Genomic DNA, 72,089 nt, shown 5'->3' with positions numbered 1-72,089 from the left:
CCCACCTCCATCAAAAGGGAAAAATTGATGGCACAATCGTTCTCAGGTAATGCTGTGAGAATCTGGAACTCGCTTCCTCCTTCGCTCCGCTCCGTGCCATCACCTCCATCCAGATCTTCAAAGCGGACCTCAAATCTCTTTAATTCCAAAGACACTTTCAGAACTAATTCCCTCCTTCTCAGTAAATTCGTCACTTATATTTATATTTTTGTTTGTACATCCTGTGCTTGCTGCGGTTAATATTGTGTTTTTTTTACCTGCGTTGTTTTGATTCTATGGCCTGCTATTTTTCGCCAGGAAGTGCTTTAGTCATTGTAAAATTTGTCATATATATTCATATTTTTGCTTGTACAGTCTGCGCTTGCTGTGCTTGAGATTGTGTGCCTTTTTCCTGCGTCGCTTTGATTCTATGGCATGCTATTTTTGTTTGTTCCATTCCTGTAACCGTTCTCTCATGTAACGTAACTGGTTCTATTGTAAAGCGCTCTGACACTTTCGGGTAAAGTCCGCGCTTTATAAAAATGCATTAACCCTTTCCGTGCACGTGACGGAACCACTCCATCACGAGCTACGGACGCGCTGTGCTGGTGACGGAATGGTTCCTTCACGACCCGGCCGCCGCGCCTGCGCAGCATCAATTCCGCGCCTGCGTGGCGCGTTCTATGGAGCGGGCGGGCCGTGACGGAACTACTCCGTCACAAGCATAGCACGCCCGTGGCTTGTGACGGAGTGGTTGCGTCACGAGCATGGCGGCGCCGCGCGGCTCCCCCCTAGCGCCTCCGTGGAATTACAGCCACGGCCAAGGGGTTAAAAAAATAAAATAAAATAAATAAAAACAAACACCAGTAATCAGACACCAGGGACATTACCTGGTATTCCACAAACACACACACGGTGAATGGGATTATATGGAATTGTTTGACTATGGCGATGACGTTCATTGTCTCTATTTTGTTCTTCATAAATAACAACAAAAACAACAACAAAAAACATAAGATCCACTAAAAATATTATTAAACACAGACACATGGTTGGGCGCTTTGAGGACACCTCACCTCTCCTTGTGCACCGCTCAGTGGGGTTTGCAGGGCCTGGGGTAGAGGGAGCACACCCAGGGCCCGGCCTACCTGAGTCCGACACCGAGGGCCCGGCTGCCTGTGAAGAGTGGGGCCCGGTGTGTTATTCCCCCGAGCAAACAAAACATTGTGTCTCACAGTTGCGCAGGCGCAGCACCGCGCGTCACAGCTGCGCACGTGCGGAGCAAAGACACTACTTCCTATCGCAGAACAATCGAAAAGTGTTTGGCCCTTACACTGACTGCAGACTGTGACCTGCCCTGGACAGAGGACGCTCAGCCACACTGCGCTTGCGCAGAGGAGAGACACTCTCCCCCATAGAGGAGCCGAACCGAGGAGCTTTGCACTTCAATACATCTCAGCGCGTGCTGTATCTTCAATGTGTCCCTGCTCGGACCCCGTCCCACCTGCACTGGCACTGACGTGGAGCCCTTTACTGCGCTCCGGGCCTGGGCTGCGCTCCGTGCTGTGAACTACATAAAGGAATATTTCTTGCAAAGACTTCTGGTGTTCGATTGTGAACAGCATGTCTGTCCTCAGCGCATGCGCAGTTGTTAAGCCGAAGCCTATTTTACCCACACTGTCGGAAGCAGTGTCTATGCCCGGCGCATGCGCAGTTGGTCATCCAAGACATAAGCCCTTCCTGAACTCGGGCTCCGTGGCAGGAGGCAGTGTCCGTCTTCAGCGCATGCGCAGTTGTTCATCCGAGGCTCTCTTTTAACCCGACCCCAGCATGAACCACAGCACCCACAAGAAACCCCAGGTGAGGTCAAGAGATACAAAGATTGTCTGCTGCTGGAGGGTCTCGAGCCTGCTCTCCGGGAATCATTTGTTCTTGTTGTTGTCTGCATCGATCGATGATTATTTTGTGTCAAATATGCTCGTTGGCCCTCAGTGGTGGAGTTGGGTCACTCTTTTGAAGGCCTCAGCAAACGGTGACATTTTGTCTGTGTGATGAGAAGATCGACTTGAATCCCGTTTGTGGCTTTCACCAGAGTGAAGGGGGGCAGCCCCGTCAACTGAAAGTGAAAGAACACACTCCCAGGCAGCACCGACTGCGCTTCATTGTACCTGGGCCTGCACAGCATCATCTTATGAGGCTAAAACTCCCCCAAATATGTCTCAACCTCACTAGGGCCTCAGTAACCAGGCAGCAATCAGCAAATACCCATCAGGTAAACAAGCATTGGCATCGCCAGTACGTCTCGCCTTTGGGACCTTAAAGTGTTTATTTATCCAGCACAATATCCTTGGTGCAACAACATCAACTGTTGCATGGCTAAACACTTATAAGGTCCCAAAGGCAAGACCTATTGGCTATGCCAATGCTTGTTTTCATTGGTTCCCATTTGTGCCTTTTTAGAGATGCATGCTTCTATTTTGTCTTCTTGTCTAACTACTCCCGCCTTTTGTTGATCTAGATCACGGGTACTCACATTTTCCCGGGGGCCGCAAAGTTTGGTCTATGGTGTGACCGAGGGCTGCACTGATGCCAGCGGGGGTGTTAAGTCTGGGTAGGGGAAACCCGAGTAGGACCCTAAGGTCATCAGAGGATCTTCTTATGCTACAGGGCAGAATAAAAAGAGCAAGATGGGGAGGAAGGCCCTTCAAGCACTTGGTTCCTAAAATGTGGAACACACTAGCCAGGGACATGCGCATGATAACCAACGAATTAGCAGTCAGGAAAAGACTCAAAACATTGCTCGTTCCCTAAAAACTCCAGATCTGAGGCAACTTGACTTAGTCCACCGTAGTTATGTTTCTCTTAGCGCTGGGAAGCCTAAGGGCAGCTATGCACTTTACAAATACATAAATATCTTATCTGAGCCTCTTGTCACAATGCATTTATGAATAAACAGACTCACGGAAGAAATGTTGCAAAAATGTAACTGACTCACTCAGTAACCAAGAATCACTCAGCGAGCTTGTCTTCCTCTGTCACTTCTGGAAAGTTAGGGAAGGATTAGCAGAACAAGCTGCTTTTACCCACAGCAGTGAATGAAAGTCTGTGCATAAAAAGCAAGTTACATTGCTATATTGTTTAGACAAAGAAGGTTCAAAACAATATTACACTTAGCCATGATTAGAATGTGAAGCATGATAATACAAACAATATGTAGTTTGAGGTTACAATTGAATTCTTGACATCCTTCATTTAATTAATTTTGGCCTGAGAGGTCCTGACAGTCTGGGGAAGGAGGGCGTCCATGTTTTTTGCAGGGGGGGGGGGGGGGGGGGGAGTGGGGGGAGGGCTCAAGTTTTATTACACCACTGACCTGCACAGAAACTTAATACACAAAACGTTGTGACTCAGCTCTTGTCACTGTGCCTCTCAGAGAGCCCTCAAACTTGGAAATAAATTATCTGCTAACTGCAGGAACATGAGTTATCCACAGAGCACTGTCAGGGAAAGCCATAAGCAGCAGCTAACTTAAAGAAACCCTTCTAATCCCATTCAAGAGTGAGAGGACTGAATGTAGCCAATCAAATCCCAATCCAAAAGACTTTATTCAGATAGCAACGTATCCATAAAAGTAACACATGTACAGGATAAAAACCATTAGAAAAATAAATCGATAGCGCTCCATTGCCTGGTGCTCCACTCGCTGTTTGACGTCCCTCCCCGTCGTAGCAGGAAACCTCGACCTCCACAGGCCGAATCAGTGGCACACCGAGCTGACTATGATCTCAGGGTATCGATTTGAGAAAGAGCCACCGTCACCGATCCTGTCACATTTTGTGACGTTGTTGCCCGTTTCTCGTGAGGAGGAGTGGAAGGTTTTACAGCTCTGGCAGAAAGATCTTTACAGGAAAGTGATGAAGGAAATCCATCAAGTCTTGATTGCTTTTGGTCGTTTGATTGTGACCTCTGTCTTTTCCTTAAAACCAAAAAAAAAGCAAGGCCTGTGTCCTCAAGACATTCAAGACTTATACGAAGAAGACAGAGGTAACCCTTTTTCAGTTTGTCATACAAGTAAAAATATACCAGTCCTGGTTTGCCCTTGCTAGCCCACGATCCTCCTGCATCAGACACAGCCCGTGGGGGCTGCACCGATCATCCATTGAGTAGGGGACTCCATTACCCAGAGTCCCCTAGTGATGCCTGAAGCGAGCGTCATCTCTAATCGCCAGGAGGCGCGTCAAAACCGGAACAGGGATCCCGCGGCGTGGGATGCGCCAGGGCCAGGGGCGGGCCCATCCGCGCCTGGATAAGACTGGACTGGGCCACCCCCTTGAAATCACATCCAGTGGTCCCGAGTGCCTCCTCTGTCTGGTAAGAGAACGAACTTGAGAGAGATTTCAGGCTTATGGCTAATGGAACAACGTGCAATAACTTTTTTCGCTGAAGAATCATCTTACGGGGCTTGTTGCTACCGTATAGGCAAGTTTCAATATGTTCATGCACCCATCGAGGGAAGACTGTTTTGAATTCTTAATGATCTTGTGCATGTATTGTTTTGTACCCGTTAATGGTAAACTGTGCTAGATAGATACTTGGTACTTGACCCATACTTGGCGTTTAGGAATCCATATTTGTATGTGAAAGACACTACTAGCACCTAAGAGCTTGTCGTGCACATTTAAGCACTCCCTTACCCCCTGCGCAGATTCACTACTAGCGTTAAACGTATACCAACAATGGGCAAAAGGAAAGCAGCGGAAGCTATCACAGGTAGGAAAAAAATCCCAAGGACACAGAAGCTGCCAAAATCATCAGCTGAGAATTGCACGCTTGCAGCCATTGATAACCTAATTGAAGAAGTAGAGAATATGTTGTTTAATGGTAAGGAGCCTAGCCATAAAGGAAGTAATAAAATCTTTTCATACTATGGCAAAAAGGATAAAACCATAAGTGGAAATACCAACAGCCATATAGTTACAGTCCATCAGAGCAATGGAAAGGCCCACCCCCTTGTAACATCAGTTCCTAACCCCCAAGAAAAAGGGATTAACATAAATAAAACTAATACCAATAGTGATGAAATATTAGACAACCTAGATAATGGTGTTGGTTCTCATGATGCAAATATAACCATTGAGTGCTCTTACAAATACTCAGTGTTAGTAGAAAATCCAGAAACAACGATAGGGCCTTATTCGGGGGGATCAATTACATAGCAGAAGGCTGCCCAAACCATCCCCCCCATATGCCCAGGTGCAAACTCACGCCATTGACACACGCAGCTTGTTGTTAGCACTGTCCAATAAATTAAGTACTGTTGAGGAGGAGGTCAGAGCGATTAAAAATATGATAGAAGCTCTTACCAGCAATCTCTGTATATGTGATAAGGGTCTAGCTTATACGCCTGATGTGACTAAACCTGTAGAGATAAGGATGAAAAATATTACTACTGGATCTGATAGGCCCAAAGAGCAAACAGAAAGAGCAGAAAATTCCCAAACTGATAACCTCCATGGGCGGCAAAACACAGGTTATACCCGTAGCCTAAGACCAAACCTAGGACATCCGGTGACCACCCTACGGGAATGACATATAGCACACAGAGGGCAGCAAATCCCCCCGCACAAGAAAAGCCCCCTGGGTAGTCTACCACCCGCAAGCTTACGAAAGGGGGACAAGGAATGGGGGGAACAGAGGGAGAAAAGAAGCACCTCAACAAGCACCAGACACGGAACCGCCGCGCCAGCCCCATGGGGGTTTCCCTTCTCATAACGTTTTTCTTACAAACGTCCCTAGATTGAAACCAGGAACCAGGGAGGATGGGGACTCCCTGGTTAACAAGGTTATACATTGGATAAGGACTAAGCGCCTCTGCCTTTCTGTTATCAAATCTGACTTAAAGAGCGCCGAACGGCTACAGCAAGAAGGAGGGGGCTTAGATGATATTAGGGTAACATTGTATTCAAAAGTTATAGCTGATAACTTAATAACCTTGAACCTAAGGACTCACTCATTATTCAATTCTAACATTTCCATTCGGCAAAATAAAGCTGATAGAATGAGCTGTGGTTCCCCCCTAAACTCTACTGTGACCAAAATTAACCCTGGAGCCCCTGGAATCACCCTGATTCCCCAAAGCGGTCTCGAAGCAGTAGATTGACTAAATTCATCTACTGACCAGACACCAACAAGTCTAGGGACACAGCGTCTTTGTTGGGAAACTCACGAGACAACAAGTTTGAACAGGGAAATTGCTTATGATGATTATGATGTTAAGGGCGGACCCATCTTTGGTTCGAACCAAGGATCAAACTTAGTTCCGGATAGTGGGCTAACTAGAGAAGAGATTAGTGCCCCCAATATAAATGGTGTTAAATTATTGTCCTGGAACATCGCTGGTTTAACAAAACAACACCTGGAATCTGACTGGCAAGACTATATAGATAAATATGACCTATGCCTCTTCCAAGAGACCTGGGCATTGGAACCCCTATATAAGGTGGGATATCGAACATTCAGTATCGAGGCAATTCAACCAAAAAAAGGCAGACCCTCAGACGGGCTCTTAATATGGGCTAAAAACCAAGTAAACGCCAAAATAGTTGTCCAGTTCAGATGATATCCAGGGTGTATGTTTAAAGTTCTCCAACACATCTATGATCTCTTTCCTTAACATATGCATAAGACCAAGAGATCATTCTAAAGAATCACCATTAATTATACAACTAGGAGGGATTAATGATTCTATTTCAAATAATAACCTCATTGTAATTGATGGCAATTTTAATTGTTGTTCTGAACCACTAAAGGGCATGGAAACCATACTGGAAGAAGAAGAAGACCTTGCATTGGGCATCCCATTACTCAGCTCTGAAAGACCAGCGCGGTGCACCGCTTCAGCCCTGCAGATCTTTAACTTAACAGTAGAAAAAGGGCTACGGGCTTGGAATGGGAGATGTCCCTCTGATTTTGAGCGCACAAACACTTTTCTGAGGAGCCAATCGTCTTCAGCTATAGATTATATCATGTTAAGCGCTGCGCACTCAGCATACGTGACTGATTTTAGAGTAGCGGCTAGGAGGGAAAGTGACCACCTCCCCCTAGATGAGGCTTGCAGGTATCACTGCCTATGTTGTGCAACAATAGAAGGGCAGTTAGATGGCCAATCATTTTAGGGAAACTTGAACCCCTTACTTCCATTTATAATATTTTTAGTGACCTTCTATCTTCTTTTCTTTTTAACGAGAATATAAATCCAATCCCAATTACCCAAACCCACGTAGCATTATTGGAAAAAATTGAACCTCATCTTACTAGAGCAGTGATGGGTAAAACCTCTTCAAAGGATAAGCTGATACCGGTCAATCCCTGGTTTAATGAATTATGCAGAGAAGCAAAGAAGAACCTAATCAAGGCCTTGGAGTTGAAAGAACCAATTAAAATTAGGCAAGGAAGGAAAATATACAATAAGATTCTTAAACAAGAACGTAGAAATTGAGAGGACTCTGGTTGGGAAGACTTGCTAGCTGCTGCAAGGGCAGGAGATCAATCACTTTTTTGGCCGATTGTTGCAAACGGCAATAGGTCGAGCAAGCCAGCCCAGGACTGCCATCTAGATCCTAAAACATGGTTCAAACACTTTGCACATTTATATGCATGCCCGGGTTCCCCTTCAAGCGAGAACTTATGCATAATTAAAGAGCTGACAATGTCCAAGGAGTTTGAACCACTATATTTTAGTATCTTAGATACTAAGTAGGCTATAGCCGCCATTAAGCCGACCAAAGCGCCAGCCCCAGATATTATCCCGGGAGACCTCTTTAGACATGACCCAGAGGTATGGGCACCGTATATCAACTTACTGTGCAATGCAATTAGCAGAGGGCAGCCTATCCCTATATAATGGAAGGACGCGGCGATCGTCCCTATATACGAAAAGGGCAGTAGGGACGATCCCGCTAATTATAGACCTATCTGCTTGATAGACATTACCCAAAAGGTCTATTCAAAGCAGATACTGGACAGGCTGCACAACTGGCTAGTTGACAACAACATATTATCCCCATGCCAGGCAGGATTCAGAAAAAGAATCAGCACCATAGATCAGGTGTTTAGGCTGCTAACCATTGCCTGGAAGTATACTAAAATAAGATCCGGCAATTTGTATATGGCCTTTATTGACCTAAACGCAGCTTTCGATTCAATTCCAAGAGATCTGCTTTGGATAAATTTGCTAAATCAAGGGGTCCCAAAAAACATACTGGTGGGTCTCATAAAATTACATAAAGATAATTTTGCAAAAGTGTGCTGGGGTATGGGTGGGGAGTTGACAGAGGAGATACCGGTGAGGAGAGGGTCCGCCAGATCTGTGTCCTGGCGCCTACCCTGTTTCTCCTCTATGTTAATGATATGGTGGATTTTATATTGGACACAAACCACGATTCCCCAAAGTTAGGTGGCTCTCATGTATGTGCTCTGACATTTGCGGATGATACCATCCTCCTCTCACAGACCCCAGTGGGACTGCAAAATCTTCTGAATAAGTTGGTGGTGTACTGTAAACGAAAAGGATTGGAAATAAACCCATCAAAAACAAAATACATGTCCATCAGGCCGCACAAAAGTTTTAAGAAAAAGATGATGCAACAGTTTGTTTATTCAATTCCCTTTCTAGTCTTTCCGCGCTATAAAGTGCGTACCATGCTGTCTTTAAAACTTTTTTGTCCATTGTTACAGCTGTGTTCGAATTGGCAAACAGTCTACCAAGGTTAACGCTTTCCAGACTCTTGACTACCCCAGGAAGCCATGGAATATCCATCCCTTTCTCACAGCGAAGACTATAATCTATTATGTCCCTTGTGAGAGAAGCCTAAGGATTCTTCATTATGGATAGCCAAAATAGTGTGGGGCGGGCCCTTATGATGTCTTCAATGTATCCAAATTTCAGTTCGCCTTGACATATGTACAGAGGGGTGGAGATTGGAGCGCCAAGAGTTTTCTACAAAATCTATTTTCCTCTGATTGGACGCAAAAGCATTTGGCAACATTCCATACCTCTGCCCCATAGGTAGCTATTGGTACACACTGGATCTTAAAAATCTTTAAAAAGGCTGGAATTGTCCTCAATCTTTTAGGGCGGAGGAGACTGAGGATTGAGTTATAATCCCTCGAGAACTTACTTTTACAATATGCCAAGTGTTCACACCAGGTGCCGTTCGCAGCGAAGACCATTCCCAGATAAGGTAAAGTAGCAGTGCAAGTTAATTTTTGGTCACCCACAGAGATAACATTTAAAGTACATATCCTTGGCCCACAAGGCATTATAAAAGATTTTTTAAAATTTGTGCATAAATCTAAGCCGGATATAAAATCTGTGAAACCTCAAACTAAAGTGCATAGTGCATTTGGTGTGCGACCAATTAAAACCGCATCATCTGTGTATAAAAGCAATGGGAGAGGTTTGCCTTGAATTCTGGGAATATCATTAGTTAGTGTGATGAGTGATTTATGTAAATTGTTTCTATATATATGATAACTAGAAAAGGAGCCAGAACACACCCTTGTGTGACCACTCTGTCTACACTGATGTAAGGGGAAACTTCTCCCCCACCACCAATCCTGACCCACGCTTTCAGGTCCGTATGGAGATAGGCCAAAAAAATGAACAAGGGTCTCATCCAGTCCATATTCTAAAAGGATGGACCATAGACGGGGACCTATTGACAACATCGAAAGCTGAGGAAAAGTCCATAAAAGCGAAGTAAAGTGGCGAGTGCTGTGCAAAAGTATACTTCCCTATGATCAAATTAAGATTAGGACTTTGCTCGTTTGTGCCAACTTTACCCCTGAAACCTAGTTGGCATTGTTCTAAAATCTGATTGTCCTCTGTCCAGTTTAAAATGTTTGTGTATAAAACTCTGCCTAAAATTTTAAGGGTGTTATCTATGAGGGAGATCAGTCTACAGCAACACGGTTGTGTGCAATCGCCCTTTTTTAAAAATGGGAACGATCGTGCTATTAGATGATATATGTCTTAGGCAGTGGGGCATTGGTTAGAATATTAAAAATATTTAACAGCAGTGGGGCCAAAAAATCTGGTTTATATTTAATAAAATCGATGGAAAACCCATCAGGGCCTGGAGTTTTATTGCCCATACTCTGACGTATAGCTTCCTCAACCTCGTTTATTGATATGAGACTCAAGGTGGCACCCTGTTAATAAAAGGGTCGGATTAAAAAGCAGGCTCTTGGTAAATAGTGGAAAAGTGACTTTCCCAGGTAGCGCTCATTATGTTGCAGCTGATGGGAGTTAACGGTTGTCCCATTGATCTTAACTCTTTAATGGTAGTCCAAAATATATTCCCATTATTTAAACTGGCAACATTAATGATCGCATCCCAGTGCTCACATAAACTGTTCCTTCCTATTAGCAATAGCCAGCTTATATGTCAACCTTAAGGACTTGACCAAATCATTAAACCTAGGGGTTTGACATAGGGCCTTGCGGAGCTTCCTGTTGACAATTGAGCACTCCTGATTGAACCGTCTAGGTTCGTGCAGTACTGTACAAATGGGTTTAGACAGCAAGGATTTAATGGCTCCACTGAGTTCGGTAAAGGTGCTGATAGCCACTGGGTGTGGAACAGGGCCTCTAAGCAGATGTTAATAATCATGTTTTCTTTAACCATAGAACTGACTAGGTCTGCGTTATTAATGCCTCGCCATACCAGTCTGCGGTTATCTATGGACGGTGATAGATCTACAGCACCACATTCTGTCTGAGGCATTGGAACTAGAGACATCTGTAACGTTACTTGTATTGGGTTATGGTCCCCAAAGATTGTGGCCATAATTTCGGCTTTAAGCAAGCTTGCTTCTAAAGCGGGGGAGATAAAAAACATTATCAATTGTAAATGAACAGCCCCTCCCTCTGAATGTCGGTTCAGGGGGGGCATTATCTTTTGTAGTTGCATCAATTTCCATAACATTAATTAAGTTATGGGTGTTCAAATGGTCCATTAGCTCTCTACCCCTATTGCATGTTTGTCTGCTGCTGTGTGAATATTCGCTTGACCACGAGTAAGATAGCTTAGCATTAAAATCGCCCCAGACAGATTCCTACTGACTTGAAAGAGTCTTTGGATTTTCCAATAGGTGCAATAAAATTAAACAAATTTATAAAATGCATATTTGGAACAGAATGAAAATCATTGTTATAAAAATTAATTATCCAAAAGGAAATTCCCCTATTAAATAATATGCCTAGAAAATTATTGTTATCTGTATGTACAGTTTTTATGCATCCCCCTGTCTTAATATTGACCCAGATTAATAAACCCCCAAATGGTCGACCCTGCTTGGGGGTTGTTGCTAGGATATTATAGCATTCAAACCCCTCAATATGCAATTCTTGTGTGGCCCATGTTAACTGAAATAAAAGGATATATTGGTCTTTAATAAGTTGTACCCAATGTGGCTGAAGTTTAGAGTACAACCTTGCAACTTTCCAGCTTAAGATTCGGAGGTCTGAACTTGCTGAGGCCTTCATTTGCATAGGGGGCATAAGTGGGGTGTGGGAATAGTACACTCAGTTACTGGCAGGGCATGAGGTAACCTAATGGCAAGATCAGTATTTTCCCCAAAAGTCGATAGTCAGTCTTGGGTCTCTAATCCAGACATGGCCTGGAACCTATTAGAGGTAGTAATCAAGAGGAATTGTTCCTCAAAGGAGCATGACTTGGTTTGCAGAAATAAACAAGGGGTAGTGCGCATGTGTTAGTGCTATTAGGTGTAATGAATTAGCAAGCCCTTAGTAGGTGTCTGCGAAAGTTAATTAGAATACTGTCCCCTTCGATATTTTTTGTAGATGCACTGACTCACCCAACCCTGCGTGCCATAATAATATCCTTTATTTGGGATAGATGGAAGCTTCTATGCCTTGATAGCCAGTCCGCACATTTATTGCGTAGCTGGTCCCATGACTCATGCTGATCCCTCTTTAAAGTAGGTACTCCTGCCAGTACCAACACATAAGGGCAAGCAGCGGGCGGCAGACTCAGGACATCCTGATTAGCCATTCATACTTGGGCCGGCAGGAACATTATTCAGGGGTGTGGAATTTAATGAAATATGTACTTGTCCATGGGACAAGTAGCTTCATAAATCTACTTGTCTTGTAACAATATCCACTTGTCCCTTTGATGCCTTGTAGTGCGCCGTCAAATAATGGCAGCAATATCATTACAGAAGAGCTCTGATAATAGCCTCTCTGATTATGTCAGGCTAATACTGTAGATGGATTTGAATTTTGGGGGTTTTCACCAGCTCTTCTCTAATCTTTCCCATACTGAGAATGGTCGGAAATTTACCCCCGACAACGGCAGAAGTAAAGTTCTTCCAGGGCTGGGAAAAATGTGGTTGGAGAAAAAGTGAACTTGTAAACACTCAACAGGTTTCCTCTGGGGCACATTCATATTTGCTCATGCTAAGAAGCAATTCACAAATATTTTCTAGAACTACGATTTCCTGGCCTACTTATGGAAATTCATGTGACTTGAAAAAAATGTAAATCTGCATTAATACAAAGACATATATCATGGTTGAACCTTTGTGACTTTCTTTAACATTTGAGCCCCTAATTAAATCGGAGTTGACCAAGACCTTTTGTTTTTATTAAAATGCTATCTCTTCCTATCTATCAGCTGGCTTCATTGCGTGTGACCGCATTCTGCTCTTTTTTCAGTGCCAGGAATTTCTATGGCAATGTAGCCTTTATGAGACCAAATACTGGGGTCTAGTAAGAACACGCTGGCAAACACTACCTTATAATCCCCAGGTAGAGAAAGGAGCATAGTGTAGGCCAAGTGAGTAACCAGAAGATTAAACTACCCCCACTTTGATCCAAAGTTCTTATTACACCAAGCAAGCAAAAAAGTCATTGCAATCCTTTCCAGAATAGCTCTCTTGTCTCTTCCATCTAAGCATCTATCCATTCATCCTTTTACCCACTGATATCTAGCATTTCACCTTTACATTGGCACCCATTCATCCTTTCATCCATTAGCCTTTTACCAATCTGTTCGTCCATCTGTTTATCCGTCAGTCCATCCGCTCACCCATATCCAAACCTACCCATCTATCTAAAACCTATCCATTTCAACCATTCATCCATCTGCTCATCCATACACCCACCCTTTCACATCATCTATCCACCCTCCCTTTCACTCATCCATCCATCCATCCTTCCTTTCACTCATCCATCCACCCACCCTTCTACCCATCCATCAATCCATCCTTCCTCTCATCCATCCATTTATCCTTTACACTCATACTTCCTTTCGCTCTCTAATCCTTACGCCATGTAACCCATCCACTCATTCACCCTTTCCTTCATTATAACATCCTTTGTCCATTCACCATCCCCGTCACTCAACCATCCCTGTTGCCCATTCATTCATCCATCTAGCCACACTTACACTCCCTCATCCTTTCACCCACACATCCACCCATCCTTTCACTCACACCCTTTCACATTAATTACGAGTCTTTGTCTGCCGAGCTGCAGACAGAAGAGGCCCATCAAGAGCTCCACCTCTACTGTTGCTACTAAAGCGGGGCGTTCACGAAGACCCTGTTCAAAGCTATCCTTCCATCTCCAAACCTATCAATCAAACTGATCCATCCCACCTTCCTTTCACTCATCCATCCTTTTGCTCATCCATCCATCCTTTCACCCCACACATCCTCCTTTTCACTCATATTCATTCACCCTTTCACTCATCCCTCCATTCACACCATCTATTCACTCCCTCCATCCTCCTTTCCACTCATCACTCCACCTACCCTTTCACTTCCTCCATTTATGCTTTCGCTCATCCATCCACCCTTTCACCCCATTCATCTTCCGTTTTGCTCATATATCCATCCACCCTTTCCCTAATCCCTCCATCCACCTCTACACTCAACTCTCCACCTACCCATCCATCCATCAATCTATCCATCAACCCTTACACCCACCCATCCCCCTACCCACTCAGCCATCCATTCATCTACTCTATCTCTCACCCATTAATCCACCCTTTCAATAAGCCATCCATCCTTTCACTCATCAATCCACTTTCAACCCATCCATCCACTCACCCATCCCTTCATTTACCCTTGCACTTAACCTACTATTCTTTCACACATCCATCCTTTTACTCATTCATCCACGCATCTATCCATTCACCCTTTGACTCCACTCATTCATCCATCTATCCATCTAGCCTTTCATTCATTCATGCATCTATCCATTCACCCTTTAACTCATTAATTTATGCATTTATCATCCACTTTTGAACGTATTCGTCCACTCTTTCACTTATTCATGCATGCAACTATCCATTCACACTTTCACTCATTCATCCATGCTTCTGTTCATCCACCCTTTCACTCACTCACTCACCCACCCAGCCACCCTTTCAGGGCCATTATGGGCCTTTGTCTGCGGACCTGCATACTGAAGAGGCCCATCAAGAACTCCACAGCTGCTGTAGTTGCTACAGCGGTGTGTTCACAATGCCTCTGGCGGAGGCACAAAGTGAGATGAGAGGCCTAATGCAAGGACAGAATTGGGGGGTGGCCTTCAGCCTGCAAGAAAGCCTCATGGGGAAACTAATGAGTTTGAATGTAAGCCCTCGATGATGAAAGATATGAGAGGCCAAGGTGAGCAGGGCAGGGATGTCTGAGAGGGCGGCAGAGGGTGGGGGTGGGGTTAGCAGGTTCAGGCACCGGGTGTAACATACGGTCTATAGGAAAGGCAAAGTGCAAAGGAGGGGTTGCATCAGAAGGGAAAGCAAAGTGAGTTTGAGATGAGCAGGGATATTGGGGCCCTATGAGGCCCAGGAGTGGAGCAGAGAATACAAGGCAGGGATCAGACAGTTCAAGTCAGAGCAAGGGGCCAAGAGGCAGCTAAGGCAGCCTCTTACATGCCATCGCTGCCAGTGTACTGGAGCTGCAGAAGCTCGATGTTTGTCTCAGTGGAGCAGAGCATACAAGGCAGGGATCAGACAGTTCAAGTCAGAGCAAGGGGCCAAGAGGCAGCTAAGGCAGCCTCTTACATGCCATTGCTGTTAGTGTACTGGAGTTTTTAGAAGCTCGCTGTTTGTCTCATGCTTGAAGAAAATAAAAGGACCAGGGAAGGGCCTAGAAGCCACACGAGTGCAGGCCCCAGCTTTTGCATTAACCCCTTTACTGCCAATAAACTGCTCAGAGCAACTTATTAACTGGCTGTGACCTACAGGGTTGAACAGCTGTGTATCGGATTACCATAAAACTGTCTACTTGTCCTTTGAACAAAATACAAATTAAAACCTCTTGCCCTCCTAGGAAATCTAGATGTCTCGGGCGTCGGGAGATAGGAATTCCCCACCCCTGATTAATGCACGGGGTACTAGACAACCTGATCTGATTCGAGCCCCTGGGCCTGTTTAACCTATTAGCACCATCCCTGGCGGGGTTGGTATTTGAAATGGTTATTGGTATAGGGGGGTGGGGAGAGGGGAGGACCCATTTCTATCTATAGGAAATTGAGGCAGCCCCTGGATTTATCGTCTATCGGGTGAAGTGTGATTGCGGGAGCAGTAACTCTGGCGGTTTGCAACACAATTTCGGCATCTAAAATACTCATACCAACACCTACACTATCGATGGCCCTGCTCCCATCAACCTCTTTGATTTCGGCCACCTTTTCCCCCAATGTCCCCTTAAAATATTTGGCTACTAAAATAGCCACCCACCTTCTTATCCAGGGTAGATGAAAAGAACTGCTGGGGAAAGAGCCATGACCTCATTCTATGCCAATCTTTGGAGAAGAGCTGTGTCTCCTGGAGGAGGCACACGTCTGCCTCCATGTTATCCAGGTAGGAAAGGATGGACCTCCTTTTATTGGGATTGTTGAGACCTCTCTCATTGAGAGAGAGAATTTTCAGTATGGGCTGGGAAATAGCGTGTCATAGTGAGTGCACCAGCATTGGCCAGTATTTGGGTCCCTGTGATCCCTCTTCCCCCTGAGCTCCCAACGTCTGCCCAGCCTCCATTGCCCTTTGATCCTCTCTTCAACGCCTTTAACCTGCATACCTGTTCTCCACCCTCTCCTCCCTAACCCCAACTTAGAAACCCATTAACCTCAAATTGTCCAGGGCCCGCCATTCGTGCGTGCGCGTCCTTGGAAGTCGGAATAGTTGGGAACGTGTGTGGCCAGTTCCCTGTGTCTCTACACTCCCCGCGTCTCTATGCTCCCAGCAGACTTCTTCGCCGCCCACCCAGCCATGCCAATGTCACTTATCTGTCCCTCAGTCGTTCACGGTGTCATCATGGGGGAATGTCTCCTTCGACAATGGCCTCCGCTTTCCTCTGACTTGGCAGTCAGCTCCAGAGAGACGAATCCATGCCCGGGCCCCTCATCCAATGGCACCTTGTGATTCTTACAGCGTTACAGTTCATATCTCTTTCCCCTTATTGGATTTTGTAATTTTATTGTCATTTTGTTCAATACATTTTACTTTAATTTTCTATTTCGGTTTGGGTTTTTATTGTTTTGCATTTTGACTTTTACCTTTTTGGTTTCTGCATAAATATTTTACATATTACCTTAAGTTAAGCCTCCCTTTTCGGTGCTTAGGTACCAGGGGGTTCATCCTAGGTTAATTAAATGGCTTTTAAAGTTCACTCTGACAACGGTTGTGATTGTTCCTCATCTACCGCAAATAATAATTCAGTTTCTTACAGAAACGATCTGAAATTATCTGCAAAACTGCAGTTGATAACCTACCAGGGTTGAAACACCCTGTGGACAAACTGGAATATGGGACTAGTATTGTGTGGCAATAGAACCTCTAAAGAAAATTCAGCTTGCAGATGAACCAAGAAGCACGCTTGAATGTCACACCTTTTTCAAACAAGATAGCCAGAAAAGTGTGAGGAATATATTGCAGCTCTTTGCATTTTGACAGCCCTAAGCAAATTTGAGAACAGAGTGGATGTATGTAGCAGAGATGAGTCTGTTCACCCAATGTGAGTGGTCAGTGAGGGGGGGTGCTGGGTTCTTGTCTCTACCGGTTTTTGATGTCTGCTTGTGATGTTCTGCCAATTTCTTTTTTGTTTGGCTCCTGAGGTCATAAAATCGTTTTTTCAGGTCCTCTGTGTCTCTGGTGGTCACCCCAACTGCATTTACTTTGTCCAAAATGTCCAGCCAGATTTTTCTTTTGGCAGATTCTGCCACAGTGAGGGACTGCCTGCCAAACAGTTTGTGTTGCACCTTCACCACCTCCTCCACAAGGACCTTCAACTCCATGCTGCTGAATTTGAGTTTTCTCCTCCTCTCAGGCTGCTTTTTATCTTTGCTGCTTGACATTTTGCAGTTTTAAAAGTGCACCAAACCCTTTCTGCTGCTCAGTGACTCAGCTCAGCTCCAACTGCCTTTCCAGAAGCTTCTAATTAGTTGCAGCTGCCTGTGTAGCCACTTCCTGGTAGGGAGGGTGGTAGCACCTGATTGGCTGCCTACTCAAGTTTAACTTTTGTTTGCTTTCCGAATCGGTATTTACCGATTCGGTCGTTAAATACAGAATCGGTGAATACAGAATCAGTAAATACAAAATCAGTAAATACCGATTCGGTATTTTCCGATTGTCCGATACCGAATTTTACCGAATCGGTATTTTTTACTGATTTTTTTTTTCTACATACCATTTACCGATTCTAAAATACCGATTCTAAAATACCGATTCGGTAAAATTTGGTATTTTAGAATCGGTAAAATCGGATTACCTACATCTGGCTCTTCTTGGACCACTGCGGCTAATTCCTGCACTATGTGCTTGCAGGCCATGGTCTCCGGTTTCCTCTGACTTGGCAGTCAGCTCCAGAGACTAATCCATGCCTGGGCCCTCATCCATTGGCACCTTGTGATTCTTACAGCGTTACAGTTCATATCTCATTCCCCTTATTGGATTTTGTCATTTTAGTGTCATTTTGTTCAATACATTTTACTTTAATTTTTCTATTTCGGTTTGGGTTTTTCATTGTTTTGCATTTTGACTTTTACTTGTTTGGTTTCTGCATACATATTTTACATATTACCTTAAGTTAAGCCTGCCTGTTCGGTGCTTAGGTACCAGGGGGTTGATCCTAGGTTAATTGAATGGCTTTGAAAGTTCACTCTCACAACGGTTGTGATTGTTCCTCATCTACCGCAAATAATAATTCAGTTTCTAACAGAAACTATCTGAAATGATCTGCAAAACAGGCAGTTGATAACCTACCAGGGTTGAAACACCCTGGGTACAAACTGGAATATGGGAATAGTATTGTGTGGCAATAGAACCTCTAAAAAAATCAGCTTGCAGATGAACCAAGATCACGCTTAGATGTCACACCCTTTTAAAACAAGGTAGTCAGGAAAGTGTGAGGAATATATTGCAGCTCTTTGCATTTTGACAGCCCCAAGCTAATTTGAGAACAGAGTGGATGTATGTAGCAGAGATGGGTCTGTTCACCCAATGTGAGTGGTGATATCCGCTTTGCTGATCTGCCTGAAGTTATGATGCTGCTGACATTAGCGTGTCTGCTAAAAGCGATGGCGTGACTGGTGGAACTATAAAACCAAATAAGAAAAAGTTATCATCCGACACCGCAGTCTTCGTGACTGAGAGCAGTAACACTGAAGACTCTGAGACTCACACCAGTAATTTCTCCTTTCAGAGCGTTATTGCTGCAGATGGAGTGAAGCCCAGAAGTAAGCACATTACTAAGGTACCAACAAAGTTTAATATTGTTCATTTGTATTAACTGTTTCTCTTTTGCAGCATTTGGAAATGCATTTTCTAGTTTTGTTGCTTTTTGTTTAGTTTTTTATCGTAGGCTGTTATCTTCGTTTTAAAGGGAAAGATGTTGTAGTGCGTGACCTTAATGCTGCAGTTTGCATTTCATTACCATCATTTGCTTACCCTGGGAATCTCTAGGGTGGAGGAGGTTTGCTGTTCAAGAGTTCTTTCTTCAGCTTCTGGGCAGTTGTCGCTCTGTGGCGACCTGTGGTCCTGTTTCTCTGCTCTTCTTGTAGCAGCTCCTATCAGAGCTTCATCCTCCCGCCAATGATAATATGATGCCAGGCATCACCCAGCACACAACACAGCCTATGAAGGGCTACGTCCATCTGCTCGGCGCAGTTAGAGCGCGGATAAAGTTCTCCTGACCCATTAGGCTGTGAATGTAACCTAAGGGCTTAAGATGAAATGAAGAGCTTACCTCCTTCCTGAGTGGCTCCAGACTACTGTGTGCAGACCCGATAGCTGACAGCACCCTGGAGTATGTATGTACAAATCAGATTATGTTGGAAGTAACCTGCAATATAGTGGCAGGCAGCACCCTGCCAACAAGTAGGATTTCTCATAGTGTTTTATTTCCTGGCACATTAACGGAGATTGTCTTTTAACTGGCAGAAGAACAACACTGACCATACATTTTTCTGGGTTTGTCTTTTAAATGACATACACATTAGGAATGGCACTTTGTTCTGCTGGAATAATAATAGTTATCTTGCAATCTATGTTGTTGCACGGATTGTTGGCTGCAATGCATTCCATGTTTCATTCAAACGTGCTTTCTACAGGGCACATACATGATTTTTTGCTGTAGAGAAATAATGCTCCTGTGTACTGTGGCAGACTCAGAAATATTGAAAAACTTAATGATTTCTCTTTCAGCACTTCATAGTAAAACCTTTCAATTTTTGACTCAGTCATTTGGCAGAAAGATAACTTTGTACCATTAACATAGTTGTGATGGGGAACATTCATGTGGGGTTAGGACTGGCTCGACCAGAGTGCTTGCTGACTCGGAGGAGTATGGAGTTGACCACCTTGCCTGATCCGGTGTGGAACCAAGCCAGCGATGCTTTGCTGCAGGCTCATTTGCCCTGATAGCTGGTCAACAGTTTGAGGAGGAGGCGGGGAAGAGCTGGCTAAGTGTGCCATGAGGCTGGCATTTCAGTACATCCCTGAGAAGTGAGCTTTGAGTCGATGTAGTGTTCCTCTTATACCACGTGCAATTCACCCTCTCCAAAGCCTCAAGAATTCCTGAGTGTGAAGGGCGTCTGATTCTGATTGGGTGCTTGATAGTTTTCCAGAAACTCATGTTCTTGATTGTTCATGTTTGTCTATAGTTGATAAAACAGGCCCAGGCGTTTTATCTCTTCAGTTGACACAAGCTGCAATATAAGTTTCTTTGTCGTTGCAAAAAAATATGAATGGCCGACGAGCCTCTGCAGGTCAAAGAATGGAAGGGCTGAGGAACTGTCATTCATCTCACTGCTAAGCAGAGCAGTGTCTTGCTTCACCCTGGGACTTTAGAGACTATCCTTTTAATGAGAAAAACAAAACTACAAGTCCCATAAGCAATAGTGGTGGAAGGTGTCACACATGACCTAGGACAACATCCGATTCAGCACACCCAGTTCCATTTTTTAAGTATTTGACACAATATTGAATTTATAACCTTTGTTTTTTATGGTCATGAGTCACCAGAATACTAAAAACGTGTCTTTTATTTTCAAGGTCAATTAAGTAATGGTCACCAGCTTGGAAGCTCTGTTAATTCTTCAGTATTTGTCATTGATCTCCACATGTGGCTGGTTTGGGTCTGCCCCTGCATCGTTCCCGATAACTCGCACAGGTAAGGAGCTTTTAGCAGCAACATGATAAACCCATACTCGTCTGTAAGAAGTGCGCTCCAAGGCAGGTATCCGATCATTTTTGTGAAACAAGGAAGGGCCAATATCTGCTATGTACATTTGTTAAAATAAAACAGTCAAATCACAGTATACTGTTCCGGAGGTTCAGTCCCAGAGACATTATCTGTAACTGAACGCAGACACCCTAGGAAGCATGTGCTTTTAAGGCAAGTTGCGTTCACTCACCTGAAGGTGACATGCTTCATCATTGCGCTATACTCTTCACCAGGCCGGCGCTACAATGCCTGACGGGCTCCACAAGAGGGCACTTTGTCACAGATCTTATATTAAGTACGCCGGATGAGCATCGTAGGACAGAGGATGTTGTGTCATAAGATGTGAGATTGGTGAAAGTCTGAATATAAGATCAACTATCGACCAGTTGCCGTAATATAGTTAATGTGATCTTCCTGGTCCATGTTGAGATTAAAAACAGTGGCAGAGAAATTGAGGAACTAATAGATAATGTCTGTGGGACTGAACCTCCAGAACAGTATACTGTGAGTTGATTTATATGAAGAATGTGTATACTGGACTGTCATTTTCCTCGGCATCTCTTGTGATATTTAAAATAAAACACAACACACCAGGAGGCCAACAAATCTATCATACATTTAATGCAAAAATAGCAAAAGGCCGAGCAAATTCAAGTGGTGATTGCCCTCGTTCTCTCCCGGTTAGATTTTTCAAACAGCCTTTATTTGGGTCTCCCGGTGGGATTATTAAAACGTTTACAGATGGTCCAAAATCAGGCGGCAAGACTGATTTGGAAACAACCAAAGTGGCACTCTATCAGAGCTGGGTTGGAAAAACTTCACTGGCTGCCAGTGGCCCAGCGAATTGCCTTTAAAACAGGATGTATCACCTTTAGGGCGCTCCATGACAATGGCCCTAGATTTATTGGGCAATCTTTCACTAACTACACACCTTCGCGCAACCTACGCTCTAAACACCTATTTCTTGCAAATGTCTCCTCATTCAAGAAAAAACGCCAGGGTGGCAGCTGCTTTCACCATCTGGCTGCCTCCTTTTGGAATGCTCTTCCCCTCTCGATCAGACAGAGCAATGACTTACTGACGTTTCGAAAATCTTTAAAAACGTGGCTGTTCCAACAGGCTTATGCTTAAGAGTGGTGTTAGTTGTCTTGACTCTATAGCGCCAAGAAACCCAAGGGTGTATGTGCGCTCAAGAAATGGTTATTAACATAACATACGTGTATCAAGAGGGAGAGAGAGGACCAGATAGCTAGTCCAGATCCCCGGTTTATATGTCAATTAATCAAAAAGAGACTAGCTAAGAATGGGGTTGGCATGATATTTATATTATAAGGATCATGGTGACTCAGTTTAGTTTTGTCAATTGGTGGTGGCACCTGCTGGGTGTCTTTAGAAAGCCCTCACCCACCAACCTAGTTGGTGGCATGCTTCATCATCGGGCCCACCCAGTGACACCTAGTGTGTCCCGGGTGTGCTACGACGCCTGATTACAGCGGAGCAGGTATGTCACTGTGTGTGCGGTGAAGGGTGATAAGATTGTGAGTTTAAAACGGCTTGGCGGGGGTCCCAGTACGCTTTATTATCTGGGCCTCCGTCAGCGGTTAAAAATAAGGCTGTGGGACATTAGAGGCGAGTTACGACCTCCCACGTCCTTTAGAGTGTCAACATGTTTCAGCCAGTGCCTTATCAATATGCTGGCTTTCTTCAGGACTGATAAAAGGGTGTGTGTAATTAAAACTAGTGGGTGTGTAGTGCAGGCTATGTGTCTACACGCCCTAAAGTGTATCTAACTGTGAGAGGGGGGATTCCCTTCTCAAGATCACGCTAGTTTTAAGTTGTTTTCTCTTCAAGGTTATTGAAGTGGCAAGGGGTTGGCCATGATTTCTGGCCAGCGCCGGCTTTGGACCTGTTGTGCCTCCTTCGCAGAACCCTTTTATCAGTCCTGAAGAAAGCCAGCATATTGATAAGGCACTGGCTGAAACACACAGGGGACACGCTAGGTGTCACTGGGTGGGCCCGATGATGAAGCATGCCACCAACTAGGTTGGTGGGTGAGGGCTTTCTAAAGACACCCAGCAGGTGCCACCACCAATTGACAAAACTAAACTGAGTCACCATGATCCTTATAATATAAATATCATGCCAACCCCATTCTTAGCTAGTCTCTTTTTGATTAATTGACATATTAACATAACATAACAAATTACCGAGTGACAATTGTCTTTGCAATGGACGAGAGCATCCACCCTAAGCAAGTTGGAGTATATAATGCTAATGCTCCCCATGTATTTTTATACACTTTTCTCCTAATACAAGTCAATGAAACATGAACACGTGATAGAAACAGTTACTAAAACAACACTAATGAGTAGGAGGCAGGATCTTCTCTCGAGAGGAATGTGAGGAGTCCGTGAGGTGCAGATAAAAGATACACAGACAAGCTGCAGAATTCACTGTTTCTGGAAATAACACTTCTGTTTGTCAATATTAAATTTACTACAAGATGCAGGAAAGTGTGCAGATGGACATCACTAAATGAAATGGTTCTGGGCCCTAATAGAATCATGTAACTTTGCAGGCATATTAAGGCAAACAGTCACATCAAATTAATATAAGAATATTATAATTTGGTAATGTAATATATCAATGCATGTTGTGGCTTTCCTGTGTAACCAATTATCGGTGTTAAAGAAACCAGTATATCCAGTTATGCTTTCTCAATTCCTTCTTCCTAGAGGCCACCACTGCTGCCATCCAGCCGTATTCAGCAGTGCCTCCTGTGACCTGTAATCCTGCATTTAATCAATACCAAATGTTGTCAATGCTTCTAGCCAACTCCGGTCACTGGTGCCACTCGCACCCCACCACCCTTGGGCCTGTTATTCTTTTAGCCAGCTCCAGTCAGTAGTGGCCCCTTGGGCCTGTATGTAAGCCTACTAGCCAGCTCCTGTTAGTACTGGCTCCTGGGACCTGTTATCATTCTAGCCAACTTGAGTCATTAGTAGCACCTTGGGACTAGTGATCATACTAACCAGCTTCAGTCAGTATTGGCTCCCTGAGACCTATTATCCTGCTAAGTAACTACAGTCCGCAGTGACCCCTGTACCTTAAATCCTGCTAATCTACAAAACCAGAGGTCAACTCTACTGCCAACCAGTTCCAGTCAATATTGACTTGTATTGTTACCCTGCTTGTCATGAATACCAGAGGCCAGCGTTGTTGCTAGCCAGCTCCAGTCACCAGTGCCCGTCACATCCTCAATAGGATCAATGCCCAAGGCCTGTGCAGCGGCTAACCTGCCCAAGTCAGTAGTGACCTCCCAGACCTGTTATTCTGCATATAATCAGCAGGGCTTCGGCCCTAATAACACCACCCCAATAATTTATTTACATCATACGGTAGGTACCGCACTATTTCACACGATCCCAAAAACAAAGATCAAAATCAAACCGTTCAGCACTCCACCTTGTCAAAAATGACCAAATCACACCAAGCACTATAGCCTACCACATCACATGGCACACTCAGCCACAACATGACCAGATACCACGGCAGGGATTTGGGGCCATTAATCCTCTGTTTGAGGCATGTATGCTGTAGATGCACATGCTTTGCATACTCCTGCCATCTTGTGTTGGGTCCGTTGTTTGCAAGTTGTTTTTCTTTGAGGAAGTCTTTCCAGTCACGAGGTAAGGTGACTCCTCCTTTCGGTGATAGTGCGCATGGGCATCGACTCCATTGTTAGATTGTTTTTTACCCCAAACAGGTTCGGATGTGTATTGCTGTCCTCTGAAACCGCTCGTCGGGTTCCCCTCAGTGCGCAGCCCACTCTACCCTCAACGGTAATGTTTCAGTACCCGTTTACCTGTTCTCCGCGTTTCAAATAGATCGACAAACTCCCCATTTTCAATAGAAAACCTTGAGGGCAGCCGTCGGGCCTTGCTGCATAGGGCCAGCCATCTGCAAATGGAACGGGCTCCATTCCATTTCTGTCCTGGGTGCCACGCCAAATACCCTCACACCGACCTACATCAAGTTTGTAACTTGTGCCTCTCTCCAGCGCACAAGGAGGAAGACTGCGACGCTTGTAAGTCATTCTGGTCCAAGAGGACTCTACCCGATCATCAGGCTCGACGACGAGAGAGGCTGCGTCAAAGCATTCAACACACTTTGGATATCTTCGGGGAAGAATCTGACCAAGATGAGATAGAAGCGTCTGCCGTAGAAGAAGAGGCCCATCTCTATGCCAGAGCGCAATCGATGGGGCATGCTGTAGCGGCCATGTGATCGCAATTCTACATCATGCCAGTACCATAGGCAACTGACCAAATGTATAGGTTATCTTGTGCTCTTCTGGCATCTAAAGAGGCCTAATAAACAGCATTTGGGTGTCAGCTCAATACTTAGTTGTGTGGCATGCACCATTTCCTCGACAGCTAGTTGCCAGTAGGAGTGTATTTCATCGCAGGACCATGGTTAATGTAAGAAATCAGACCCCACAGTGTTGCAGCGCAAGCATACATCTGGGCAAGACCCGACCGTTCGAAGAAGGTGTTGTGGCGTTAAGTAGGTTCTTTGCAGAAAATTATAATGTATTAGTTGAAAATGGGCATTACTAGAAACCATGCGTATTAGTTCACAGGCCCGCTGCCAGTCTTGATCTTCCATTGGAATGCCAAAGTCTAAATTCCAGGCCTCTCGGGCCCGTGTGTAGTGTCTACTGTATGTGTCGCATTGTTCTGTAAAGATGCATAATTAGGTGTCTACACGCGCCATAGGTTAGCAGTACCTCAAGGGTTTGAGTATTCGGCAGGGCTGTCGGATACCATGGCCAGGTGTGCTTAGTTGTGTCTGCCAAGCCTTCATATTATTTTTGTTTTTAAAAACAAAGAGCTTTTCTTGCTGGATCCAAAGCAGACTACTATCTTTATTCACCCAAAGCCACCTACAAAGAGGAAACCAGATAATTTACCACAAATTCCAGTTCCTCCAAAGAAGATTCACAGAGCGACTAACATTTCACCGCCACCACCTGTTAACCCTAATTTTATTATTTCGCCACCATACTCTCCAGAATCAGAGGATAGTGACAATTCACAAGGGCATGGGCAATTAGATGAAAGCATAATGCCATTAGATCCTGAAGATTCACCACACGAACCAGACCCATGGCTTGATTATAGTACTGATCCCGATCTAACAAATGATCCGGACTTCTACCCCTCAAAACCATCCCCACCGGATGACAATCTGGGGTTTGCCCAGCTAATCAACAGAGCTGCTACATATCACATGGTCAAGCTTCATGTAGACCCCATAGAAGAAGATTTTTTTTATTGGAGACTTTTGCCCAACCACAAAAATCTACTCATGTCGTACCCATGCTACAAGGCCTCCTTAGACATGCTCCTGAGGTGTTCAAAGACCCAGTTAGAGCTAGGGGTCTTAACCCCAGAGTAGATAAAAAATACAAGGCAGCTCCCAGTGACCCTATGTACATTAAGGGCAAACTTCCCTTAGAGTCACTAGTAGTTGCCAATGCACGCAAACATGCAAACTCCCAAGGGTCAGGTGACACACCACCTCCTGACAAAGAATCCAAGATATTAGACGCGTCAGGTAAACGTATGGCGTCTCAAGCTGCTAATTCTTGGAAAATAGCAAACACACAAGCCCTTCTAGCAAGATTCGATAGTGCTCACTATGATGAGCTGGAAAAAGCTCATTCAACATCTGCCCCAAGAATATAAGGACAAAGCCAATGACCTTATACAAGAAGGCAAACTTATATCAAACGTGCGCTTGACGCAGCAGACACCGCGTTGCGTGCAATAAATACTAGTGTTCTGCTACATAGACACGCCTGGCTCAGGGTATCTGGATTTAAGCTAGAGGTGCAAAATACGATCCTAAATCAACCATTTGATCAACAGCACCTCTTTGGACCTGCATTTGACGCATCTGTAGAAAAAATTAAAAAAGACACAAACAGCAAAGTCTATGGGAGCCTTACAGTCACCATCTGCCAGAGGCTCCTTTGTCGCTCATTTTATAGAGCCGGTTCCAAAACTAATACATCAGAACGCCCACATCATCCTATAAAAGTCCCAACCAGGGCTCCTTTTCTAGGGGATACAATAGAGGAGGTTACAGAGGTAACAACAATAAGGGTAGAGGCAGAGGTAATAACACCCGCATCTCCCCTAAAAATAAAGAGTGACTTCCCTGCGCTTCTCCCGATCAGCTCACTCCTGTCGGGGGATGCATTTCACAGTTCCTACCTGTCTGGACTTCCATCACAACAGACAGGCAGGTAAGACAAATTATCCAGTGGTGTTACTGCCTGAAACTCACTTCTACTCCCCCCCAACATTCCTCCAAGACCGTGTCAAATGCCATTAGAACACCTAACTCTCCTCAAACAGTAAGACTTAGCAATGTTGCAAAAAGATGCAATAGAGCCAGTTTCTCTAATTCATCAGGGGATAGAAGTCTACTCCCTTTTTTCCTAATCCCAAAAAAGGACGGCTCTCTAAGACCAATACTGGACCTCAGACCGCTCAACTTTTACATTCGATCAGACCACTTCCACATGGTCACTTTACAACAAGTGCTTCCACTACTACAGCAAGGCAACTTTCTCTCCACTATAGATCTAAAAGATGCCTACTTCCACATTCCAATACATCTCGATCAAAGGAAGTATCTCAGATTTGTGGTAGATGGTCAACACTACCAGTTCAAGGTGCTCCCATTCGGAGTCACCACAGCACCCAGGGTTTTCACCAAATGCCTTGCGGTAGTTGCAGCCCATCTCAGAAGACAACAAATTCATGTCTTCCCTTCCTAGACGATTGGCTCATAAAAGCAAACTCCCACAGCAGCTGTGTTCAACACACACTCCGGACAATAGAGTTGCTTCACAGTCTGGGATCCTCAGTACATCGAGACAAATCCCATCTCCAACCGTCTACAATGCAACAATATCTAGGGGCAGCAGTGAATACTTCCGCAGCCCTAGCATATCCCATTCCCATCAGGATAAATGCTATATAAAACCTAGTTCAAAGATTTCAGCCACAACACTCACTATCAGCAAGAGTGTTCATGCAGCAAATAGGTATGATGGCATCTTGCATTTTTCTCGTCCCTCATGCAAGATTGCAAAGGCGCCCTTTACAAGAATGTCTAGCACGCAGTGGAACCAAGCTCAAGGTCAACTAACAGATCTGGTGTTGGTGGACGACCACACCCATCGCTCTCTGCAGTGGTGGATCACAAAAAATCTTTGCAAAGGACGGTCGTTCCTCGAGCTAGTTCCACAGACAGTGCTAACAACAGATGCATCGCTCACCGGCTGGGGAGCTCCTCTCCAAAACCATACCATTCAAGGTTTATGGACCTCTCAACAAAAGCAATTCCACATCAACTACCTGGAATTGTTGGCAATCTCTCTAGCGCTGGAGTCATTTCAACCACAACTCCTAGGCAAAGCTGTCCTATGTCGTACAGACAACGTGACAGCAATGTATTACATACAAAAACAGGGGGGGAGGAGGGGACACTCTCTCCAGTTACCCCGTCTAGAACAGAGCATCTGGAGGTGGGCCATTCCACGGAAAATATACCTCCTAGCAGAACATCTATCAGGAGTACACAATCAAATAGCGGATCTGTTCAGTTGCCAAACACAACAGATCCACAAATGGGAACTTCATTCTCAAATTCTTCTTCCATTCTTTCACATGTGGGGACAGCCAGACATAGATCTGTTTGCCACACACCAAAAAGCTACATGCCCAAGCTTCGCATCCAGACTAATGGGTCCTCCATTTGAACCTTTATACAAATGTGAACTACAGTACCTTACTTGGAAAGTAGCTTTTTTAGTCACCATCACTTCTCTCAGAAGAGTGAGCGAACTCCAGGCATTAACCAAACAAAAACATTTTTTCAAATCTTATCATAACAAGGTAGTTCTTAGAACAAACTCACATTTGTTACCAAAATTAGTATCTGCCTTTCATCTAAACCAGTTTGTTGAACTACCAGTATTCTTCCCCCAACCAGACTCAGTGGCAGAGAGAACTCTACACACCTTTGATGTTATAAGAGCATTACTTGACTACATCGAAAGAACACAACCCTTCAGGAAAACCAAACAGCTTTTCGTAGCTTTCTCCCCACTTCATAAAGGCAATCCTATAGCCAAGACAGGAATTGCAAGGTGGATTGTAAAATGCATACAAATATGCTACCTTAAAGCCAAACGCACGTTAACCATTCGCCCTAGAGCTCATTCTACACGCATCTATGGCATTCTTGCGGAACATTCCCCTAGATAACATATGCAAAGCAGCAACTTGGGCCACGCCGCACACCTTCACAAAACAATATTTTGTAGATGTGCATGCAAAACAACAAGCTAGTGTGGGCCAGGATGTATTAAAACCACTTTTTCAAACAACTGCAACAGATACAGGTAGCCAATGGTAAGCAGGATACTGCTATATAGTCTATGCATAGTGTACAATCTGCAGCTCATATGCCTCGAATATTACCTGTATACATCTGTTCTTGCATGTAGAGCTGCAGACTTGTACACTCCCACCCTGCTCCTCGGATACCTTTATCTGATCCAGTATTATCTGAATTAGATACATCACGCATTGACACCTTTCTATTTCTCACTTCTCCATCTAACCCTACTGGCAAAATAATCTTACGATGGAGCCGAAGCCCATGCACACTGTCGACCGAAGGAGGAGTCACCAACCTCATGACTACAAGACTTCTTCGAAGACAAAAACAACACGCAAACATCTGAGTCCAACACCAGATGGCAATGGCGATGGCGATCTATGCATAGTGTACAACTCTGCAGCTCTACATGCCAAGAACAGATGCATACTGGTAAGTAGCATTTCCTTTAACTGCAAATTGCACTTTATGGCTTTTGTATGATTTTTCATATTTATTAGTATTACTTGCTTGCTTTTCTTATGTCTTGTTTTTTCTTTCATGGCCATATCTGGCTTAATAAGGATCTTTTTATAGATAAGATACCAGTATGCCTGGTACAGTATATAGAACTATTCCATCTTTTACATACAACAGTTTATTTACTGCTCCAGACAGCATTCCACACCCTGCTGTGTCATACTACACACAAGAACATATGTTGTGGTGCATCTGGTGCACTGTGGTGTGATAAGGCAACAAATTATATTACACTGTAGCGCAACAAACAACACCATGCCCCAACGCACCATCCCACGTATGACCTCTCTGCCTAAAGTACCATCTCACAATGTTCCACACGCTACCACAACATAGAACTTTAGTTTAAGACTCACCACCCTTTGTAGCATCACACCATAGGGTACCACACAAAGCTTAACGACAAAACAAAGTGTTACTCTATGCAACCCCAAGCAGACACAAATATAGGACTCAGTAAATGAGGAACGGAATCAAGACTATAGGTAATACACAGCGACTGAATGATGTGCCTGACCATCTGCCCATGTATACAATGACCCTCCTGGACAGTTGCCCCTGCCATATTCACTCCAAGCTTATGTTGCTATTCGTGTTGCAGATCGGCCGGGCCGTTTCACCTCCTAAATGACAATGCATGTTTTATTATTTATTTGAAATGAGTGGAAAGTAATTTCGATCAGAAGCATCAAACAAAAGGGTAAATGTGGTATCTAACCTGATAGGCAGATATAGTCAGTAACATAAACCAAAAGGGAGTGGGTGTGGGCAGGCTCAGATCTTTTAGACTGGCCGCTAGAATTTTTCCACGGCTGGTTACTGACCTCTTCTACCTTCGTAGGAATTTCCCAGGGATTCTTTTTAAGCCCTCACTCACCACCCTGGGTGGTGACATGCTTCATCATTGGGCCCACCGGGAGAAACCGAATGTCTCCCCGGTGTGCTGCGACGCCAGGTTACTGCGGAGCGGGGTTTTTTTGTGACAGAATGTGAAAAGGTGAGTAATATTAAAAAATACCGGCAGCACTTACCACACAAAAACTTTATTCCGTGGTTGGCTGGGTATTAGTTAAAAAGTATGTGATGGGAAATCTACCAACTATTGTGTTGGGTGTTTTCCCTCAAGGTTTACAATGGGGTCAACATGTTTCTGCCCTTTAAGTGTACATGTGTTACTGGGCATTCGTCAGGACCATGTAAATGTGTACCTCGGCGGTATAGGCACGCTAAGGCCTACCCTGACCAGAGGACGTGAAAGTTAAAAGACTGATTATGTGTCAAAAAAGGGGTGCAAAAAGAACAAACCAAAAAGAGGGTTCGAGCTAAAGTATGCGAACCTGTGGTCTGAAAAAGATTGACAAACACACATGAAAAGACAAAACGTAAAGGTTACTGGGTGGACTGGAGCGTCTTTCTGCTACAACTGTAAATGGAGCTCTGTGCTTGGACTAAGGATGAGAAGCGTGCCCACGGTGAATTTGTTAGTTAGTATGTTACCGCCTGAGATGGTGGAGGCCAGGCTGTCACAGGGCATACAGCTAATCAGCACAAAGAACGGTCGCAACACAAGCAGACGTACCATTCGTGCTAAGACGATCAATGCGCCCAGAAAATTGGGCTAGTGACTATGTTGCCTCTTCTCCTTCCCCTTCCCCTCCCGCCTCTCTCTAAAAAAGGCGTCTGTTGCAACTTGCAAGGGGGGTATTGCGATTTTGAGACCTGGACCTGCTGATTCCCCGGATGCTTCGTATAGATTTCTTTCGACTGTTGGACTTGTAGCCTGCACTTTTCTGACTGTCATGGCCTGATGAGGGCTCCTCTTAGGTGTACATTTGTTATCCTTACTTTTATTTGTCGGAACTGGTGCAAGATCAAATTGATTGCCACCACCAAATCCCGCCGGTTGTAAAGGTTTTGAGTTTATTTGCCGCTGCTCCTGCCCTTCCTGTTGCTGGTCCAAACTTATTTCTCTGTGAGAGTTAAGACCTGTGTTTGGCGCTGAGCCCGTCTTTCCTATTGACTGGATGGGAAGATTTTTAATTCCTTGGATGGTGCCACCATTCCTTGGTGAATTTAATGTGATTGATTTGTCAACTGAATTGGTATGACTCTTCTCTCCCTCCAATAAGTCAATTGGAGAATTTGATTTGTTTTGAATATGGGAAAGAGGTTACCCAGGTCTGTGTTCGGTTGCCTTTTATACTTAAGTCTGGCCTTTCTTGCTTTTTTCCTTTGCCTCTTTGTGGGCTTGTCCTCAATAAAGGATTTTTGGGAGGGCATGGTGTCTTCAATGACTAAGACTGTGTTCCCTGAACCCGCTTTCTTTGATGATCGGTCTTGATCTGTTGTTTTTATGGCGCCTTTTACGTGCTTACTCATGACCGTTAATGAATTGTCCTGGTTAGGATTATTTTCGTTCTCTTGGGTATTGCTGCGGGATGGTTTTACCTCTCCTAGGATATCCATCAGGATGGCCGGTAGGCTTGCTAGTTTTTCAAGTATTGTTCCACAACTGCATTGTTGTTTACATAAGCTGGTGATAGCCTCTGATTTTCCCCCATTTGTTAGCAGCGAGGACAGGGAATCCAGTTTTGCGTTTATCCCCGAAATGTGACCCGCCACTAATGAAATAAGGTCAATCTGAACCTCCATTTTATTTGATTGATAATTTAGCACCCTTATGGCTTGGTCTAGAGTGCTCAACAAGGCTTGAAACCATGGTGTGGATGCCTGGTCTTTTCCGAACTTGCTTGGGTTCTTAGGTTCTGCATTCGAAGTGCATCCCGATGAAATTGAGATTGGAGCAACCTGGTTGTTGTGGAATTGGTTTGGTGACGTGATGATGCGGTTATCAACAGAGAGTTGTCCATGGTCATTTTTCCCTACATAGCAACGGGGGGTTGACACCATCATGCCTAGGCTTGTATGGCAATCCTCGAACCCCTGTTCTAATCGTGGGGCTCTCCCTTGAGAGTCAATATACTTTGTTATTCTCTCAGTAAGTTCCTCGAGTTGGGAATCGTTTGATAAAAACAAGGGTTTTAACCATGGATCCCCTTCTTGACCAGATGAGTTGAAAAAGATTCCATCACCAGTGATTCTCTCCTGGCAGCCTTTGAGTGCCTTTGTATGGTCACTAGCTTCAACCAACTCCGTGATTGTGGAACATTTGCTCTGAATCAGACGAATGTCCTTTGGAGGGGAGCCATCAATGGAGGCCTTGTTAACTCCGCCTCCCGTGTTCTCATTTATCACTATCGAGGTGGTGGAGTGATGCACTTGGGCAGTTACTAGTTCCTGTTTACCCTTAGCTGATTGAGCCACACACGCTGTAGGCGACAAAGACCCAGTAGGGTCATTAGTCCGGTTCTGCGGACTTTTGGCCCGTGGGGAATTGGCATTCTGAGGCGCAATAGGGCTTGGGAGCTTGCAGGCCTCAGCTGTTGGTGCATACATCTCTGCCATTGGATCCTTTAAGTAAAAGAATTTTAAAAGCCCGGTTTTCCGTCTGCAGGGAAATATTTGTTCTGGAGTTGGTGCTGAAACCAACCTGTCCCTTGAGTTTTGCCGGATCCCTATTTCCGATTGCGGTGTTACATCCACAATTTGCTTCCTTGATTTTTTCCTCGCTTTTTTATTTTCCACTGGTTGGCGCGTTTTCCCTGATCTCATTTCCCCAAAAAACAGCACTTTGCGTTCTTTTTTGTCCTGCTCTGGGGTCTAGCTGGGTGCGTAATGACGGGTATTCCTTGTGGCTCAATAAATGAAATAGAGACCTGCCCCTTTCAGTGTCCGTGAGCAGGCCTTTCAATGTCTGGAGCTTGTGTTACTACTTGCTGCCAACTTGGTTGAATGTGCGGGTGTGGGAGCCGGATTGAACCACTTCCTCCCTTGATTGCTGGCTCAAAAAGTTGTGCACTAATATTGCGGTGCTGGTAGCAAGACCTGCTAGTCTTCCTGCCTTCCTCCAAGTCCCTTCATGTTAGAATAGCAGGGTTACTTGCGCTGGTCTCCACAAGGTTAGGAAAAGAGTGGCATGCTCAAAAAGCAAACCCGGCTCCAAATGCAGAGAACCGCGGCGTAGCCACGCCCACTCCACCAGCGATCAAACACTCACCCAACAATGCCGGCGATATCCCCCTTAGGATACAATTGCCTGTCCCAAACGTACTTCGCTGAATGCCTTTTGATTCCCGGCCGTCCTCCGGTTATTTACGGACAATAAACAGCTCAATTTCACGTTGTTGGATAATGGCGGCAGAAAATGCAGTCAAGCCGTCAGTCCGTCAATCTCCAATGTGCACATACATAAAAAGCAATTCCAGAGAGTGTAATACTCTGTGTTTTTAAATCTTTCTTTTGCAAAGTTTCACTGGGCTGGAAGTATAACCTGTTGGTCTTACTCGTTAAATCCAGCTCTCTTAGTGTTGCACTGCATGGGTACCTCGCATCTGTCAGTGCAAAGTCCGGACCAGAGTGGCAAACCCAGTGGAACGGAGTCAGCCACAGCAGCAAAGAGCCGCGGAGCTGCCACACACAATCCGCCAGTGGTCGCTCACTCACCAAACAATGCCAGCGATGTCAGCGATGTCCCCCTTTTAGAGTTCAATTGCCTGCCATCACTCGATTAGCTGAATGCGCCCCTGGCCCCCGGCAGTCCTCCGGTTCCTTGCGGGCAAAGCAGCAGCTTAGTATCACGTCAATAAACGGCAGCAGCACAGTGGTGGCACAGAAAAAGATGCCGATTCGGGAGTACAATCGGCCACAGACAAAAGATGCAGATATGCAGGGGGGCTGGGTGGCTCCCGCTGTGACCCGAGGCAGCCTGCCGTGCCCCCCAGCCTCAGAAGCGGGAGAGGTGGAGACGCTGTAAACTGGCCGCCGCACAACCGTGGAGGAGCCACAGGGAACTACACCAAGTGTGCCACGTGGGAGTCCAGTGATACGGCTGCTCAGCAGTTCTGGTGAATCAGGAGGTCTTTGGCAGGAGGAAATTTCAGCTCGACTGCTCGACTGCTGCACACTGCTCAGGGGACGCCATTCGGGACTTCAAGGCCCCCTGGCCCACTGGAAATGAAAGCTTGAGATGCCCGGCTTTTTCCAGAACAGCTCAAACCGCTCGTGGCTCCTGCTGCTGCACACACCTCACTGCTGCGGCAGCTCTGGAACTCTGCTGCTCTCTGCTGGCCTACACAGTGGTAATCTGGCGACTACAGCAACTCAGTAGTGTGTCTGAATGGGTATCGTTTATAGATATGCATTTGAATCCTACTCCTAACTTGGCTCTGAATTCTACTGATTGGGCTATAAATAGAATAGGAGGAGAAAAGAATAATAACTGAACAGAGGTAACAGAAAACCAAGTATGTAAATTAATAAAGAATCAGAGATCCAATTGTGCCCCCGGCCCACATGGGATTCCCGCTGTGTTGTATAAGGAGAAAGCATCATATTGGTCGAGCTATCGAACACCAGTATTTAATCATGCTCTCCAATAAAGAACAGTCCCCGAGGCATGGAACGGATCTATAATTTCTCCTATATAAAAAAGTGGGGACTGGTCCCTCCCATCCAATTACAGATTAATTACGCTCCAAGATACTGAAGCTAAATTAGTTGCATTGGTTCTACTTAAGGAGTTAATTGATTGGGCTAATGAAAACCATTTAATTCCAGCGAACCAATCAGGTTTTGTACACAGTCAAGGTACAACAACAAACGTGTTAACACTGGGAATTTTAATGGAAAAATATAAAACAAGAAAACAGCCATTATATTTATGATTCGTTGATTTTAAAGCTGCCTTTGACTGCGTTAATAGGCAGATTTTATGGAGGAAACTGGATCGTTATGGCATTAGCTCCAGCCTTTTAAATGCAATGCAATTGTTATATACTGATACCTGGACAAGAGTCCGGCTAGGGAATGGCTCAAAGCTTTCGAGGAAAATTAAAAAAACTCAAGGCCTAAAGCAAGGGTGTGTTTTAGCTCCATATTTATTTAATCTATTTTTATCAGACTTTACCCTTGCAATGAACATTTAGCAGACTCACCAAAGCAGGCTGAGAAGCAAATATCGAACTTATTATACGCTGATGACGTCGTCCTGCTAAGCCAAACAAGGGTAGGACTGCAGCAATTAATAAACAAAACATCAATCTTTTCAATTGAGAACAAAATGACAAAAAACGAAACAAAAACAAAAGTAATGGAAGTCAGTACCAAGAATCGGAAGGGCAGTCAATACAAATGGTCACACAAAAAGCGAGAGCTAGAAAAAGTTCAATGTTATAAATATCTTGGGATACTGTATGACGAGAAAGGATCTTTTTCATACCATAAAATGGAGATGAAGGAAAGAGCCATAAGTCTACAAGGGTCTTTTCGCCTACTTTATAGCTTCTTGGGAGGCGCAACTTATACCCCATTAATAAAAGCAAAATTGCTCCCGAGCCGTATATGGAAGTGAAATACTCGTGGCTTGATGCCGCCCAGGCGGCGTGCCCCAGCCCTGAGACGCTGGCGCTGCTTTGCCAAAAGCATACCGAATTCTCGGATGATGTCGGCCGTGAACTGTCCTTCCTTGGTAGAGAGGGTCGAGCGTGACGCTTTGGGGAGGGAGACCACCCGGGGTGTACCCTTGCTAACCTCCTACATCCACCGCTCGCTGCCTCCTATATAACTGCTCTCAGTGTTAGAGCCTGGACAGGACCACCTCTCCGGAAGATTTAAAATCCCGTTTTCTCGACTTTTACTCTCACCTCTATTGTGTCGGCACTCCTTTGCCACGGGAGGAGTTCGACCAATATTTTGAGTCCTTCGCCCTCGTCTAGCTCGAAGACTACCATCGAAAATTTCTTGTTGAGCCATTCTCCAGGGAAGAAATATTGGCAGCCATCAACAGCTTACCTAGGGACAAGGCCCCTGGCCTGAATGGCCTGCCTGCCTCATTCTACAAATCGTTCGCTGACATCCTGGAACCACATCTGGAGGCCATGTATAATGAGTCTTTCGACACCGGGCTATTGCCGCAGTCCCTGCGCGAAGCATTGATAAATTTGCTCCTTAAACCCGACAAGCCTGCCGACCGTCATGACTCCTCCCGTCCTCTTACCCTAATATACATAGATAATAAAACCTTCGCCAAATCTCCCGGATCAATCTGGCTCCATACCTAGCAGGGCAACCTCACATAATCTTCGCACCATTACCTCGGTCCGGCATCAAATTAACCCTAACTTGCCACCCGTGGCCACACTGCTCGATGCCACCAAGGCATTCGATACGTTGGAGTGGCCGTTCCTGTTCAGCATTCTACCGCGTATGGGTTTGAGCGCTCACTTTCTGCATAATATCAAACTCCTTTACACCAGTTCCTCCGCACGTCTCCGCATTAATGGTCAGGTATCCGACCCATTCAACATTGCCCGTGGCACTCGCCTGGGGTGTCCGTTATCGCCCATGCTTTTTGCAATCGCCATAGAGCCCCTGGCTGCCAGGCTACGGAAGCACCATACACACAGGGGCATTGTTTTCTCTTCCCGCTCTCTCCTGGTCTAAATGTATGCGGATGACGTCACCCTATATGTCAGCCACCCCCAGGAAAACCTTATCCCCCTGGTTCGGCAAATCATACAACATACTCCTATAATTTTTATACTATCAGCTTGCTTGTTTAGGCATTTATTTTTCATAACTGCTTGTACCACCGATAGATCTTTATTAAATAGAGGGTAAAAGGGTTTTGTTGGAGACATTTGTTTACCCTCACCTTCACAATATGATATTTGGTCATGGTTGTTTCCAGTGTTCAATCTCACTATATCTGGTGCATTTGTATTTTTTTTTATACTTTTAGAAGCTTTATTTCTTGCTTTCTATTGTTTTTTCCTCTGACTTTTTAATAGTTAAACTTCCGGAGCTGCGTCTGTCATTGTTTTTTTTTTGAAAATCTTTATTGACATGAAGATATCAATGACACTTACAATATCGCAGAAGGATGTATTCTGGTCTCATTTCACAGTATACTGGTATTACAATATGGAGATGCGTGTTCGAACATGTATTGGACATAGTTCCTACAAATATTTGGGTCCGTATCAGTAATCGGTCACAGTACAGTGTGTGGAACAACACTAATCCGTCTCAGTTCTAACTAAGGTATCCCCTTCAAAACTTAACTTCATGTGTAGCCATGTTTGCAATCATTTGTGTGGAAAATATAGACAAGAAAAAGCAAAAGAAGCGTCTGTCATTGTTGATTGTGTCGAGCATAGGTTTATCACTTCTTGATCTTTTGTTTTATCATCTATTTTTTCTTTAACAACAACAGTATTGTCTTTACATATTATTGTATCTTTAGAGGGGCAGTCGGTCTTGATGGGTTGAATTTCCACATTAGGAAAATTCCCTTTTACATTGTCAATTATTGTTATTAAAATATCCGGAATGGTAGCCAGTTTGTTAATTAGCGGGGCACAACAACACTCTGCATACGTAGATATTGGCTGAGATTGTGCCCTTACTATTAGATTATTTTGTGTTTTTATCTTCTGCTCAGTTCCGGCAACAGAGGATGCCGTAGCACTCAAGAGATCTATTTGGACCTCCTTTTTGTTGGACTTATATGTTAAAGCTTCCAGAGTTAATTGCGAGGTTTTGAAGATAAATCCCAAATTGCTCCCGCGTTCCCACTTCCTGGTACCTGAGTACCTGGGCTATGATGTTGCCCATTTATGAATGATAGGTCCCTATACTCCTCTTTTTGTGGTCCTTGAAAATCATGCCCCTCGTCACAAGAATTAATGAATTGTGGACTACTCTTCAAAACGTCTTTTTGATACGGAGTACTCCAACGCTGCAGAGTTTCTGGGTTGCTGTTGTATTTGTCCTTATTAATTTGAGATCCTTTATTTTGATTACATTTTGGCTGGTCCTGTTTTTTAACTGAATTTATTTTAGACAGAGTAAGATCCGATTTCAGTGGGGTATTGGCTTCCCTTATGATTTTGACCCCACCATTTAGTTCATTTGGAGCTTCTTGCTCTCGTTGATTTATTTGTCCCAAATTAGATGGTTCCCCTATCCCGTTAGCTGTTCTGATTTTTACTTGCACTTCTATTGGCATTGGATGCCTAGTTGGTAGTAATTGCTGAGTATCTCCCATTGTTAGATTTGTGCATTTTGCGTCCTCTTGTTGTGAACGACCAGTAAGTGAAATAGTTAACATCTCTAGGTCCGTTATTTGACCCCAATGGTTGGCTTGGTCCTTAGTTGAATTTGACATTAGTTCGACTTCTGCTTCAGACTCAGGGTGGCCTCGTTCACTTACTCCTTGCTTAGGGGATATAATATTTTTTCTACTCAGTGGTTTAATCGGAGTTTGAAGATCACATGGGTTAGTTAGCAATGTTAGCATAGCACCAGTTGGATCTTTCATAAAATCAAACTTTGACGGCGACTTTCCCAGTTTCCCAAATGTATGGACCTTAGATGATTTAAAGGACTGTATGTCACCTGCCTGTTTTATTTTAAACATATCTAATATTAGTGTTTGTTGTATTTTTCTTTTCCTTTTGATAGGAGGGAAAGGTGGCCGATACTTTCCTGAGCTCATAATACACCCTCTAAGGAGAAGAAGCCTTGCTTCTTTCAGAGAATCAAACGGGCTAGTGACAAGATCAAACGGTGCTTTGATTGGACAAAAACACCTCCTAACACCTCCAAGGAAAACACCCCCAAAGCACACCTCAGTACAGAATCCACTGGTGCTCCTGGTTACGTTACTTATTTAATGAACTAACTAATTAATCAATTGATTAATATCCGGGCTCCGGGTAGGGCTGTAGTCTAGGCATGCAGAGTAATTAAGGGGTCGAGGGGTGCTTCAATAGGATCAAACTCTATTGTCACTTTCCCCTTTGCATAATTTCTCAGATTTTGTATTACAGACTTATTACAGACTGAAATGGCTCAGTGACTTACGGACCGATCAACCTTAACTACTCACCTCATGCCACACACCTCTTGCCACTCACCACTCACTGTTCATTGCTTGTTTGTTGCTATTCATCGCTGTCAAGAGTACAATGGAGAATGCTGGCAATCGATCAGGAGCAGGAGCGGGATCCAGAGCCAGTCCACCTACAGACGGCAGATGTAGGCACTTCCCTCCACTCCTCTGCTCAGCTCTGCTCTCCTCAATGATTGGTGTATACGTAAAATCAGACGGCCGTTCCCTGAGTTCTGAGGAATGATTGAAGCGTGCGATGTCGGACCATAGATGCGTCCATTCCTCATCGGAAATAGGACGGCGAATTAAGTCTTCCCACATAGACATATACCCGGGCGTGGGGAAAGCACTGTTTTAAGGAGGAAGCTATAGGTAAATGAGATCATCCCTTTCATGTTAGCAGTCTTGGTGGAAAGGCCTCAAATTTTGTGAGAGTCGGAGTAGCAGCCTCCCGTATCTGAGGTGTGAGGGCCCAGTGCATTCATTGGATATTCTGATATCTTTCCGTGTTCTTCAATACAAAGTCCCTTTGACATTGATCAAAAGTAAGGGGATCAAAATCATGTAACAAATGTATTAGAGCTAAGCAGCCTCCCCTTCTCCAGGCATCAAAGGGCCATCATGTTGGGCCGGGGGGAAAGCTGGATTGAAATGGATTGGAGTGAATGGGGATGGAAAAGAAGTCCACCTGTCGTCGCCCGAAATTGAGTCCCATACTTTAAGAGTGGTGCATGTGGGGCAGCTAAGGTCACCTTGGCAGCCGCCTGGAAGAGAAGGGGGGCTCCAGCTATATCCCTATGGCACTCTCGTCTTTGGAGACTGCTTAGCCTAGAACGTATGGCTGATATTTTCAGGGATAATGATAAGAATTTCGAATTTAAATGGGGTCCCCTTGTCTCCTTCCTCTCCCAGGGCCGTCCGTCTGCGGTGTGTCCCTCCACCATCAGAGCCTGCCATCTCTTCCAGTTTTGATCACAATCCCAGTGTCGACCAACCTCACGTTAGTATGAACACGCCGCCACCATGGGTGGGGTGAGAAGTGTTTTTTTTTTTTTTACATTTTCAAAAACCTTTATTGTGTCAAGACAGTTTCATACAGGCAGTAAAATTGTACAGCTAATCAATTGATTTTAGCATTGGTGACATAAAGCCCAATAAGCAGAGTACAGTACAAAGGTACATGTCATGATTATTTAGGGACTACTTCAGGTACAATAAAGGGTAGCCAGTGGTATCATCACACATCAGCTGTACGTGTGTAACTGTCATGCCGTGCTATTGCATGCCGAGCCCTTTCGTGTACATGTGTAGTTAGGGACTGACCTCTGGGGAGGGGATCTGTAAAAGGAGGTTCACATATGTTCCCGCGGAATTCGTTCCATTTACCCCATATTCTAGTCCATTTCTTGGGACAGCCCCTGTGCGTGTAAACTGCCCTCTCAGACACCATTGTGTACGTGTAGGTGTTATCGCGGAGCCCCAGTATTTTGCTATGTTTCGCTTCACGATTGTCGCCCCCAATGTAGCCCAGTTCTGTAAGGCTAGGTTTAAGTCGGTGGGCTGCCAGATATTGAGGAGGAAACACCTGGGATCACAGGGAACTTCTGCTCCTCCCACCTCTGAAATTATCGCTAATACTCTTGACCAATAGCGGTTTATGATAGGGCATTCCCATATTATATGGTAAAATGTTCCAATACCTCCACACCCTCTGAGGCAAAGGTGATCTGGTGTGTGTCCCAGCTTAAATATCGTGGTGCGAGGATAATATGTTCGGTGGAATTTTTTCAGTTGAATGAGTTTAAGTGGGGATGAGATCGCTGCCTCTCGGGCTGATGCTAGGGCGTCCATCCAATCAGATTCCTCGATATCTCCCAATTCAGTCTCCCATTTTCCCTTTAGTGCTATCAGGGGGTCTGGTTGATTATTGATCAGTTTCTTGTATGTGTAGGAGGTTGCCTTTATTTCCATGTAGTCCATGAGGAGCCTATCCTCCAGAGGGGAGGATTCCACCAATTTGGTCTCTGGGGGAATTGCACTTTGTAATGCGTGTCGTATCTGTATGTAACAGAATCGGTCCGAGTCTGCAATCTTATACCTCGCTTGCAAGTTTTCAAATGATATTATCTCTCCTTTCGCCCATAGGTCGCCTATTTTAGATATACCAATTAGGTCCCATTCTTTGAATCCCTTTGTGTTCGCCAGTATGCCCAGTTTTCTCGTGTCCCAGAGGGGAGTGGCTTGTGTCAACACTCCCTTCCCATCCCAAGGCCCTCTGTGCGGTGAGCCATATTTTAGTCGTGTGTGCCCTTGGTCCTGTAAGTCCTTCCTGTTTTCCGTAGGTGTAAAGCGCCCTCATCAGTTGGTCTGCCGGCAGGAGGCTCCGGTTCAACCTGTATGCTGGTTCGTCCTGTGGGACGTGCAACCATTGATTTATCGTCACCATTTGTGATGCCCAGTAGTAGAGTTTAACATTCGGTAGAGCAATACCACTGTCATACCAACTCCGGACCAGTTTGTGTTGTGCTATCCGAGGGGGTTTACCATCCAACAATAGGGTTGTTACTTCCGCTTCAATGGATTTGAAATACTTAGGGGGGGACAGGAAATGGGGTATTTTGTAGGGCATGTAGGAATCTCGGAAGGGCTATCATTTTAAATAGTGCAGCTCTACCCAGGAGCGTCACCGGGAGGGATCTCCAGTGTTTTACGTCCGCTTGGAGTCGTTCCAGGAGCCTCATTAAATTTTCTTCCATGAATATGGATTCTGATGGGGTGACATATATTCCTAAGTACTTGAAACCTCTGGTCACGATCTGCAGTTCGCATCCCGCCGGGATTTTGGGTGTAGGCCCGTGCAATACATAGAGTAACGATTTCGTCCAGTTAATAGTGTAGCCGGATACTTTCCCGTATGCAGTAAAAATGTCTAGTAGGAACACTAATGATCTCGCCGGGGATGTTAAATATACGAGCACGTCATCCGCATATAGCGAGATACGATCCTCCCAGTCCTCCTCTCATCTCATTTCATGAATGGAGAGGTCCTGCCTGATCCATGCAGCAAGCGGTACCAGCACTAGGGCGAATAGCATCGGCAACAGCAGACATCCCTGCCTGGTACCCCTTCCTAGTTTGAATTCTCTTGATATTCTTCCGTTTGCTACTACTTGCGCGAGGGGTTCCGTATATAAAAGTTGTATCAATGCACAGAATTTCGGGCCAAGTCCCAGCTTCCGAAGTACCGCAAAGAGGAACGGCCATTCTACTAAATTGAAGACCAAAGTGGCGTCCGAGGAAAGGATGGCTGCATCTTTCTGTATCTCTGGTGTACGGGCTATAACGGCATGCACCCTCCGTAGATTAAGGGAGGTGTTACGTCCCGGCATGAACCCTGATTGGTCCGGGTGAAGCAAGTCCTTGAGGTGTGGCTGTAGTCGGAGTGCCAACGCTTTGGCCAGTATTTTGGCTTCCGCATTCATTAGCGATATTGGGTGGTAAGAGGCTGCCAAATGCGCAGGTTTGCCCGGTTTGTGCACTGCCACAATTGTGGCTATTCGCTGATCCCGTGGCAGCCTGCCATCCTCCAGGCAGTCATTGTACATGTTAAGTAAGTGAGGTGTGATCAGACCCGCCACTTTTTTGTACAGCTCTACTGGTAGCCCGTTTGGACCCATTGCTTTCCCTGTGTTGAGTGCCGCCAGTGCCCGCCCCAATTCTTCCAACGAGAGGTCAGCATCTAGGTCTTCCCTGGCTTCCGGGGAAAGCGTAGGCATCCTAATGTCTTGCAAGAAATGTGTATTGTCCTCTATTGTGGTTACCGCCTGCGGTGTGTATATTGTTTCAAAATGCGTAGCTAACTGTTCGTCAATGCGTTCGGGGTCTGTTGTGAGAGTACCGTCCTTTAGACAAATTTGTGCTATCCAAAGAGAAATATTCCACAGCGGATCAAACAACCAGCACCTCTATTTTCCAGCGTCTCTCAAAGTGTTCAGTTTTGTTGTGCTGACAACCTCCAGGACCTGCTGCGGTTCAGTCCCACTGGAATACCAGATAGAAACTTTTGAGAAGAATGGAGGCAGCACCAAGCACGAAGTAAACAGGACCAAAGTTGTATCAAAAAATATATTTTTCTTTTTATTTTTTCATATTTTCAAAGTGCACAGGACAGCCAACGCGTTTCGCTCCCCAACCGTGGGAGCTTCGTCAGGGCTGAAAACAACGTGAAATGATACACATATATTAATGACATATACTCAAATTAAACAATTACAACAAAGAGACATACAAAATTAAAAGCATCAGATCAAGCTTCCGAGAGAAGAGATGACACAACACCTAAAAAGATCACAATAGCAATCCTATTTTCTGGAGAGCATGTTACCCAAATTTGAAATATCCATACAAAAAAGGTAGTGCAACATGGTAAATACAGTAATCACATTTGTTATGCGAAATAGTATACAACCATATATCAAGGGTTGAAAGAAAGATAAGTCAATAAAAAGAGTAAAAATCGAGCGGAGGTCAAGAAGGGGCGGGGAAAGATACTGGAATAGAAAAAAGGTAGGAAATGAAAATCCCTTTAGATGGAACTATGCAAAATAGGAAATGATCACCAATGCTAAAAAACACACAAACACGCGCCATATACTGGGCCCAATTGTTCGAGAATATATACAATATATTTCTCACCAAAGATACTGGTTAGTCTTGATGTGACACAATGAAGTTGACAAGAAAGCTGGCCAATGAAGTGGTAGAGATGCTGAAATAACAGAGGACAAGATATATAAAATATGAAAAATTTAAATAAGCAGAATAGGTGTACTGAAATTCCTATTCTCTCACCTAATACAAAGATCCCAATATTAGGAATAGAGATGTAAACAAACGTCACGGGCCGTCAAGTTGATAACATCAGTTGCATGAAGGGTAGTATCTCAATTGAATCTAAAAAGATAATAAAATTAGAGAAGTGTCGTGAATATCGCGACTTGCAGATAGTATAGACCAAAACCGAAATATCAGCAACTAAGTTAGTACTGATCCTATTTTGTACATACAGTGACGGGGGGGGTTTGACGTGAGTGGTAAGATGGTGGAAGGAAAAGATAGTAAGGGGGGGGGGGACAATTGTTGATATTATATCATGTCTAGATATAATGATGGACGTGAAGAGATGGCACTTAATTTGTTTGGACCCAACAATCCTAGGGTAACATCTGCCCCGGAACAACTTGGCAAAAAAAGTTTAAAGAGCCTTTTTCTAAAACTAGAGAGATTACGCAAATTGGAGTTAAGTAGATGGTGGGATGGGGTAACCCTGACACAATATCTTGAGAATGGAAAAGTCCCTAGGGGATTGAGGATCCTCATATTTCCCACCTTTGAGGACTTAAGTGAAAATATACTTAAAGAGTGGGAGAGTAATTTAGGGGGAGCCTCATCTATTATGATGAAAATTCTGGTCAAACACTCGCTAGAAAAGGGTGTAAGCTACAGGCGGAGATTGAACAAATAGAGAAAGAGATTGGTGAGTTGGCGGAGGAGGATTTAATTGAGAACAATTTTGCTATCTTGAAAAAAGTAATGGATAATCACCAAGTCTACCTTAAGGACAAAACATTACGAAAAATCAAGAGAGATGACCGTGATTACAAGGACGGTCGTATTTATACCTTTGCCAAAAAATTTGATAATCTCTCTGTGGCCGAGGATAAAAAAAGAACTAGGGAAGAAAGGGATGATGGTGAGGATAACCAGTCAGTCAGTAACAAATCTCCATTTCCTCAACCAGCAGTGCTGCCTCTTCTATTACTATACCTGAGGTCCCTTTAGGCGAGGGCTCCTCGTCGTTCCAGAAGGAACTGGCAAAGTTGAGAATGTCAAGCCGCCTTCAACAAAAAAGGGAACAGTCAAAACTAGGAGGGGGTAGGAGGTGGAAAAGCAGTAGGAAAGACCGACAAGCTTGTAAAAACAAAGAAATAGCTAATACTGCTGATTTGACAAATGTTACTGATGGTATACAAGAGTTGAAATTTGTAAATTTATCTAATAAAATTCTGGATACTATTGAGATGCAAGTTTTGAGTAAAGGATTGAATTTTTGCCCTACCCAAACAGGAGATTTTGCGGATGTACACGTTGACTTGTTCAAATTCACTAGACTTTTAAAACTGAAGGATTTATTTTCCAATAGAGCTGTGTGTAGTGCCACGCCAACAAACCGGATGACTGAGAGTGAACATACTGTTGCCTCGATCCGTGCTGTTCACTGCCTCATGACTGAGGAAATATAAATTTTGGTCAAGTTATGTTCCCTATCGTGTACCCCACCGACTCCATGTATCAGCTTAAAGTACATGTAACTTCCCTCCTGTGTCAGCTATGAAGACGCAAACACATTTGCGTCCAACGTTAACATGTCCTCTTTCAGACCCACCCGGAATGGGTTGAATAGTCCGTTCCTAAGTATGCCATGCCAACGTCTTTTTGTGGTGTACTTCTACGTTTTTCAGCTCTAGCTGAGTAGGCCCTGAATTTCTGCCACCGAGCCTCTTTTCTGGCTTCTGACTCCGAGGGCCTCCGCCCAGGCTGCCTCTGTACCCGTGAACTCTGACTTACTTCCAGCGCGGCCCCTTGCGCTCAGCTCAGCCTGCTTTCTGCCAAGACTGACTTCAACCTTCGAATTATCTGATCTGCTCCTCGAAAATGCATTCCTGCCTACTAGTTTAAGTAAACATCCTCCCAGCTGCAGAGCCAAAGGGCCGGCCTGTCTCTGTGCAAGTAATTCAAGTAATTCATAGCCTCTGTTACCATGCTCCCATGGAAGGCCCATGCCCCCACGCTTCTCCTGCAGACATCTAGGCGCTTATACACGCACTCTCAGTCAGTATAGAATAACTTCTGCCCCAGAGACCTTTCCGCCCAGATAGCTTAGTTCCTACAACATCAGATATCAGATATGATAAAAGTACAAGTTGATCTGACATGCCAGACTTCTGTCTCTTTCCGTCAGTTTGAATGTCAAGTCCCCTGCACCCTCCAGCTTCACGTCATTCACACGTCATGCAGCTGCGCGCACATCCAAGTTTCCAATTTCTGCTGACATTGCCACATTTCTGCTTAGTGCCACCCACCCGTGTCACCTATCTGTGACGTTTCTAGCACACACCTCCAGTTCACGCCTAGTTCACGCCTCTTGATTACGTACTTGTAACACGTGAATACTGTTATCTTGTCTTCTCTCAGCTGTTACGCCTACTGCATTACTTCTTATGGTATAAATCAAGTATATAAGCTATGTATTGTCAATAAAATGTTGCTCTATCCCTTCTGACACCCCTGTGGTGGTCAGAACATGATATCCTGGTCTTGACCATTCCTTTACAAGGAATAAAACCCCTAAGAAACTCTAACACCACGGACTCTGTCTTTTTTCTTCCGATCTGAGTTATTATTGATTAAGTACTTACCTGCATAGAAATTAAGATAGTAAATTAATTATTTACGTCATTCTGGCACCCGAATAGGGACCCCTCCCCCACCTCACGCGCCGGTAGGTGCGTTGCAAGCTATGTCCCCTGCCATCAGCTAGAAGGAACTTACGCGTACCGGCAGGATTTCCTGCATCTCCCTCTGGTTCACGGAGGTGACGAAGACTGCGATCAGTACCCAGACGAGGCGGTGAGGAGTGCGGAGGATCCCGACCAGAGCCTAGCCGAAAGAAGCAAGGTCCGAGGTGTCAAGAGGCCCACCAGGTTTCCGAAGTTTTCCGAAGTCTTCCGAAGTGTCGAGTCGAGTCCAGTCGAGTTTTCCGAGGCCTTCTGTTTTCCGTGCTTCCCGGTGAGTACCATTGCTGGGACGTATCTAGACGGGTTTGGGTACACAAGTCCGGTCTGCACTGTTTTAGACAGTGTATCTGTACTGTTTAGCAGTATATCCGATGTTTTCAGTTCTTGCACTGTGCTCAGCAGTGTATCTGTGCTGTTTAGCAGTACATCTAGTGTAGGGGGGTAGTTATATGTGCCTTTAAATGTTTTGCCATGTGATTAATGTCGTTGTATGAGTGACTGTTTTAATGTGTATTATTGTGTTCTTGTATCACTAACTGTACCCAGTATTAAGTAAACCAAGGATTGAGCATTCAGTACTAAGTAAGCAAAATGCCGTTTTTCAACAAGTTAAAGCAGATAGGAACTAGGAAAGGGATACTAGAGGAAGAAATTCCTATCCCCCCTAGGGACACTCCAGGTAACTTTATGTACCACAAGCATGGCATAGATGCCATATTATACCTAGATTTATGGGCCGACTACACTAAACATCTAGACGAAAGACACAGATGGCCCGCTACCGGAACATGGGATGCCGAGTGCATCATGAAGGTAGAAGAAGCATTATGGAAAAAGAAAGCAAGACAATCTCAGAAAGACGCCATAGAATTTTGGCGTAAGGAAGCACATAAGCGTGCTGAGAAAACACTCCGTAGAGAAGACAGACTTAAAGAATCAGAAAAAGCCCAAGAAAACGAATTGGTTACTGAAGGAATCCGAGTCAAAACAGAACAAATAGACCGTGCACGAAATAATCTCGTAAACGGCATGTATCTTGCGGCCGAGGGTTCACCTGAGGCCATTTCAGAAATACCGAAAAACCTACCGTCACCATTGATCCCAACTAAAGCAATGCACAGGACCACTAAAGATATATTCCTAAATTCATATCTAGAGGATGTAGCACCGGCTTACACCAATCTGCCTGTTCGTGCCCTGCCTACTGACAGGGACGGGGGTGGTAACCTGCCCCCAGATCGTATTCCGCCAGTACCACGACAGACTTCCCCTGTTCCGCCAGCCCCACCACTTCCCACACCCAAAATTGACCTACCGAAACAACGTCTACCTGATCCTACTAAAAGACAAGTTCAAGTTCTGATCCAGACTCCACCAAGAGATAATGCCAAAGCTTCCGCCTCAGGGGGTGCGGCCGGGGGTCTACACACACCGCCGTTAACACGTAGGTTACAGCTCGCGGATTTGCGGAATCCTTTTGTGTTCAAGTCACCTCGCCTTGACGCATTCAAAGAAAACATTTCAGTTTGCAGATATGACCCAGTACCGGGTAAAGACGATATAATGATGTTGGCATCACTACGGTTAAGATCCGCCACTGATTTCCTGCTGTGCTATGCAGGAATGAAAGACCGTCTAGATAGAATATATGAGTTTGTTCAGACAGGGAAAGACCCTGACAGTATTCAGGAAGCCATGGAGCGTCAGAAAGTTGACGTTCAAGCACAGATACTAAGATTTTTCATAAACTGTCTAATAAGAGAACGAGACAGGCCCGGGACAGATCAGAGTGAATTAGACGCATTAAACAAGTGGGGTCAAAATATAGCTGAAGGAAAACATGACAAGGGGGCTTGCATAGCCAGTATGTACAAGAAAATTAGAAAAGCAGTGATAGCAGTACACCAAAAAGAGAAAGAAAAGGCTTCCTCCGAGGAGGAAGAGGAACGTGAAGAACCAGAAAAGACTGCAGATACTATAGCGTATGTAGGTAAGGGAACTTACCTTAGGAAGGGCATTCGTCCAGAAAGCAAGAGAGTTTTCTGCTCTGCGTTAACAAACCCGAATTCTTCTGAACATCAGTTTCAGGAGACTGATAAAAGGCTTCGAGACCGAATGGGGTACCATGTACTCAATTCCATGGATGAACAAGAACTAGCCCGGTCCGCCATATTATGGGCCGAAAATCCAGACATATATAATGATGACACCGTAGCACAGACATTTTTGAACCTTTCCCCAGACGAGCAGAAATTAGCAGGTGTATACATGATTCAGCACCTCCTCATCAAGTACAGAAACCATCATTCTGACCCAGGTCCCTTACACGAAACACTAGAAGCACTACTCATGGATAGATGGAGAGGCTTAAGTACCAAGTTAATACAAATAATTCTGGAACAACGACATAAATACAACACTTTTGTAAGCTCTGAATATGTTCCCGCCCCGCCTCCAGAAAGGAAAATGTATCACATGCAACGCCTGGGTGGCATTGAAAGTCAGAACCCCTTACGAGAAGTGCACCCTGTCATGGGTGAAGATCATCTCTTGAAACGTGTGTATGTTCACACGCCTCTGACCAAGTTAGAACTGTTAGAAATGAAGAAACTAGTCCCGTGTCATGATAAAGACCCTGCAGGTTTTCACCGAGAGCTTAAAGACATGTTACTAATGGGGGATTACACGTATGAAGATATCACGAAAATGTTGAAGGTACTGCTGCCCACGGGCATCTACGAGAAATTAAGGGAAAAGGAATGGGAGGTGGGGGACAAAAAGATTGCATGGGCAGAAATAGAAGACGAAGAGAGTAAACGTGTCCCAGGGGTAGGCCTTGGGGAGAAAACTAAAGCATTACCCAGTTTGATATTACAGGTCCTGCCAAGATTATTGACAACTAGAAAGGAAGATTGGGACGCCATCTCGTCCTGTAAACAGAAACATGATGAAGATACTAGTGACTTCTATTCAAGATTCGAGAAATGTTTCATTATTAATAGTGGTCTCAAACCAAGTAGCGAGTCATATCCGCATCTTTTTGTATCAAAATTAGTCGAGAATTCCCTACCATTAGTTAAGAATCGAGTGTACAAAGTTGAAAGTACTTGGCAGGCAAATACGCCATCCCAGATGTTACAGATGCTCCAATACCATCAGAACAGAATTAGAGAAGAACAAGATCAGGAACAGAAACGCATGAAAGACACAAAGATGAAAATGTTAGTAGCCCAGACGGTCCCAGCCGACGGTCAGAGAAAGGGTGGGACCCAGACAAGTCACACTACAGCTCCCGTTAAAGGGACATGCAATTACTGCAAGCAGCCAGGTCATTATGTACATGAATGCCCAGTTCTGAAACATAATATATCAACTGGTAAAACTAAAGAAAGACCGCATCCGCCTAGACATGAACATGGGCATCAACAGACCTCACAGAACGAACAACCCATGCAGAATACACAGCCTATGCATGCCTCATCACACACAGCACAGACAGTAGCGGTACCACAGCCACAGCCCATTGCCGCGACTCAGCAAGTTTCGCAACAGATGTACCAGTATGCCCAGTCTGCATACCCAGATTACCCTCGATATACATGAAACAGCCTAGAGAGGGAAGGTGGCTTGCCTCTTATTGAAATTCCTGTAGATCAAGAAGGTCCTTATGTACACAGTCACGTATTGGGAAAAGACAGAAAGTTTTTAATTGACACAGGGGCAAGTCGCACCACAATCAGCCATGATGAAGTCCCAGGGGCACCCCTCTCAGGCTCACAGAATGTTTCCCTTGGTTTTTCAGGACAGCCTATTGTAAATGAAGTAACGCAACCCGTTCCCCTGGCTGTGGGTCCATTATCACGTATTACAGACTTGTTGCTCACGAAATCATGCCCAGAAAATCTGTTAGGAATAAAAACTCTGAAAGCTCTAGGAGCTATAATATGCTGTTCCCCGGAGGGAGTTAGACTCTTTCTGCGGGATTTCAAGGGTCATTATGTTTTGCGAGAGTTTGATGTCAGATTGAAAAATGTGCCAGATTATTTGTGGGCAAAAGGCCCTACTGATGTAGGTTGCATGCATATCACTCCATACCGTGTTACGCTCAAGACAGGTGTTGTTTTACCCAGAATCAGACAATACAAGTTACCACCCGATGCTGTAGTGGCTTTACTGAAAATCATTGAAGAGCTCATTGCCCAAGGAGTGGTCGTAGAGACCGACTCCAATGTCTGTAATTCACCCATCATTCCGATTCTTAAACGTACCGACCCCAATGGACCGCCAGTATATCGACTGGTGATTGATCTAAGAGAATTGAATAAATGCATTGTACCACAGTACCCTGTGGTTCCCGATATCTCTTCCCTATTGACTGCTATTGATTCTGAAGCAACGTTCTTTACTGTAATTGACCTCAAGAACGCCTTCTTTAGTGTACCTATTGACCCAGACAGCCAATATCTCTTCGGATTCAGTTTAAATGGACGAAGTTTCAAATTTTCCCGCGCACCTCAAGGATTCACAGAAAGCCCCAGCATCTACAGTCAAGCACTGAAAAGACAACTCGATTGTATTCAAATGCCAGTTAACACCGCTTTACTGCAATACGTCGATGATCTGCTGATCACCGCACGAAGTGAGCCCGAATGCGAACAAGCATCACTGACAGTTTTACACTTTCTGGCCGACAAGGGACACAAGGTGTCCCCTTCGAAGCTACAATTCTGTGTTCAGCAAGTTGTGTACTTGGGTCACTTGCTGTCCAAAGTGGGGAGACAGCTCACTCCCGATCGCATTCAGTTAATTGTAAATAGGCCACAACCCCAGACACAAAAGGAAGTGCGGGCCTTTATAGGCCTCACCTCATACTGCAGACAATGGATTCCTCAATATGCATTTCTGGCTAAACCACTCATCCAGTTAACGACACAGGAGGCAGCGACTTCGACTGTCCTCCCTTGGACTCAGGAACATACACAAGCTTTTGAAGAATTAAAGAAAGCCTTATGCCAAGCACCAGTTTTAGTGACACCATGTTACAGCAAACCGTTTACACTTTTTGTTACAGAACGTGATGGTACAGCATTGTCTGTCCTCACTCAAGATCAAGCAGGTTCACATAAGCCTTGCGCTTATTTCTCAAGTACATTGGATTCAGTAGCCCAGGCACTCCCTGCGTGCTTGAAGTCAGTAGCAGCAACAGCATTAGCCATCAGACAGAGCGATTCAATTGTTTTAGGCCATCAATTAACAGTACAAGTTCCACACTCTGTAGAGGTTCTGTTAAACAGAACCCAGACTCAGCACTTGACTATAGCACGACTGACAGGTTACGAATTGACGCTATTCCAGCCACACATAGAAATCAGACGCTGCAGCATTCTGAACCCCGCAACATTGTTACCCTCAATTGTGACAGATCCAGCCCCGCATGATTGTATAGAGATCATTAATGCAGTAACAAAGCCTAGACGAGACTTAACAGATGTCCCACTGACAAATCCAGACCTGACACTTTATGTGGACGGTTCATGCATGAGAACTAATACAGGAGAATTAGTGGCCGCATATGCAGTGACCACTGAAACCGAAATTAAAGAAACAAATCGTATTGATACACTGTCCGCTCAAGCGGCAGAGCTTATTGCTCTGACCCGAGCCTGTATACTAGCCAAGAACAGAAATGTCAACATATATACTGATTCCCGTTATGCGTTCGGAGTCGTACACGACTTCGGCATGTTATGGCAAGAAAGAGGTTTTTTGACCTCTCATGGTGCCAAGATCCAACACGGTCCCCTCATTCAAGCACTGTTAGAGGCAATACATCTGCCTTCAGGCATATCTGTTATGAAGTGTAAAGCACATACTAAAGTCACAGATTCGGTTTCCCAGGGTAATGACCTGGCAGACCAGACAGCAAAACATACAGCACTGACTCACACCCAGACAACTGATGTGACAAAGACAATAGTACCGACAAAGTGTATGGCAGTTAAGGATCCCGCTCTAGACGTAATTGATATTCAGACACATGCTACCGCAGATGAAATAAAGAAGTGGACTGAACTAGGAGGGATCCAGACGGATCAAGGTTGGATGACGAAGGGAAAATCTACATGGTTTCTCCCTGACTCTATGGTTCAAGTCATGATAAATACAGCACATAGTCCAGCACATCTAGGAGAGAAAGCGATGTTAGACAGTTTACAAAATCTCTGGAGTAATAAACACTTACGAGCAGCCGCAAAACAGAAAGTGCGTACTTGCATGATCTGTTGTCAGTTCAACCCAGGTAAAAGCGTCCCTGTAGAGCAAGGTGGATTTCATCCTCCCGATCACCCTTTTGAAGTCCTCCAGATGGATTATATCCAGATGAACCGTTGTCGAGGATTCAAGTATGTCCTTGTAGTTGTTTGTGCACTTTCCCGTTGGACCGAAGCATACCCAGTCCCAGACTATACTGCTCCGACCACTGCCAAGCAGCTGGTTCGTGAATTCTTCCCACGGTACGGCTTGCCCCGTGTCGTATACTCAGATAACGGACAGCCATTCTCGTCCGAGTTAATGAAGCAAGTTTCTTTACTGCTAGGATACCAGTGGAAATTCCATTGTGTCCGACATCCCGAAGCCGCAGGCCTTGTAGAAAGGCATAACCAGACACTAAAAATACGCCTTGCAAAAATATGTCAGGAGAAAGGGGTCGACTGGATAGTCGCCCTGCCAGTGGCACTGTTCTATATGAGAATGGTTGCCCATTCGAGATCAGGGCTATCCCCGTACGAAGTGGTTTTTGGCAGACCACCGAATATGTGGGGGACGCCCATTCCGAAGAAAATCACTGATGTTGATTGTAATATGTTGACAGATTACCTTGCCTCCTTGATGTCTGCACTCCAATCATGTCGTTCGCAGGTTGCCGCAGCCTTCCCTGACAACACCGATGTAAAGCCGCATGATGTCCGTCCTGGGGACCTAGTATTGGTGCGCAATTTCGATAGGAAGAGTCCGCTGGAGCCCCGCTGGAAATCCCCGAAGACCGTTCTTCTCACCACGAGGACCGCAGTGAAGATCGAAGGGAGAAAGGGGTGGGTTCATACGAGTCATGTGAAAAAATTTCATGAACTAAAACCAGACCGAGACTCGTCCACCCCCACCAAAGACTGTGTTGAGCCAAAAGACTTTACAGTTACCGAACGAGAAAAAACTCCCCAAGAGGAGTACAGGTCGAAACTCCGATCTAGCAAGTCAGACAGTTTAATTGTTTAAGTCCTCCCCTAGGTGAATCGGTTAAATAGTTTCTGACATGTATCCCCTAGATCGAGATAGAGAGAGAGAGAGACGATTCAAAAAACGTGCATATTGTAAATCACTTCGTAGTCACTGTATAGTGACACTATTAATCATGTTTATTCTGAGTATTTTAACTATTGTTGCTAGTATTCTGCTACCTATCTACTGGCCTATTTTCAAGCGTGAACAATCTGCTTACAATGTATCTGCTGAACATTCTTTTAGCGAATTGCCTCCACACGAGCTTTCTTACAGACTTGCGCTGCGCAACAATACATTCATTAGTATGTTACATCACTCTCATCAGACCAGCAATGCTACCAATTGCTGGGTATGTGGCCGACTCCCTCCCCATCAGAAATACCAGGGAGCCCTGCCTCTTTTTCCGTATCCATTCTCGCACAATGGCTCCTGTGGTGCATGGTTTAAAATACTTAATGACCTACTTAAATCTTTAGATCCCGAGATTGCCGTTACCCCCGAAGGGAAATGGATTTGGGGAAACCTGAATTCAGTCCTATTCTACGCCTGCTACCCCAATAGTGAAGGTCAATCTGTTTCCGTAGGAACTGATCTAGAAAATGAAGTATATGGGTTAGGCAATTACACAGAAAACCTTATGATTCTTGTTATTGAATCCGAAGCTGCACCCGCCCTTCCTGCCATGTCAGTATTACCAGTCACCGGTCATCTCTGTGTTAGAAAGAAGGGTTCAGTACACTTAGGTCATAGTAAATGCACTACTGTAGTCGAATTCACTGATGAGGGTAGGTCCTCATTCCGAGCTAGACGACATACATATTTTGTTTGTGGCCATACCGCATACATAAGTCTACCTCCAGATTGGGATGGTACCTGTTATCTTGCTTTCCTTCTGCCCCCTGTTTTCTTAGCTCCCCCTGATTATCATCGTAATCCAAATCTAGTAAGCAATAGAGTCCGAAGAGACCTCCCGCTTGTCGATTATACTGAAACGGCATGGGAGCAATACACAGATTTTAATAAAGGATTCTTTTTCTTTGTAGGCCCCGTCCAGAATAGTAAAACAATACGTAGATTAACTAGAACACTTGAAGCAGTAGTACATGAAACCGCTTCCGCTTTAGGTAACATAACAGAGGAACAGTCTGCTATGCGGATTGTTGTCCTTCAAAATCGTCTTGTGATTGACGTCATCTTGGCAGATCGAGGTGGAGCTTGTAAGGTCATCGGGTCAAGTTGCTGTGTTTTCATCCCAGAAAACGCGCCATCTGTATACAAAGCTATTACCCGTCTTCATAAAATTGCAAATCTGATACATCAGAATCCAGGCACCTGGACTTGGTCCGGTTGGTTCTGGACAACGTTAACTGCTTGGGGATGGAAGATCCTATCCTTCCTAGGCATTGGCCTAGTCATAGTATTCAGTTGCTGCCTGTGCCTACAGTGTGGGCCAGCGATTTGTGGACTGTGTGCCACATCCTGCATTGAACATTCCAGTTTTCTCTCAAACCGCCAAAGAAAGAAAGATGAGCAAATGATGCTGCAAGAACAAACTGATAGATTCATGAGGATCGAGATTTCATGAAGGGTCCGTAGGGAACAAGGAGGGAAAGATTCATGTCTACTTACGGAGGATGAATTTAAATTTCTACATGTTTCCCACCCTTCCTACCCTTGTATATACATCCTCCCTAAAATTCACAAGGGGGGAGAGGGGTTTCCACCTGGTAGACCCATTATCTCGGGGGTGGGCTCACCCACCGAAGGTCTTTCCCATTATGTGGACCTTAAGTTGCAGAAATATGTTCTAAGTCTTCCTTCCTATATTCGAGATAGCAAGGATGTCTTGATCAAACTCAATGATTTTGAGTGGTCGGATGACCTTAGTTTCGTGACACTGGATGTCACCAGTCTCTACACGTGTATTGACAGAGTGTATGGGAAGATAGCAGTCCAATCGTTTCTAGATAGAGAGGATGCCCAGCTCTATTCACAGAACGAAATGATTTTGCAGATGATAGACCTCATTCTGCTGAATAACTTTTTTCTCTTCGATGACCGCTGGTACCAACAGACCAGTGGTACCGCGATGGGTTCCAGGTTTGCTCCTTCCTACGCCTGCCTCTTCATGGGGTGGTACGAGAGGGAGCATGCCTGGGCCCGATGTGCCTCCCCTTGGACCAATCATATTGTGTTCTGGGGGAGGTACATCGATGATGTGATTTGTTTGTGGTCGGGAACTGCTGAGGAACTAACCAACTATCTTGTCTACCTTAATGATAATCCCTATAATGTGAAGTTCACCGTGTCATATAACATGAGCAGTATTAATTTTTTGGACATCACGTTCTATTTACAGAACGGTCGGGTCCACAGTAAACTCTATCGGAAGGAAACTTCCTGTAACTCCGTACTACATGCGTCTAGTGCGCATGCTAGTTCGGTAATCAGAAACATTCCGTTTGGCGAGCTCACAAGAGTGCGCAGAACTTGCAGTGAAGAAGATACATTCAAGGAAAATGTAAATGCCACCAAACTGAGATTCCTAAAACGAGGTTATGACCAACAGGTTATTGACAGAGCGGTACGTAGAATTGAGACTGTGGACAGGGAATCTACCCTTACAAATAAGAATGAAAGAGCTAAATTGGATAAAGGATCTAGCAGAGTGAGGTTTGTCACCCAGTAAACATCTCATAGTGACAAAATCTTTAACATATTCAGGAAGAATTGGCACCTGTTAACTGGAATTGAGGGCCTAAAAAACCATATAGGTGAAAAACCTCTGATCACTTACAGGAGGGGCATCTCTTTACGTAAAGAATTGTGCCCGAGCTATGTGACTACACCCCCCAATGAAAGAAATTGGCTAGCTCCTAAACCCGCAGGCTTCTTTACATGTGGAACCTGCAATGTTTGTGAGATGGGTAAGAATAAGACCACCACCTTCTCATATAATAACGGCCGCAAGTTCAGAGTTAACCATTTCTGTAACTGCAATACCCCTTACACAGTTTATGTCCTAGGATGTCCCTGTGGTCGTATATATGTGGGCAGCAGTATACGACCATTGAAACTAAGAATCCAAGAGCATCGCAGGGCAATCATCAACAGGGACATCAGGCACCCAATAATGGAACATTACAATTTGGAACATGTTAATGATAACACCTTTTGGTTGACCGGTCAACTCTACGGATCCGGGGGTCTAACTCGTTTCTTTATTGTTTCATTATGTACTCTGGTACTCCCCTTTTTTACTTTGCACCATTCAACATATTCTATTGCCGACCGAGATTGTCTTTACAATATAGTAGTAACCAGTCCACAAGGTTGCTTGCCCTTTTCCACCTGTTCGTTTTCCTTTTGATTCAGTTCTATTATGCCTTGGGTCAGTTTAAATTGTTTATGTAATCAGCCTGATACAACCCTCCAGTGGACCACTGACCAGTCCATCATGGCAGCCACTTCAGTGCGTCACTTTTGCCTTCTTTTCACCCTTCACAAAGGTTGTTTTTGCAATAACAATCTTATTTACTTGTTCGCCTTTACCTTAATTTTTTCGGGATTCTTCCCTGAATTTATGGCAAAACATTGCTCGGGTTTTATACCTGTTCACTTACATACTGTCTACACTACAACATTTGGGCATTCTTGACTAGTCCATCATGGCCGCCCCACTCGGATGTTCTGCTGTCCTTTTTCCAGCTCTTCACTCCATGCAGGGCTGGGTTACATGTCGCTACCTCTTGCAAACACTCAGGTGTTTGTAATTATGTACCATGTGACCGGCGCACCAGTTTTTAAAAACCGGATCCGATCTGGCAGACCCTGTTCGATCGAATCCGTCACGGGCCATTGCTACAAGACAAAGCTTGGAGGTAAGTGCCAACTTCAAAATGCTTTTGATCAACCTCATTCTGCCAAGTCAGTTTCCTTTGGCACTTCCCGGTCGGCAGACTCTATGTGCCCGCTTTGAATGTCTTTTTAGCTTACTTTAAAAATCAATTTTTTCCTTTAATGTGATTGTGCACTTTGCACTTGTAATGACTTTTCCGTTGTGCGCTAATCTTTTAAGCCGGCAGCATTCGTATTTTGAATGCGTACGCCTCTTAAAACACTTCCGATGTGTATCTGGTACATCGGAAGTATATTTTAATTTTCTGGTGTGTGCTGCCCCGGGGAAGCAGGGTAGTATTTACTTTGCATATATACATGTTACGCTGGGCATATCTATCCCCGGACAAGATAAACTTGTACTTCCCGGGCACGGGAGCCAAATGCCCGAGGTGTGGCACGGAGGGAGCGGATCTCCTCCACATGCTGTGGCAATGTCCCCAACTCCGGGCATACTGGCACTCGATACTCACGACACTGAAACGATGCACGGCAATGTCGATCCCGCTCTCGTGGGAGGCGTGCCTCCTGGGCCTCTTTCATAGGACCAAACTGAACAGGGTGACTTCCCGCTTCTGGGACCTTGGCCTCATCACAGCCAAAAGACTCATCACGAAGCACTGGAAGCGGGCGGCACCACCAGCGGCGGAGCACTGGCGCGCTTCACTAGATAACTGGGCGAAAGCGGAAAGTATATCATTACATAATGAGGAGACGGCGGGATTGCGTAAATACCCCATAGCGGCGCCTTGGGACGATATGATCCGCTCTTTCCACAATGGACCCCAGGCACCAGATACTCCTGAGAGACAGACACCCCCAGATGGGGAACATAGCGATGACCAACACACTCCAGGTGCCGCAGACGACAGACACAACGCTCATACACCTGACCCCTAGGCACCCCCCCCTCTACTCCCCCCCGGCTCAGCTGACACGCCAGGATTGCCGACACCCTCCTGCATCGCCAGCGTACCTCCCACACATGCAAGATCAGACCCGAGCCTGCTGAAACATTGCCACTGGGTCCTCCCCCCCCCTCTCTCCTCGCCCCCCCCTACCGTAGGCCCCACCAACTGCTGCACCGCACGCCCCACGACCCCAAGTTTGACACCCCCACCCCGTTACGTTTTCATCGAAGTAGCTTGATTGACAGGATACAACAACTAGGACAGCATGATCACGCACTGTTTGAACGCTGACATTCTCGGCGAAATGTTGTGATATACTCTGCAGACTGCTCCATGATCTATGTATGCATTACCTTGAATATTGAATCTTCATACATTGAGACTCTGTATGGAATAAGCTTGTATTCTTCTTTTCTCCTTTGCATTGAATAAAAGACATATTTAAAAAAAAAAATACATGTTACGCTGGGCGGCTTAATAATCTCACAGATGTTACCAATGGGCACTTGTAAGACACATGTTTTTGATATTAGATTGCTAGGGATTAATATTATAGTTTGTCTACTGTCAAAGGTAGACACACGTTTTTTTCACCTTGATTGTTCATGGGTGTAATTTATATGTCTTTGATTCTTATTTTCTACTGCAGCACGTGTGGTAGCAGCTTACTAAGGACTGCACATACGTCGCCCTACGTACAGTCTACTCTAAATACTAATGTGAGTTATTTCTGATATTCTTTTTTATTGAGACCCTCCCCTGCTCCCCTCCCCCTCCACCCCCCCCCCTCTTACTATCTTTTCCTTCCACCATCTTACCGCTCACGTCAAACCCCCCCCTGTCACTGTATGTACAAAATAGGATCAGTACTAACTTAGTTGCTGATATTTCGGTTTTGGTCTATACTATCTGCAAGTCGCGATATTCACGACACTTCTCTAATTTTATTATCTTTTTAGATTCAATTGAGATACTACCCTTCATGCAACTGATGTTATCAACTTGACGGTCCGTGACGTTTGCTTACATCTCTATTCCTAATATTGGAATCTTTGTATTAGGTGAGAAGATTAGGAATTTCAGTACACCTATTCTGCTTATTTAAATTTTTCATATTTTATATATCTTGTCCTCTGTTATTTCAGCATCTCTACCACTTCATTGGCCAGCTTTCTTGTCAACTTCATTGTGTCACATCAAGACTAACCAGTATCTTTGGTGAGAAATATATTGTATATATTCTCGAACAATTGGGCCCAGTATATGGCGCGTGTTTGTGTGGTTTTTTAGCATTGGTGATCATTTCCTATTTTGCATAGTTCCATCTAAAGGGATTTTCATTTCCTACCTTTTTTCTATTCCAGTATCTTTCCCCGCCCCTTCTTGACCTCCGCTCGATTTTTACTCTTTTTATTGACTTATCTTTCTTTTAACCCTTGATATATGGTTGTATACTATTTCGCATAACAAATGTGATTACTGTATTTACCATGTTGCACTACCTTTTTTGTATGGATATTTCAAATTTGGGTAACATGCTCTCCAGAAAATAGGATTGCTATTGTGATCTTTTTAGGTGTTGTGTCATCTCTTCTCTCGGAAGCTTGATCTGATGCTTTTAATTTTGTATGTCTCTTTTTTGTAATTGTTTAATTTGAGTATATGTCATTAATATATGTGTATCATTTCACGTTGTTTTCAGCCCTGACGAAGCTCCCACGGTTGGGGAGCGAAACACGTTGGCTGTCCTGTGCACTTTGAAAATATGAAAAAATTAAAAAAATATATATTTTTTGATACAACTTTGGTCCTGTTTTACTTCGTGCTTGGTGCTGCTTCCATTCTTCTCCAAAATTTGTGCTATCCATCTACTTGCTTTTTCGCGTTTTTCTATCCATGCCAGCATTTTACCTGTTTTGTCTCCCAATTCGTAAATTCTGTGGAAGGTATTGGTACTTTTGGCCTTTGCTGTTTCCCATGCATAATTCTTAAATTCTTGGCTAGCCAGTGCCACAGCGTGTGCCGTAACCTCAGTGGGGTCTGCGGCGTGAGCTTTCTCCGCTTGCTGGGTGGCCTCCTCTAGTTCTTCTATGGTCTCTCTTTGTGAGCGTTTGTGTCTCGTGATCGTCGAGATGGCCTGCCCTCTAATAACGGTTTTATATGCCTCCCATAGTGTGCTGGGGGATTGAACTGACTGAACATTTTCTGCAAAGTATTGTGTAGTGGATTTAACTAGGTCTCTTGCAATCTTGGCATTTTTCAGGAACCCAGGAAAAAGCGGATAGATCCTCCGTCTGCCAGGGATATAGGCGGTGTATATGAGTTGGACTGGAGAGTGATCTGATATGCCCCTCGGTAGATGCTCTACCTGTTTCACTTTCTCAGGCGTAATACCCAGTGTCAATATATAATCTATTCGGGAGAGGCTCCTGTGTGCCATGGAGAGAAATGTGTATTGACGCTCTGTTGGGTGCTTAAGTCGCCGAATGTCAGTCACTCCCATTGCGTGTATGAAATCTTGCAGGGCTTGATTGGAGCGGCTTGCTTCCCTGGACGGGTGGCGGTCGATGGTCGGATCCATTACTGTATTAAAGTCTCAACCCATGATCAGTTCTCCCTCTGGAAGGTCCAGCAGGAGCCTCCCGAGGTCCTGAAATGCTTGCTGGTGAAGTGTAGGGGGAACATAAACGGAGAGCACGTGATACAACCTACCTTCCCACTGCCCAGTTAGTACCGCAAATCGTCCCTGTGCATCAGTCCAAGTGTTCTTAATCATGAATGTGGAGCTCTTATGGACCAGGATTCCCACCCCTCTAGAGCCAGATGTGAACTCTGCGTGAGCTACCATTTTAAAGCCCCATCTATCTAGTGCCTTGCATGTTGTTCCTGTCAAATATGTTTCCAGGAGTAGAACAATCGAGGGCCTCTTTTGCTTCAGGTACTATAGGACCAGCCCTCGTTTAATCTTATGACCCAACCCAATCACGTTCCACGAAATTATGGACAAGGGAGGGCCCGGCTGAAGTGGTAACTGAGTGTTGGTCTCCTGCCCCTCATGTGGTGTCACGTCGTGCTTGATATGTATATCCTATGGTCAGTGACTACTGTTGATACCTGCTGTACATGACCTGCCCTGTGTGCGCATAGATTGTATAGTTGACACGTAAACTTGTTCCTTGAAATAACGTAACATATTAAACGTAAACACTGTAACAGTTGCTTCAAGAATCCTTGGCCCCTAATCCCAAACCCTGCCCTCCCCCCCATCGTTTCTGTGACTGTCCCCATCTCCAATTGCTCATTATGGCCCCCGATAAACAATTGTAGTCCCTGAAGAAAGTGGTCATTGTTCACCAGAGACCAAAACAAACCGAAACTTATCGCAACCAAAATCCCAACCCCCCCACCCTGCCTCGCGGATACAGAACCATCCACCACCCCCAACTGAGCAGAGTGCTTACTTCCCAGAACAAAATGTAGTGTTCGTGAGGGTGAGACTACCGTGACTGTTATAGCCTCCTTCCCACCCATCAATGTCCATGCAGCGCTACCAACATCACGGTAGGTCCTACCTGTAGGAGTCTTCATAACTTGCCTGTGTATCACGTCCTTAATCGACCCATTGTAAGGAAGGTCAATGTAACAGTACCCATCACCCTGCGCTCACCGCCCAATCTCGGGCCGTGTCCATATCATAGTCTCCTACTGCGGTGTTGTGAAGCGTGGCAGCCTGTGAGTTCTTTAATCCTTAAAAAGCCAAGTCATAGCGTCGCTTCAGTGATGCAGTTTGTTGTGGGCTTCTGTCTTTTCCATTATCGGTTATTATGTCTTGCATCCCGGTTCCTGGGTTTCCCTGTCTGCCGCCAGCCCTCCAACCAATCTTGCGCATCTTTAGACGATTCAAAAAAACAGGTTTTTCCCTCCGCTTCAACACGCAGCTTCGCTGGGAAGAGCATTGAGTATTTGAATTCTCTAGAACAGAGTTCCCTTTTCACTTCCGTGAAATTTCGTCGTCATTGTGCCACCGCTGCCGTGTAGTCTGGATAGAAGGTGACCTCTGCATTGTCAATTTTGACTGGTGGAGCCATTCGAGCTGTCTGCAGGATGGCATCGCGGTCGCGAAAGTTGAAGATCCTCTCTAAGATTGGACGCAGTGGTGCCCCTGGTTTCGGTTTCCCCCCTGGCACCCGGTGGGCACGTTCTACTGAGAAATAATTTGACAGGCCCTTCAGTTGCAGCTTTGTTTGTTGTTTCCGGTACACCCACCAGGCGTACTTTGCTGCGCCGTGAGTGGCCTCCCTGTTCGTCAAGTATCGCCTTTAATAGCAGATTGTCATCTTCCAGTTTTTGTACTTTGTGTTTCAAGGCCGCTTTGTCGTCAGTTAGCCCCGATGTAGCTTTTTCCACCTCAATCAAACGGTCTGACAACTTGGAGAAGTCCGCCCTTATCAGGGAGATATCGGTGGAGAATGTGCCCATTGAAGTTTGCATTGTGTGCAATGCCGCCATGACGTCGTTCAGGGTGACCTGTTCGGCGTCACCATGCGGGTTGGTCGTCTGGGATGATGTGCGTGGCGCTTTGCTTTCGGGTGACCATTCTGGGGTTCTTTTACATAGGCATATTTTTCCAAGCGCGGAGGCTGTTGCACCTTGGGCCCCCTGCCCGTCATGGTACTTGATCGCAGTGGACACGCACCCAAAAATTCGTGGGAACAGGAGAAGAGACCCGTTTGCCAGCTGTTCCTCGATGTGTTGTACAGTGTGTTCCTTGGTGACTCCGGGAATGCGTGTGGGCCTGCGTTGCGCTGGGCTGGTCCGCTGTGTAGAACCAGCGGCCTGTGGTACCTCCAGCTCCTGTCTTTCAGCCGTGGAACTGCTCCCTATAGCCCCCGCTAAGCTCGTGAGACAACGCCGGGTGTCTTCGCACAGTGCTATCTAGGGTATGCCCCTTAAAATGCCTGCTGGTGTCACTGATTTGCAGCTAGTGCTGCGTGTGAGGCAGGTGAGCGGGCTGGTGTGCTCAGCGGCGGTAACAGAGAGGCCGGTGGTTCCAGGATTAAGCTGCCATTTTGTGCCGCCGTACTGCGGCGTCCCCAGTCCACAGTCCCTGCCCGGAAAAGGTCGGGTTTTCACTCAGAGCCCCCTCGCTGCCTCCTCCAGCAGTCGCCAGTACCTTGTAGTCCGAGGATGTCCTGTGCGCGCAGCCGCTTCCGTTTTGGTTTTCGCCGCCTTTATTCTGTGTCCAGGAGCAGTTCTTGTCGGGTCATCTGTATGCCGGGCCGCCGTGAAACTTTAGTCCCCGGCTTCCGTAGTGCTGTTAGGCCCCGGTTGCACTGTCTCGTAGCCGCTTGAGTTTTAGGAGTCTGGAGTAGCGGATTGCTTCACCGGGTCACCGCAAGATCTCCCGTTTTGTATACAGCCGTAGCAGCGCCTGCTGAAGTCAGGATTATTGTGCGGATTGTCTGGGAAGGTGCCCTGCAGTCACAGAGCTCTGCTAGAATGCAGCCATCTTTCTCGGCCGGTAGCCACGCCGGGAAGTGGTTTTTTATTAGTTTTTTTTCTTTGTTCCTTGTTAGATTCATAATTACTTATCCCATATTAGGATGAGTTTGTCCACGTTTTTTGGCTATTCCGCATACAACACCTCGGTGGAGCAACCTGGAGAAATTACCGTTACAGAAGGCCGTTGAGTTTTCTTTAGACCTATCTGCTGGCTTAGCAAAGTTGCATGATCTTCTTTTTTTCCTTTTTTATCTCTCTCTCTAAGCTCCGGGGCACTTAGAAGCTGTATCTTTCATTTGGCTTATCTAATAAGAGGAAGAGCTGATTTATATTGATCAATGCACTTTGTCCACCTGTTATAATTCTGTTGAGGCTTTCTGATCCCCTGCGTGGGACCAAGTGATGATGTAATTTTTGCCTGTGGACTATGGAAAAAAAAAATTAAACACATTTTTGACATAAATCAGGTGGCAGGCCAAGGCTCCTCTGTGCTCCTCGGTGCCCTGCAGCAGCCGCCGCACGAGCAGCACCATCAGCGCCTTAGCACCGCGGTGCTGGCAGCGGCCGTTCCTGCCTCCATCGCAGATCCTTAGAACTTAAAGCGCCCGTATAACAGGACGCGGGTGAAGCGGGAACCGGTCACAAAACAAACCCTGGCAGTCGTCCCAGGCTCTGCTCCGCTTGCTCGTCAACTCCTCCTCGGCTCGGCCCCTCAGCTCTAATCGATACGCTCTGCACTCAACACCGAATCACAGGCCGACAACAACTGTGAACACCAACAGAGGGAAGAATAGTGTGTTTCCCCCAGTTAGTGAAAAAAAAACAGCATAAGTCTTGGCTGCTTCTGCTGCACCCAGAGTCTTATGCGTCTTTTCAGTCTAAGTTTTCTGTCTGGAAAAAGATTGTGTCCTGGTTTTCTGCACCCAGTAAATCCAGGTGCAGAAAAACCTAACAACTAATGATCAGGTGGAATAAAATGAACACATGAAAGTACGCCTTAATTTCATTGCCCTTGATTCACACTCTGGACCATAGTTGAGGGATAGGTCTAGGCATAGTCCTCGCAGCACACAATAGATTTGCTTGAGGCAGAGGCCAGAGCTCAAAAGTCAGGAAGCCAGATACAAGTAGGTGGTAACTCAGGGCAGGGGGAAACGCCTGTTGTCCGTGGAGGAGTCATTCCCTTCCCAGAAATCTGCATTACAAATTAATTAATAGTATATCTTTTTTTAATATCTGTTTGGTGCCAGTCCATATGACTTTCATATCTGCCTTTGGGATTCTATGTTGCAACTCCATAGGGTACATGTATCCTTTGTGAGCTTAATAAAATGTTGAAAATTCTACAAAACCTCACTCCTACATCCAAGTACTCTCATGCTACCATTCTACACTCTGCTCTGTCTGAAAAACAGCTCAGCATATTCAAAATTCTGCATTGATTTGGCTTGTAAATTATATTTTTGGAAATGTACATGTATTAACTATTTAATTTTAATACTATAGGTGATTGAAATTACTGACGAAGAAAGCAAGATTTAGCACTAAGCAACTGAGTGTCAGTGCCATAAGAAGGATTATTTTGAAAAACTGAAGGACATCCAGCATTCTACGTTTAAACAATTTCCAAAAATCTAAGTGTGGCGAGGAAAGTACTATACCTGTAAGTGAAGTCTCAATTTTGTATTTCATTAACCCAGAGAAAAGCCATATCTGTGCACACAGCATCAGAAATAATGTAGAAAGACCGCTTCAGCATCCTCATCTGAAATATTATCAGAAAGACAAATTGCCTCAGCATGACAGAATAACGTTCATCTAAAGCATCATGTAATTCCAGAGAGGAAGCACACACTGCATAAAAGAAAGTTATAACAAAAGGTATCTTCTGCATAACATCAAAGAAAAGACGCTGAAAGAAGACTCCGAAGCTGACACATTAACAACCAAAAGATTGGAAAATCACCTTTGTTCAACAACCGTTTTTAACCAGTTACGCAGGTTTGAGACTATCTGCCTCGGGATATAACACCTTGACCCACTCTGCTCACTCCTGCGAAAACCTTAAACATTCACCACTTTATTGTGTTAATGACCATCTCAGAGTGTTTCCTTTTTATTGTGTACTGTTCTGTAATTCTATGTAAATCGCCTCAACATTATCTGTTGTGCAGGAGTGATATGTAAAACTGTTAAATATATAAATGGATTAAAGGAGCACCGTTGCGCTATAGCTAATGTAAATAAATCCTCATCCTCAGAACTACTAACCTTAACCTTACCCCAAACATAGAAAGGGTAGAAGGAACTGATGTTCTGCGACTAATGATCCACAATAGTACTCTAACGCCCTCAGTTACTGCCAGTACACCAGTGCAAAAAGGTACTTATCAGTTTAATCATTAAATATCAGACTAACACCTTATTACTGCATTGCTAAGAACCTATACAAATACATTTGAGAAAAACTTCAGTCACAAATTAAGTTGCTGCCGGAGAGGCTATTACCTAAAGACTATTATCTGTTAGAAAATTTCAACAGGTGTTACAGGACTGCTTCCCGACATTTTTTGCTCAATTCAAGTGTTGAGAAGATTACACACAATTTGTTTTAGAGATAGTGCTGAACATTATCTAAACAAGCCTGACTCTAAACTTGAGGCAAAATAACCGAAGTTAGGGAAAAAAGTTACCTGTGCCCAAAAAGATACAGCCATAAATCTTATCTCTCAGAATTTGACAGAATGCACACAGGGGAAAACCACTCTCAGTGCAAAGTATGCCAAAAAAGTTTCAGGCGTAAATCTTATCTCACTGAGCATATGAGAATCCACACTGGGGAAAAACCTTTTCAGTGCTCTGAATGCCAGAAAAGGTTTAGTATCAAACCGAGTCTATATCGACATGAATTAACCCACTCTGTGGAAAAACGTTATCAGTGCTCTGAATGCCCAAAACATTTCAAACATAAATCACTTCTAACTGCACATGTTAGATTCCACACTGGGGAAAAACCTTATCAGTGCTCTGAATGCCAGAGATGTTTCAGTGACAAAATGAGACTCACTAAACATACAAGGACCCACACTTGGGTAAAACGTTATCGGTGCACTGAATGCGACAAATGTTTCAGTGAAAAAAAACATCTCACTGTGCATATAAGAACCCACACTAGGGAAAAACCTTATCAGTGCTCTGAATGCCAGATATGTTTCAGTCAAAAAAGTGGTCTCACTCAGCATATAAGAATCCACACTGGGGAAAAACCTTATCAGTGCCCTGAATGCCAGATATGTTTCAGTCAAAAAAGCAGTCTCACTGAGCATATAAGAATCCACACTGGGGAAAAACCTTATCAGTGCTCCGAATGCCAGATATGTTTCTGTGTAAAAAGCCGTCTCACTCGGCATATAAGAACCCACACTGGGGAAAAACCTTATCAGTGCTCCGAATGCCAAAAATGTTTCAGACAAAAATCTCATCTCACTGAACATGTGAAAATCCACACCGGAGAAAAAAAATTATCAGTGCTCTAAATGTCAGAAAAGATTCAGAGGTAGAGATGGTTACAAGCGCCATAAGAACACACACCATCAAAATAATCAGTTCTCCGAAAGCCAGAAAAGCATACATTTTAAACTCAATCTCACTCTACATGAGCAGACGCACACAGGGGAAAAACATTACCAATTTCTGTGAATGCCAGAAATTCCTATTTGATAGGCACAGCCTCACTAACCATAAGCGACTCCATACTGATGAAAAACCTTATGAGTGCTCTGAATGCCAGAAAAGCTGCAGAAAAAATGCTATTTCACCATGAGAAACTCCACACTAGAGAAAATCCTTATGCCATAAAAGGTTGAATCTGAAAGACAGTGTTATGCTTTATGAGCGATCTCACTCTGGGGGAAAAACCTTATGAGTGCTCGAAATGCAAGCAATGTTTTGGGTACAAATTACTTCTCACTTGACATGAGCGAACTCACACGGGGGAAAAAGCCTATGTGTGTTCTGAATGTCAGATAAGGTTTAGTCTTGAATACAATGTCATTTCACATGAAAGAATTCACACTGGACTAAAGCCATATGCAGGAGGGGAAAGCCAGAAACGTTATACTCAGAAAGGAGATATCACTAAACATGAGAAATGCATCCACACCAGGTGAAAAGTAAGGCGTATCTTGAGTTGCAGAAAAGCTTCTAACAACCTGACTTTACATGAGAGAGCACATATTGTAGTTGCAATAGAATTCATCAAGAAACTCTTGCAGGATAACTAAGGCTGCCCGCATGCAACCTCCAAAAAAATTTCAGGCCTGGAAATATTTTTCATTGAAACAGAATCCACAATTTGAGTATCTGAAAGTTACAAAACTCTCAAGGTCTTTACTTTACACAGAGAAGTGTTAGTGCTTGCAAAAATCAACTAATTGCCCAAAAAATCACAATAATAATGTCTTAAATTTTACTCCACCCAAAAGGTTTCTACTCACCCTTGTTTCTTAACATATGACTGATATCTATTTTTTCATGATATTATTAAGCTTATGCAGAGTTCCTCAGTGAGGAGCTCCGCAAAGTGACAAAAAAACTCTGGCGGTCTACGCGGAGTTCCGCAAGCAGCGGAGTGCGTAAGGGTCATGCAGTTTGTGGTGATTTCATCCCATGTCGGAGGATCATTTGGCCCTTCAATTCCAGGAAGTTATGGATCTCTTTGTCAAATGCGTCCCTGTGCCAGAAGTAGGTCGGGGTTGCTACTCCCACTACTTCTTGGTACTCAAGAAGGACAAAGGCCTGCATCCTAGCTTAGTCCTCAGGGACATCAACCACTTTCTCCGAAAGGAGAAGTTTAAGTTGTTAACCTTGGCTCAGGTCTTATCTGCCTTCGACCCTGGAGATTTGATGGTAGCGTTGGACTTGCAGGACACTTACTTTCACATCCCCGTCTTGCCTGCCCACCGGCATTACCTATGGCTCACGGTAGGCCACGCGCATTTTCAGTTCACCTCGCTCCCCTTTGACCTTATCAGCCCCCCCCCCCCGGGTGTTCAGGAAAGTGATGGCGGTAGTCGCAGCTCATCTGCGCAGATCAGGGGTTCCAGTCTTCCCCTATCTCGACGACTGGCTGTTGAAAGCTCCCACCTCCAGACTACGACAGACTTCCTGCATTTGCTGGGCTTCTCAGTTAACGTGCTGAAGTCGCACCTGATTCCATCCGATAAGCTCCTCTTCATCGGAGCGGTTCTGGACACAGCACAGTTTTGGGTCTATCCTCCCTAGCAGCAAGTCCAGTATATTGGGGCTATGATACCGATGTTTCAGCCTCCATCCCGGTGTTCTGTGAGAATGACCCTGATGCTGCTGGGCCTCATGGCCTCCTGCATCCTGCTGGTGCATCATGCCAGATGGCATATACGTGCTCTGCAGTGGGACCTGAAGTTCCAGTGGGCGCAGCACCAGGGGAATCTTTCCGATGACGTTCAGATTTCAGAGGGGACTGCAAGTCAGTTGCAGTGGTGGTTCACGAACCAGGATTGGGTCAACAGCAGATCCCTCTACCTTCCCTAACCTGAGTTCACAGTAGTGACGGATGCGTCACTCCTGGGTTGGGGCAGCCATATGGGAATGGTGGAGATCAAAGACCTCTGGTCTCTGGCGGAGTCCAGGCACCACATCAACCCGCTGGAGCTCCGGGCGATTCGTCTTGCACTGAAGGCATTCCTTCTTTCTGTGAAAGGAAGAGTGGTGCAGGTGTTCACGGACAACACCACCGCCATGTGGTACTGCAACAAACAGGGCAGGGTGGGGTCGTGGACCGTATGTCAAGAGGCTCTTCGCCTTTGGACATGGCTGGAACATCAGGGCATATCTCTGGTGGTTCAACACTTAACAGGTTCACTGAACGCAAGGACGGACAAAGTCAGCCGCCAGTGCATGATGGATGAAAATGGCATCTTTACTGGAAGGTCGTGCTAGGTCTCTTTCAGTAGTGGGGAGAGCCTTGGTTAGATCTATTCGCCACCGAAGAGAACGTTCAATGTCAGCAGTTCTGCGTGTTGGAGTTTCCAAAGCGGCTCTCGCTCGGCTACCCTTTTCGTTGCGAGTGGAGTTGCGGCCTCCTGTACCACTTCTGCCAAGATTGCTGAAGAAGATCAAACACGATCAGTCCCAAGTCTGGTACCCCGAGCTCTTGAGCATGGCCTTCGATCCTATTGTTAACAGATTTCTGAAGTGCATTACTCATCTCTTTCCTCCTTCTTCTTTCGTAATACCCTAGTGGGAGTTGACCTCACTTATCTTATGTGTGCTCCCTTTGAGCGCCTACATAATTGTGCTCTTCGCCTCCTTAGAAGACTGCTTTTTTGCTTGCCATCACTTCTGCTTGCAGGATGAGTGAGCTTCAGGCTTATCTTCCAGACCTCCCTTTCTTGCTGTCCATCCAAACAAAGTAGTCCTCCGCGTAAGCCCTCTTTTCTGCCCAAAGTGATTGCCTCTTTCCACATAGTTCTGACCATCAGATTACCTACCTTCTTCCCACCTCTGCTGTGTTTTTGTCTGCCAGGCGCACAACATATAGACTGTTCACACACTTTCTGTAGTATGCTTTGTTCTGGGCAGATAAACTCTAATCCCCACTCTACTTCTATCCTCGTGTTAGTGCAGCCCGATGTAAACAGTTATTGTAATGTATTTAGATTTACATAACACTTACTACCCCATACGAACTTTGAAGCGCTTTTTCGGCGAGTAGCACACTACTCTAGGATCCAAAAATGATTAGTGGTGCATTAGTATAGGGAAATATAAAATGTATATGAGAGCTGGACATGTTGGTCTGTTAGTTGGATTAAGAAAGATTGTGGGGGACAGAAGAGGGAAGGTTTTGCATTTATATAGCGCTTGCTACCCCTGATGAAGTGTGGAAGTGCTTTTCGGCGAGTAGCATGCTACTCCAGATCCCAAAAAGATGAACAGACAGATCAATTATGGTGGGGAGGTTGTTTTATTGTATACACACAACTGTACACAAATTAATAAAATTCCGTTGTAAAGTTGTATCCAAGAGGCAAGTATAATCTCTGATAATAATGTATACAATACTGATACGTTTTAAGTTGGCTTGCCATCAAGACTGATGCCGCGTAATGTTGATGCAAAGTCATCTGTGCT

The 72,089-nt window shown here is 44.9% G+C and overlaps 1 long non-coding RNA gene across 1 annotated transcript; it reads left to right on the top strand.

Moving 5' to 3' along the window:
* The first annotated feature begins 18,714 nt into the window (after window positions 1-18,714).
* LOC147737875 (uncharacterized) lies at window positions 18,715-67,499 on the top strand. Its single transcript, XR_015303732.1, has 6 exons — window positions 18,715-18,768; window positions 20,568-20,685; window positions 60,064-60,133; window positions 60,374-60,475; window positions 60,560-60,632; window positions 66,423-67,499. It is a non-coding gene; the product is annotated as an uncharacterized LOC147737875 (long non-coding RNA).
* Window positions 67,500-72,089: the final 4,590 nt, after the last annotated feature.

The sequence above is a fragment of the Lissotriton vulgaris genome, chromosome 1_1 (assembly GCF_964263255.1).
Source record: "Lissotriton vulgaris chromosome 1_1, aLisVul1.2, whole genome shotgun sequence".
Taxonomy (NCBI): Eukaryota; Metazoa; Chordata; class Amphibia; order Caudata; family Salamandridae; genus Lissotriton; species Lissotriton vulgaris.
The sequence above is the reverse complement of the archived record's forward strand: the minus strand, read 5'-3'. Positions and strand labels throughout refer to the sequence as shown.